General features: G+C 43.4%; 2 protein-coding genes and 1 long non-coding RNA gene across 5 annotated transcripts; 2 read left to right on the forward strand and 1 right to left on the reverse strand.

Annotated features, from left to right (window-relative positions):
- The first annotated feature begins 2,306 nt into the window (after positions 1-2,306).
- PM20D2 (peptidase M20 domain containing 2) lies at positions 2,307-15,764 on the forward strand. Of its 3 annotated transcripts, XR_009727904.1 has the most exons (8): positions 2,307-2,803; positions 2,885-3,033; positions 5,623-5,765; positions 8,658-8,812; positions 10,126-10,261; positions 11,828-11,963; positions 14,390-14,497; positions 15,295-15,314. XR_009727904.1 is itself a non-coding variant. In XM_061369802.1 (7 exons), exons 1-7 carry the CDS (start codon positions 2,345-2,347, stop codon positions 15,495-15,497), a joined length of 1,353 nt encoding a protein of 450 aa, XP_061225786.1. In that variant the 5' UTR covers positions 2,307-2,344; the 3' UTR covers positions 15,498-15,764. The 3 variants fall into 3 exon arrangements, 2 of the variants coding, with proteins under 2 accessions (XP_061225786.1, XP_061225787.1); XM_061369802.1 differs by lacking the exon at positions 11,828-11,963 and having other exon boundaries at positions 15,295-15,764; XM_061369803.1 differs by lacking the exons at positions 14,390-14,497; positions 15,295-15,314 and having other exon boundaries at positions 11,828-12,858.
- A 477-nt stretch (positions 15,765-16,241) lies between these two features.
- On the forward strand, positions 16,242-17,876 carry LOC133221140 (uncharacterized). Its single transcript, XR_009727905.1, has 2 exons — positions 16,242-16,865; positions 16,906-17,876. It is a non-coding gene; the product is annotated as an uncharacterized LOC133221140 (long non-coding RNA).
- A 2,836-nt stretch (positions 17,877-20,712) lies between these two features.
- On the reverse strand, positions 20,713-50,837 carry LOC133221136 (gamma-aminobutyric acid receptor subunit rho-1). Its single transcript, XM_061369801.1, has 10 exons — positions 50,443-50,837; positions 36,780-36,833; positions 35,225-35,331; positions 33,782-33,849; positions 30,267-30,490; positions 27,319-27,401; positions 26,030-26,170; positions 25,417-25,569; positions 23,773-23,969; positions 20,713-22,988 (listed from the first exon to the last, which is right to left on the reverse strand). The coding sequence occupies exons 1-10, from the start codon at positions 50,562-50,564 to the stop codon at positions 22,701-22,703; spliced, it is 1,437 nt and encodes a 478-aa protein (XP_061225785.1). The 5' UTR covers positions 50,565-50,837; the 3' UTR covers positions 20,713-22,700.
- Positions 50,838-71,074: the final 20,237 nt, after the last annotated feature.

The raw sequence follows: 71,074 nt of genomic DNA on the forward strand, positions 1-71,074 counted from the left end.
CGCACACTGAAGCCGGCTCATGTTCATTTTCTCATCGATCAGCACCCCCAAGTCCTTCTCCGCAGGGCTGCTCTGAATCTCGTCTCTGCCGAGCCTGTAGCTGTGCCTGGGATTGCTCCGACCCAGGTGTAGGACCTTGCACTTGGCATGGTTAAACTTCATGAGGTTGGCATCAGCCCACCTCACAAGCATGTCAAGGTCCCTCTGGATGGCATTCCTTCCCTCCAGCATATCAACCAAACCACACAGCTTGGTGTCATCGGCAAACTTGCTGAGGGCGCACTCAATCCCACTGTCCATGTCAGCGATGAAGATGTTGAACAAGACCGGTCCCAACACCGATCCCTGAGGGACACCACTCGTTACTGGTCTCCAGCCGGACATTGAGCCATTGACCACAACTCTTTGCGTGCGGCCATCCAGCCAGTTCTTTATCCACCGAGTGGTCCATTCATCAAATTGATGTCTCTCCAATTTAGAGACAAGGATGTCATGTGGGACAGTGTCAAACGCTTTACACAAATCCAGGTAGATGACATCAACTGCTCTACCCCTGTCCATTATAAAAGGCCACCAGATTGGTCAGGCAGGATTTCCCCTTAGTGAAGCCATGCTGGCTGTCACCAAGCACCTTGCTTGCTCCAAAGGGCTTCCTAGAAATCCCTGAGCAAACAGACCTGAATTATGTGGCCCATTTGCTGAGTATGTGCTCCCACAACTGCTGGAAAATAAAAACTGCGTGTATCCACATGGTAGTTGAAAGTTCAGCCCATGTTTTTTTGGGTGGGTGGCTTTATTCCACTTGGAAGGATTTGGAGTAGAGAGAAAGAACTGGCCACAACCACAACACTTGCCAGAGTGGGTTACAAGAGTAAAAATAGCTTGTGACAAATATAAGGCATGGGAACCTGAACTCGGAGTGACCGAGAGTCCTGTGGGGTTTGGGTGTCACTGGGAAAAGCACCTCCCTCATCCTCTGTGGAGGGGGGAAACTTGCAGTTCAGCACAATAAAGCACCTTTCAGGTGACAGAGGAGTCATGGGGAAAGGATATAGTGGATAAACCATAATTAAAATGAACAAAAAGTGAATTTCTGGTTACTACATAAATACGGGAAAAACACCAGATTTTGTCCTTTTGTTCCTGTTGACTTCAGGTATGGGTAGGTTAGATAGGCAACGTCTCTGCTATCTGGCTTGTATCTAAAAACTCCACACCCACTCAAGTTCTGATAAACCATCATTAGTGATACATGCACATTTTAAACAAATGCCCTGTTAACAGCAGCTTCAGGGAAGGAAAACAACACAAAACCATGAATCTGATCATCAGGATGTCATTATGAAAGTCAGCAAAACCACAGGTGATTACTGCTTGGACTTTTGTGGACAGAACTATGTGCCCACATGCCATGTGGCATACAGGGAGCAAGTCCAACGCTTCACTAGAGAGCTGAACTTTCTGCACTGGGATGGCGCAGAGGCTCAGTCCACATGCTGTGCATGCAGTGCTGCAGATGGCATCAGCTTTACCATGCTTAAACGAATCATAGAACCCGCTAGGTTGGAAAAGATCTTTAAGATAAGTCCAACCATTCCCAGCATAGCCGAGACCAACACTAAACCATGCCATTGAGGGCCTCATCCACACGGTTTGTGGACACTTCGGGGACGGTGATTCCAGCACTGCCCTGGGCAGCCTGTTCTAGTGCCTGCCCACCCTCTCTGTGAAGACATTTTTCCTGATATCCAATTTAACCTCCCCTGGCACAGCTTGAGGCCATTACCTCTCATCCTATCACCTGTTAGCTGGGAGAGGAGATGGACCCCTTAAGGAAGAAAACAAAATCCAGGCAGAGAGGGCTTCTAGTTGAAAAAAATGAAGGAGATAATGGAGAAAACAGGTGTTGCTTTCCAAGCCCTGCAGTTACGGCAGATCTCGCACTTGAACGCGATCTGTGGAAAACAACACACAGGGTGCAGGCTGAATTCAGTTTGTTTTGACGGTAAAGACACGTGTGTGCACGGAGTGTGTTGAGCCTGCTGTTACAGTACAGCCGTGAAAAGCACGAAGCGGCTCCCCGGCTGCCACCCGCGCCCTGAGCAGAGCCTGAGGCGGGCCCCACCTCGGCCGCCCGCTGGGCGCGCTGGGACTGGTAGTTCTGACAAGGCGAAGCCTGCAGGCCTTCCTTGGGTAATGAACTACGTTTTCCAGCGTGCACCGCGGCCGGGAGGAGACGATAAAAGGGGCAGTGGGGGCGCCGGCTCACGTTTGCGGGCAGGTCTGTTGCTGTGAAGTGGTGTGTGGCCTGCAGGTGCCTCTGGGGCCGCCCCGCCGCTCCCTCATGAGGCCGCACGACCCGCCGCACAGCGGCCCCGCCGCCGTGCTGCCGGAGCTAGAGATGCTGAAGCAGCGGGCGTGTGAGAGCGTGGAGCTGAACGCGGAGCGGCTCAGCGCGCTGAGCCGCGACATCTGGAGCCGGCCTGAGCTGGCCTACGAGGAACACCAGGCACACGACACCATGACCCGCTTCTTCTCCAGCGGAGAGCTGTCGGGCGCCGCCTGGGCCGTGCAGCCGCGCTACAAGCTGAGCACGGCCTTCCGCGCAGAGTGGGGCACAGCCGCCCCCCAGACACAGGGCGTGCGCCCGCTCCGCGTCGCCTTCCTCTGCGAGTACGACGCCTTGCCCGGCATCGGGCACGCCTGCGGCCACAACCTCATCGCTGAGGTGGGAGCCGCCGCCGCGCTGGGGCTAAAGGCCGCCCTGGAGAGCCTGCCGCAGCCGACAACCGCCGCGGTCCAGGTGAGAGCCCCGCCGAGAGCGCAGGCTGCGACCTCGGCCCCCGTGGGTCGGGCGGGTCCTGACTCTGTGTTTGTGCTGCAGGTCACTGTGCTGGGCACGCCTGCGGAGGAGCAAGGAGGAGGCAAAATAGACCTGATAAATGCTGGAGCGTTTGATGGCCTGGATGTGGTTTTTATGGCACACCCCTCGCAAGAAAACGCAGCTTACCTGCCCGATGTGGCCGAGCACGAGTGAGTGAGCACGTTCAGGTGGAAAGGATGGGCTTTTGACTAGCCTTTCCTCCCTTCAGTAAGGGAGCTGATTTGGGAGGGACTGAGTTTTAGGGCTGGAGACCTTGCAAGTGCCCTTCAGATGAGCTAAGTGTTTGCAGTCAGCTAAGGAGACGGGTTCTGGATACTCTTGAGCCGTTCTTCAGAAGTGCAGTGTTCAGCCTAGTGTTAAAGGTCCCCGACTGCACTGGGATAATCTTGCATGTATTCCAAAAATCTGTTCTTCTGATGTTTCTGGGTGTTTCTGTTTAAACATCCATTATCGCATTCGTTAAAGAAAGGGCAACTGAAGGAGATCTCATGGATAATAGTTCCTTTCTTTCCTGATCACCAAGTCATGTAGTCCTCTGTATGATTTTTAATCAGTTTTGAAAGTGCTTCTGTTACTGTTAAGTTTCTGTGGTAAAACAGATGAGGTTAGGAACACTGAGTCTTCCTTATCCAGCTACCTCTGTCATATTTCATCATTGTGTTTCTGAAGTCTTAACTGGTTATTGTAGTCTCCTTCCAAGAGTTATCCTAACTTGTTTTTTGGTTACTGTACCCTAAGTCTGTATAATTTAAAAAATGCAGTTTTCATTGATAATTTTGTCTTTCTGTTCATTTCAACTCTTGCAATAGCCTTTTATGTTTGATAAGGTAAGATTGAGAAATCTCCCTTCAGAGGTGATGGATGTAGGACTCTGCTGTGTGATGCAAGTCCTGGATAACCTTTAAACTAGAATATGGAGGCAGCATGGAATTGAAGAGTGAAACACGTTACTACTTCCAGAAGCTTGGAATACTGAGTTTGTCATGATTTATGTAATTATGAAATTCCAATGGTACAAGGGTTGTTTCGGTAATGTAATTGTCTTCAGTTGTTTCCAAGGAATTTAATCACTAAATTGCTAGTACTACTGTATCTGCAACCTCTGAAAGCTGGCTTGTGCCTAAAGTAAAATTAGCACAGTGGGATAATTGTGGTGGATACATGCCAAAATTCGCTGATTCTTTTTTATTTATCCTTCGCTTAATCTGCCTATTTATTGTTGGTCAAACAGGATCCACATTCTTCTGCTGATACCCTTAGACCGGCTTAGGATGGTTTTGTTTTCACCAAAATCTGTTGGGTTTTTCTAAAAGTATGTGACATTTGTGCAGCAATAGAAGTACAAGAAAAGGAATGGTGAAAGAACTTTAATAAGCGCAAGTTTCTTGGAGTGGGAAAAAAAATCGCAACGTCACTTTCTGCTTGACCTTGTCACCTTCTCTATGTTTTTATTGGAGAATATTTAGGGATCTGTCCTGCTGCCTTTGTGAGTTGATTTGAGGGATTGCAGTCTAATACTTGGGATTTTTATGGATAAGTATTTCTATTATAATGATAATAAATTTTAAATATATCTCATACTACAGAATAAGATGTATGATTGTCTTGAAGGATGAGGGGGAATGGAAAAGGGCATACTTGGGTTGTAGGCAGTAGCAGGAGGTGTTTACTGCTGCAGCAGTGCACTCCATTGTATCCTTTGCTGGCCAGTATTAACACAGCATGGTTCAGAGTGTGAGGGTCAGCTCAGGATAAGTGGCTAAGTTGGCATTTGTGCAATACAAGCAAGTTAGGCTGGTCCTCTCTGGCAAGAGACAAGTTGTGTGGAGCTCTGTGAGCTTGAAGATGGATTTTTTTAATGTGAAAGACTGAGTATTGGGTACAAACAGATTTAGTTAAAATCTCTGCTACTGGCAAAAAATGAATAGTTGTGTATTTGATAAATAGCACCTCATGTGGTTAACAGTTTTTTAATATTTGCCTTTGATGTAAAAAATTTTCATATAATTAGAAATATTAAGTTGTAGAGCTAATATAAATGGCCTTCAAATGAAGCAAAGCATGAAAATTCTTACTGCATATGTTCAGGTGCAGTATTTTGACTTCAATGAAGTTTGAAGATAGCCTTTATTATTAGATCTCTTTCCGTCAGCTTTTTTGAGGTGTACAGGGAAAGAATATCTTTGCTGTAGCACAGTAATTTGTATTTTATACTAGGCTTTTCTTTTACTACACTTTAGACCTTGACTTTTGTTATTTAGACATGGATATGTGATGTTATGAATGTGCTTTTGCTGTGTTATACACTGTACACATACATATGTTTGACAAGAATTAAGGCAACTTATAATTTTGATTCAGAGAAAAGGGTTTTTTATCCTCTGAGAAGAACATTAGTAACTTTAAGTCTCAGAACAGCCAGGCAGTGTAAAAAAAAGTGTTGGAGGAATATAGTATGTGAAGCCTGTACTTTTCAGGAAGAGGCTGTATAGTGGTGTATTACTGGTAACTTCTGATGTTTGGCTCTTGGTATTCAATTTCATTGGTTTTCTAGAAATCTTTAAGCATTTTCCTGCATTCAGAGATAGTTCAACTTTACACCAATGTAGTGCCAGGCAAATTGTTTGGTGGTGTTCTGCACAAAACTGAAACATTTCTCGGAACAAAAGGGACTTTTTATTTTAGAGGTTTTTTTTCAGTGAATGGAAAAGAAATAAGTAATGCCTTTTATTTCCTAGTGTGACTGTGAAATACTATGGAAAAGCTTCTCATGCTGCTGCTTATCCTTGGGAAGGAGTTAATGCATTAGATGCTGCTGTTCTTGCATACAACAATCTGTCTGTTTTAAGACAGCAAATGAAACCGACCTGGAGAGTTCATGGTGAGATCTGAATTAAATCTAATGTCTAGCAAGTAAGAGCTTAGGCTGTTGAAATACTAACTTACAAAATCCCACTATTTAAAGTATTGCATTATTGCACTAAATATTATAGTCTTTTCAAGTATTATGAAATAGCACAATTTCTTTTAAATAGCTTTCTGTTGCCTTTAAAATCATGTCAGTGTCCAGTACTAGCTTCTGAAAATAGGCTTATAGGTCAGATTCAAGAGAGGACTGTGATACCTAGGTAGAGGCTAGGCAATTTTTAAGTGTTTGCACTTGGAAGTTGCAGTTCATAAAGAAAAAAAAAAAGTGCTAAGTTTTATTTTGGAGCACGGCCTTGAATTCCTTAAAGATAATGTACATGTTCTTGCAAAGGTGTAAGGTTAAATGCTTCCGAAAAAGTGTTACTGCGGGATTTTTTGTAGTAGGCATCCTGTTAATTACATGATATTTACTGGAAGGGTGTCAGGGTTTAGAGTGATTGAAATTTATTTGCTGAAGTACAAAACCAAGCAATGGCAGAAGCCTGTAGTTTTAGTGAGTAGCTCATTCAACTAGATGTTCACTGGATTCTAGTATTTAATATCTACTAGACTTCAGATTAGAAAAGTCACTTTTGTAATTAGACATGTTAACCATTAAGCTTCACTCATACTCCTTCAGCATCATGCATTTCTTTTTGTACAGTGAGAAAGTTTCAGAAGTTGACATGGAAGCTGCCCTTCATCTCCAAACCCACGTTTCCCTTATTGCACCCAGCGCAGCTTTTTTTCCAGGTTGAAATTAAGGAAGTTTGCCATTTCTGCAGGACTTCTGAATGTAGAACTGTTTATTTTGAATACTTACTATGAGCTAAAAACACATACAGAAGTTCTGAGCTAATCATTATGCCTCTTAGTGCTTGTGCTGTATATGTGTGTATTTCTCTCCGGGGTATCTGAAAGGAGTCTGGAAGCCCTAACTGTTTGCAGTTTCCTGTGCAGCAATACCCAAATGAATTTCACACCATGGGCATAGCCTCTCTATCCTGTGGTTTGTAGGAAACAGGGTACTTAAATTATGAGTTCTGTTGTGTGAAAGCCGAGTTAACGTTGGAGGTGCCTGAGTCTTCTATTTAATCTAAGCATAAACCCCTAAGTACTTTCTTCATAGTTTCTAAAAGCTTCATGGATAAGGTGGGCAAAAAGGTAAGTATCTAAACAAGCCTCCTAGAAGGAGCACTTCTGAAGTACAGCAAAACTTAAATTACTGTGTTGATACATCTGCTGTCATAAACCTGGTTTTCAAACTGGAAATACTTAAAATACTTCTGGGAAAGTATAAGCAGCTAGAATGAGATTCAGTTTTAGGAATGCTTTTTTTAGAACTGTGTTGAAGATCTCGTGTTGTAGACTTGTAGTAACAGCAGTGGCTGACTGAAGTGATCCTAAGAATCTTAGTTTTAACCCACTAACAGAAACTGAAATAATTTCCATTACTGAAGTCTGGAATTTCTAAGCCATTTTTTATGTACCTGAATACTGTTGGTTTGAGTTTGTCTGATACTTCATGAGTAAATGTTGCCCTCTTGAAATACAGGAATGTAAATTTCTTTTTCTATTTAAGAAGTTGTATTAAACAGGTTGTAAAAAAACCAAAACAGTTTCATCTAGAAGGGCAAGCTGGGTGCTACTAGTCGTGTCCAGGAAGCCTACTTTTAAGCTAGATAATCTATCCAGTCCTTACTGCAGCTGCTTTGAAATTTAAGTGTAAACATACTCTTAGACTCTATCAAGTTCTGTTTACAAGTGGAAATTATTTACTTATTGAGCTACTTGTTTTGAGCAAATGTTACAGTATGTGTCTTGCAAACTTGCATGATTGCCTTCTGGTTCCTTTGCTGTGCTTTTCCTTTTGTTATGGACTAGAACTGATAGTGGCTTAAATCAGCACTTTGTTTACTTTATTTGGGAGTGAAAAGTTTTACTTGAGGGGGAGTTCATAGTCTTAATAGGTTTTCTGCACCAGAAGTAAAGATTTGTTGCCCTTTTGCCTCCTGATAGTGCTGTTATTTCAGGTTTCAGTGACATGCATCAGTAGCTTTGAGCAGTATTTCCATTTAAAGTAGATAGTTTCTCAGGTTCTACAGAAAACAGATCTTACTTGACATATATAAATTGGGGGTAGGAGGCCAGGGAAACAAGCAAAGCACCCTGTTGAAAGCAACTAGCTGTTAATGCATTGAAGTCTAATGTAGAATTGAAGTATACAACGTTTATTGTTGAAATATTTAGGTACTAAGGCTCTGACATAATTGAAACTATATACTTGGTGATGTTTCATTGAGGGAATAGTTTCAGGTCAAACTTCACTCTGCAATAAAACTATCTATCTTATACATTCCAATATTTCTAAAGAATTAGTATGAGGAATTTAATGAACTTTCTGTGGACTGCAACACACCCATTGCTCCGGTATTGTTGAGCAGTGCAATTTACTCCGTTTCTCTCCAAACTGGCAAAATAAGTTGGAAACCTTTAAAAGTTGGAATCCAAGATAGCCTTTATAACAAAATCTTATTTCAGTGGCAGCCATCTTGCTTTATGACTCTGCATTGAATTTCAGGGCATTAATTACAAATGCTAGTTTGGCTTTAAGGTTTATAACAAATGTCTAACCAAAGAATGTAATGAAATAGTGCTGAAAAATGTATGCATGTTCCACTTAATCTGATGGGACGAAGAAACTCTTATCCACATACTGTATTTTTGACATTCTTTGTATTTCATGCTTGGCTGATGTTTTGGTTTTTGTTTATGTATTTAGTTCTTGAGCAGTGAGTTTCATGGCAGAGCTGAAGATCAAGCAGTTGTAGTTAACACTGGTAATATGACTTTTCCCTTTCTGCAGGTGTTATAAAAAATGGTGGTGTGAAACCCAACATTATTCCTTCTTACACTGAGCTGGAGTTCTACTTGCGTGCCCCTTCAATGAAAGATCTTTCTGTTCTGATCGAGAAGGTTGAGAACTGCTTCAAATCTGCAGCACTGGCCACAGGATGCAAAGTAAGAATGTATTCATGGTCGTGTTTAATATATGAAGATAAGGTAGGCTGGAGTAGGAAATGGAGGCTTAAAAGCATTTGTCTGCATGGTATTTAGCCAGAATATACTATTTGTTATTTTGTTGCTGAATCCCCTGAAAGAAAGCTTTGGTTTATAAATAGAATGACACAGCATCATAGAAGAATCTGGACTGGGAGAATCTTCTGGAGGTCATCTAGTCTAAGCCTCTGTTTGGAGCAATACCAGTTAGAGCAGATTGCTTGGTGCCCTGTAGTCTTCTGAGTATGTCCAAGGATGAAATCCCCAACCTATCTCAAGTGCTCTACCCACCTCATGGCGACCGAGGTTTTTCCTGATGTTTAGACTTTGATGACTGAGCAGTGGAGCAGAGTTTGCCTGGAGAGACTGTAGTGTTTCCATCCTTGGAGATATTCGAAAGCTGCCTTGATATAGTCCTGGGCAACCAGCTCTGGATGACCCCGCTTGAGGAGGGGAGTTGAACAAGATGATTTCCAGAGTGGGTTTTCAACTTCAACCATTCTGTGATTCAGTTAGCATTCTTTTTTTGTTTGTTTGTTTGTTTACTTTTAGTAAATGGAAATGTTTCCTGTAGCTGGTTCCAGCAATATGATTACCTTGCAGTGTATTGCTGAGATACATGGTTCTACCTACTCTGTAGTTACAGGTTTGATTAATACAGCTGTGAAGAGAATGTCAGTGCTCAGCAGAACAAATAGGTGTGGTGTACGTGAATGTGAGTTAGTGAGATTTAAGGTCTGTTTGAGGTATTGCATGCTGTTTACTCATATGGCCTCCATTCTAGCTAGAAAAGGATTTCAGGAAGTTAAGATCTCTCTTGAAATTTGACATTGGTATAGGTTTTTTACATTTGCTTTCAAACTTCTTGCTGGTGTGAAGTCACCTATGGGTAGGGCTGTAGTACTGGACGTGTTCTAAGTAACAGTAAATTTGGTGAAGGCCTAACTTGATTTCTGTGTAGTTTAATAGTACCTGCAGTGGAAACGTTTAGTCAATTACAGGTGTTGCCTATTTTTTGGACATGATATCAGTGAAATCCATGCTTCTGGAATTTGGCTGTCTAGTGCAAAGTTGATGGAACACCAGCTGTGTTTTGATCAAGGGTAATACTTGGCAGAATGTTGAATATCTGAAATAAACTTAGTACTTATGTCTGTTTTGACATGGACTTGAAGTATCATTATGTACTTACTTCTTTTGGTCTTTTAAATCGGTTTCATTAAACTGGCTCGAGTTGGAGGAAAGCTTCTAATAACTCAAGTTTTTTTGTCTAGGTGGAAATAAAAGGTGGTGAAAATGATTACTACAATGTGCTTCCAAATAAGAGCCTGCAGAAAGTTTACAAGGAGAATGGAAAGAAGCTTGGAATAGAATTTATATCCGAAGAGTGTATCTTGAATGGTTTGTCAGGTAACTCCATCTGGGCATTTTGTTACAATTTAAGCTTAAATTGATCAACTCTTTAAGTGTATAAAAGAATGGGATAGAGCTGGGTTAAATATATCTTGGTCAGAGGAAAAAGCCAAATTGGAAAGTTGAAGCTCTGTAAAAGGATCATACCTCTGGCCTGTGTTTCTGTATTTGTTGTAGAAACTAGGAAGCTTTCCCAACAATAGTAATTTTCCGATAATATTTCTGAAAATATTTCAAATACGAAACAGCTTGGCTGGGGGGAGGTGTGGAAGGATGGAAAGCGAAGAACAGTCTTCCCGAGAACATTGAGGATGTGTGATGGATTGCAGCCCATTCTGTTTTCAGTCCTAGTTTGCTGTGAGTGGAGATTGGACTTTATTTTCATGAACCTTGTTTAATAATATTTCCAAGCTTACATATAAACAAATTTGCTAGCATCTGACTAGTATTTGAGAGGGAGTTTTTGAAGAGACTTTAAGTGGAAGTTTAAACATCTCAGTAACCCTAATTTAAACCTATTTCCATTAACAGGTAATCTTATGCCTCTAACTTTAGTTCATGAGTTCAACAGATTAGTTTTCCAAAGGGTGCCGTTCAAGTAGGTGTTCACTTCTGAGTCTTGACTATGTCTCAAACTGTGTCACTTTCTCGGTCTCTCAGAGCTCAAGTAATAGGAATATGAATTCTTGAAAAGTCAGGTGGGTTTCTCATTACTCATAATTTGTTTTTTTTCCAGAGTCTTTCTGCAGGAGCTCTGTTGAAGTCTTAACCTGCTGATGATATTTTATAGCCTTCAGTACTGATCATAACTGTATATATAAACATTTTTACTCCACTTATGTCAAAGGTTTTTCTCTTTGGGTAGAAGGAAGAGATTGTTCTCAGTAAAAAGTTGTTACTCAATTTCATTACAGCACTGATCTTCTCTATATTAACTGCAAAATATATTTGAGATCTTGGTGCTTTGGGACAGAGTTCTCTATAAAATTTTTTCTTCCTTGTGGTGTAAGTAGGGTTTACAACTTTGCTCATTTAGCCTAAGAAAGGGTCTGAGGAATGTCCCTTAGAATGTTCAATGAAAATGTTTGGAGCTCTGGTAGTAGCTTCCTTCAAAACACTGGTTTAAGGGTGAAGATTGTGAATACTCGTGATCTTTCATTCCGAAGGCTTCTGATGAGCTTAGTACAGACACCTAATTGTAATAGTGCTTTCATATGTAACTTACATGATATGCAAAATGTTAACTCTTAAATTGCTTAAACTGAAACTCCCCATATGCCTGTCCTGTCCTTAAATTGCTTGTCAAATGTCAGAATGTGCTTGAGCAACTGCTTTTTTTAATCTCACACTACAGTAGGCTTTACTGAGTTTTCTTTCCACAGCTGCTTCTCTGATTTTTTGCAGTGGGGCTTCAGGAGTGAATAACAAACCACAGTCTCTAGAGACATAGGAGTAGAATTTTGTATGCTACCCTTTTTTGGGGGGGTTGAATGTTTTGTCTCATCTTTTTCAAGACTTCTATTTCTGTTTAGTTTTCATATGGTTTTCAATGTTTTCTTTTAGGATATCAGTTTCTTCTGTTGAAAGGGAAGGAAGATAGCTCAGTTGCTTCTCCATGTCTGTGCAGCAGAAAAGTCCTTAACAGATGAGCATACTCGCTGCCACCTCTACATGGGTATTAGTATCGGTCTGCTCACAGGTATCGCTCTAGGCAGCTAAGCGTTACAAAGAATTCCTTCAATCCATCAAATCATACTACATTTTGTGTGCCTTGTGCACACTCTGCTCATTTGGTACACAGAAGGGATGATGTGAGATAATGTGAATCTGAGTTAGCTTTGACCAGGTGACATAACCTGGTTCTCCTTCTGCTGGTAGAGTGGCTCAACTCCAGGGTAATGACTACCTCCCAAAGCAGATGGCGTAGTTTAGCATGCCTTAGTTGAGGTACCCACATTAGTAATAACTTCGGTACTTTTAGCATTCATTGGCTTCCTGTGCACAAGACTGGTATAGATGATCTTATGGAGCCAGTATGTTTTGAAAATACCACTTTTAAAGCTTGGGGCTGTATATAAATGCTTCATGGAATCTTCTGCATTTTCCCTTCATTTCTTGTGTGTGGTAATACTGATTTCCATTATGTGTTGAGTGACTTGAAGAGGTTTCTGTGTCAGCTTCAGGATATATTTTTTGAGAGGCTGGAGCCCCTAGTACCTTTCTTTTGAAGGCAGCGCACAAGTCTATATATTGTGTTGATATTTGTGCAGTTATTTATGCCTCTAGAAGGAATTCCAATTCATACATCTCTACCAAGCATACAGATCCAGATGCTTGTATGGAACCCGTTGGAGTAATTGATGTTTTAAACATGGCACTAGGTTAATACCACAAAAGGGTGTTGCATTTTTTTCTGAAAGAGAGAAAGATGTAACTGTGTCATGTTCATGGAAAGCTGTCTGGATTTTGGCTTGGTAAGCTCTCCATCCTACTAGAAAAAAACAAGTTTAAGTTCCTTACGTTCAGCAAAAATAACTTGTGAACTGGTAGTAGATTGGATATGGACATAAATTTAAGTGGAATTACATGACCAAGAGCTGTTTAATGCTTCATTTGCTGAGTGAGAGAGCAGGGAAAAAGGCCAAGAGTCTTTCCGGAAGTATGTGTATTAGGACTTAGTAAAGCAAGTTTAGAACTCTTGGCCTAGTCTGAAGTAGGCAGAACTTCCAGACTTCTGGTTTGTCATTTCAGGCTGACCAGAGAATAGAGCAGTACTGTAGACTACTAAAAATTAAAATAACTTGCTGCTGTGCCGAAAGTTGGATTTGCTCCAAATGCACACAGATTCAGTGTGGGAAAAGATCATGGTTTTGGACAAGTGTTGCCACTTCAGCTTGTAGGCAGAGCAAATAGCAAGCTAGTCTTGTCTTTGATCACATAATGTAGGCTGTATGGACTCACTTTTAATAAATATATGTTTCCAAGTAAAATCTATATCCTTCAATCACTTCATTACTGAATCCTTAAGGCATTAGCGATACCTTCTCTCCATATTGTGATACGGAGGCTACCTGATGTGTTACAAATAACTTTAAATCTTAAGAACAGTCACTATGTAATGCCATTGCTGCAGAAAAAAAAAACAAAACAATAAATCTTGCAGCTCTGATTGGCCTGAATAAACATTAAATGAGATCTTAGTTGGTAATCCCTATTTTCCTCCAGTGTGAAACAATTCTTCCTTTGGTATCTGAATTTCACAGTAACTGATATGTTGATTCCTCTGGATTCTAAATGGTGGTTTAAAAAACAGTGAGTGGGTTGCCTGTTTGGTAGAAAAAAACGGGGGGGGGGGAGACGGGGACTTGGGAAGTAGTTGCAGACTCTTGGATGATTTACTGTGAAGGATCTACTGCTTCTGGATGGAATCATTAGAAAAGGCAGTACGGTGAGATACCAGTAGCTAATGTAACACTAGGTAGGCATGAAAGCATGAAAATCTTCATTGCTAGTAAGAATTTTATGTCTGCAAAGTACCAGCATTATGTCTGGAGTTTAGTCTCATCTTGTCATTTTAAGAGTGTTTGTGCTGCTGAAGATTTCCATAACTGAAAATAATCAAAAGGCACAGGAAAAAAATGGTCCTCAGTCTGGTTTTGTTTAAAGATAGATTGTTCCTACCTCAGAGTCCCCTTCCAGATGCTGAATATTTGCATATTGGTGAAAAGTGGGCTGTAGCAGGAAAACAGCTGAACTGCCTGGTACTCGCAAGGTTTGTAGCTTTCATTGTTCCTGAATTAACAGCTTACTGTCAGGAGATGCTTGTTAAAAACTCAACAGTAAATGGAATAGGGACATGCTGGTAAATCTTCCCTGCAGTCCAGTAACTGATTATTGATCATAAGCACAGTAGAGAGCAGCATCTGAAGATTGCTAGTTAGGGAAAACATATTGGTGATGGAGACTTCTGTATGGATGACTCACCAGGTATACTTTTAATTTAGTATTTGGGGTAAAGGATATTACATTTTAGATATGGGCTGGAGATATCTTTCATACATTTTCTTACAGCATTCGAAGCTCTTTAACACTTGTTCATTAAGAAAATTTCTATGCTGCTTCTAGGTTCCACGGACTTTGGAAATGTTACATTTGTAGTCCCTGGGCTTCATCCTTATTTTTATATTGGCTCTGATGCATTAAATCATACTGAGCAGTACACAGAAGCTGCAGGTGAGCAGAAGTGAAAAGGGCTAGAGGTTTGTATTTGGAACCTTTGTGCCTTGTAGTGACTGGTTCCTAACTTTTCACTACAGCAGATCTAGAAATTATTTAAAGTTACAGAGGATTAAAGCTTTCACATGCTTCTGTGGTATTCAGAGGCACTGTGTAGTAAATGTATAAAAATGTAAGTACTAGATCTGAAAGTGGCTACATGTGAAATGGAGTTTCTTTCTTCAAGCATGGTGAGATCTGAGCTGAATATGGACAATTAGCTTAGCTAACTGTAGAGCTGCAGAAAAAAGCTGACAAAATGTAGAAATTGTGGGTGTGGGTGTGTGTGTGTGTTTAAAGCTGAATGCATGTGGGAAGGATGACCTCTCCTTGTGCTAAAAGCCTGACTTAGTATGCCATCTAGACAGAAGATATTAAAGTGATTATCCCTAGCAGAGTATTCAGAAGAGCTTCTAAACATGAACCAAAAGGTGAAAGTAATTTTTACTCCTTAAAGCACAATACTCAGGAAATGTAATAGAGATAATAGTATAAAACTCTGCATTTTCTAAAAAGGAAAATGTGAACACTCACTTTTCTGATTTCAGTCTTATTTATGTCAGTAGCAGAAAGTTAAGTACTTGCATGTGAAAACTTGTTTTGAGGCGTCAGAAAATAGACATACTTCATGCAAGTAGATTTTTAAGAAACTGTTCTTGAATTGAAACTTGAAGATCTTGTAGAATATGCCTTATGCTAGTGGTTTGTGTCTAATAGTAGTAGTCTAACCTGAAATTTCTCTTACTTTTCTGCAGGGTCACAGAATGCTCAGTTCTATGCTTTGCGCACAGCAAAAGCTTTGGCAATGACAGCACTGGATGTCATTTTCAAGCCAGGTCTTCTAGAAGAAATCAGGGAAGACTTTAGACAGGTGAAGCTAAAAGAAGAGGGGCAAATAAACCCAGTAGAACCTATCAAAGAATCTGGAGTTGGCACAGGAGCATGTGCATCCCATTAAACTTTATTCAGCTTCTCTCAGTAGGACTGACTTCATGGAGATGCTGTATTTAAATCCTGGAAGGGGCTGGATAAACACATAGCTGAAGAAATGTTCAATTGGGGGGGGGGGGGAACTTTAGGAAAGGCAAACAGTATCATTGCTTTCAAAAATGTGCAATTTCATCTATCTGTAATGTTTGCTGTATTCTGTATGTCAATGAACTCTGGAAAGAAATCTCAAATACATTGTCTTTAAGCTGCAGTGTTGAAAAAATGATAGCATTTATTTCTGTATCAGTGATTTTCTGTGTATTGCTAAAGTAACATTCTTTATAGGGGAAATACGACATCTACCAGGAAATGCTGGTTAAAAAATAGGCTCTGTTCACTTGATGATCAAAGACTGAATCGGATCTATGAAATATTTCTGCCTGGCCAGTCACTTTTTCCTGGGACAAGATAGAGGCTTAAAACCTGAGCTGATTTCACTGGAAAGAAGGGCATATGTTTGGAGGAATGCCTGATTTTGACAATAGTAACCTCTAGCAATGGAGCAGAACCATTTTTATGGAAATGGCATCTTTAAAGTCTGATTGTCCTGAAATGCATTGGCTTGCCTCCTAACAGTTTCGGAGGTGATATGGAGAAGTCATTGATCAACAAATTGGAAAGCAACTGAATGTTTATTTGTTTAAAATAACATGTTGAAACCACTGCAGAGAACTGCATGTGCTCCTTTTTTTTAAGTTGTACTTAAAAGGCAGTACTGGTGTGCACACGAGGTGTTGCACTAGCCTAGCTGATCTGAAGGATCTGTGTAAATCTAACACAGTGGGAATCTTTCTCACAAAGTTGCAAGCCTGGTACTGTGAAGCAGTAAATGAAGCTAACCTTAAACTGGCGTGTGCAAACCAGTAAGCTCTTGAGAAGTTTGCACTGGGGATTGCTTGTGCAGTACCTGGCTTCTCAAAGATGTTTGTTCCCATATCCTGTAAGATAAGTAGATGTGTTAAGTTTTGCCAGTTGTCCTTCCTGTGTGTTAATCTGTTTAAGCCTTGTTATTTTGCTTCCCAGAAACACTTAATATTGCTGATTTTACCTAGGTTGGTGGTGTGTGTGTCCAAACATGTTAGGAATATTTTTTCTAATTCAGTTTTTAAAGGATCACTTGAGTACGTAGAGAAGGAACTAATCTTTTGTTCAGATGCAAACAGCTGAGACAATGGACAGACTGAGTGAAAAAGCAGCTTTTTGGCTAACGTTTTTCTAAGCATAAGTGTTACAGTAAGCTTCTGAAAAGTAGTCAAGCAAACTGTATTCCCCAGGAAGTTGGAATACCCAGATTAATTACAGAAACCTGATTTTTATCAGAACCAGTCTCTAAATGGTGAACTCTAGAATTCTAATAAGGATTTATATTCTATTAGTTTCTATATTCAGTTTCTAATTCTGGAAAGAAACAGATTCCTTAGCTTAACTGGGCAGTCCCTCTGCATTTCTGCACACTTTTTAACACAGACTTCCAGCTGCTGTTTATGAATTCTTTTGAGACTTTCCTTTCTTAGAGGGATGACTGTATGTGTGACTATACAGCCTCTATATGTTGTGTAGACAACAACTTGACAGTTTTTAGACTTTCTGATACTTCAGCCTCTGTGTTTGTAGTAATAGGACACAGACTGTTAAATATATTAACTGCTCGGTGTCCTTTGTATAAGTAACTGATTATGTAGGAAGTAGAGGCAGTTAAAGGGGTTTGTTTTATATTACAAGCCAGTTAGTTGAAGAACATGACTGTAAGCACTCCAGATTCCAAGAGGGTCTGTCCTTACACCAGTGTCCTTGCCTTCAGTAGTAAGCAGTTTTGACAGATGAATACATGAAACAGGTGAGTGTTGGACTCTGAGTTATAGGTATGTCCAGGATTGTAAGTTGGATACTAAATCCAACTGAAATTGGTCCAAGGTTTGTCAAAGGAACTTTCTCTGCAATTTTTAACTTAAATCCTGACAGTTCTCAGACACAGTTACAATTTATTAAGTTCTGTTGGGCTAACACGCTGGTTTATGAATTTCCTTAGCATAAGCGTCTTCCTATTTCCTCCTGCATGAGCTGCTTACCTTCTTGTTTTGCTGTTTTTATGGTGCAGTGTTGGGATCTTAGTGATTGCGATACATGCTGCATTGTTGTTTCCTACTGGCTGATGTGTGTTACAGGCTTTTCAGGTCTCTTTGTCCAGACTAGCTGGCTGTTGGCTGCATCATGCCCAAGATCATTTAATTACGCATTTCTGAATTAAAATCATGTCCTCATTTTGTTGTAATTGTTGCTGGAATTAAAATGAAACCGAAGTGCTGATTAAAGATGGTATCAGTAAAGCAGTTTAATTGTGACTGAATTTTCTTGTCTTTTGATTAATATTGGGATGCTGCATGATTTCATTTGAATAGCATGTTTGATTACTCCCCCAGTTTGGTATGATTATGTAAGAATGAGGATGTGTAAGCTTTCCATTTTGGTCTGCCATAGTGAGCAGGATTTTTTGTGAGGATTAATACTCTTCAAATACAGTATTTAATGGTAGTCTTTATAGTCATAGGGCTGTTTTAACTATTAAAACATGTTAGAATCCATTGAGTAATAGGAATGGTGCTTGGGAGGGCTCTCTGGAGAATCTCTGTGAGGCTAAACCTGGTCCAGCCTCCAGCAGGAAGTGGACTTGTCGCCAGCACTGGGTAAGATGAGCTTGTCTTCATTTGTTGAATTCTGGAAGCCTTCAAGGGTAGAGGCTTTGGACTTCCTCAGGCAAGTTAATTCTGATTTGTGCCTCAGAACACTCATTCCTTAGGTCTAGAACTAAAGCAATTTGGGATTTAATGTTAGGATTTTACTATCACAATGATACTATATATGAGAGAAGCTTGCTTCCCGTGGGAATAAAGTTGGTAATTTGTGCTCATAAATCTATGACAATATCAAGCATGGTTTTTAAGTTACCCTGGCTGCAGTCTTCCCCAAGATGCCTGTAACTTAAGAATATTGGAATATATGTCAAGAATAGTACTTCTAGCAATGAATCAAAACGTGTAGGTAATAAACTGTATTTGCCAAAATGATTCTGAACAGCTGAATGCGAGTCACAGAAATATGAGGTGATTATGTCCAGACTTTGTGAAGAACTTAAAGCCTCTGCCCTACCAACTACAGTGCTTTTTTAATGGCTTTCCTAAAACTTGAGTAAAAGATAGTTGTGGCTTAAAACAAAAAATAAGCCATGAAATGCAATGGATTACTTCTCATGAGAAGACTAGGAGAAAAGTTGTAACCTGCTGAGTTGAGCTACGTGGTGTAGAAAGGTCCAGCAGCCTTTCTTTAAACAGTAAATAGGAAGCTGCTACATGTTCTTGTGGATCATATTTCTATAGTAATTTTGTTGCCATAAAGTTCTTGGACCTGGTTACATTTCCTCACAGGAACACAGTCTTGCTTGTGACTGCAAAGCCATAACACATTAGCTGTCAAAGTGAGTCTTTGTCCTGTATTAACTGAGTGATCTTATAACATGCTAACAGCTTTCTTTAAAACAGATTTTTATTTAGAACAAAGTGTTTAAGGTTAAAATGAAAAGTCTACATGATTTCATGTTTTTTTCCCTAAGGATTACTGTTTCCTGGCCATTAACAGCCATCCACAGGGCCTTTGTCCACCAGTCTGTCTAGTTGACTCTTGCTGGCACACACATCTTTTTGTCAGGGAGCAAAAGTGCATACCTCTAAAGAGTTATTACCCAAAATCTCTACTAAGGAGACATTGGCACGATTGCAGCAGTTTTAGATTCCCTCAGGCCCTAATGGAAGTTTCTGACAAACGCATCAAGAATTTACTCGGCCACAACTGCTTTTGAAACTCCTTATTTAAAAATACAGTGAGAAGCCAAATGCCTCAGAATTAGGAAAGGTTGAAGTCCACATGGCTGTGGATAGTCTTAACAGCTGTTTATTCAGTGTTATCACATATGATTGTGCGAGTGTACTTATACAAAGTTACCTTTTCAGCTATTTAGTCTCAAAGGTAATGGGCAAATGTAATCACAGCCAATTTCCACTTAGCTTCTCCAGACCATATTGAAGGATAAAAGCTCACAAATGTAGTTGATGTTCATCAGAATTACAGTGCTGGAGCCTTGTTCATTACTATTTAATAAGTACTTAAAAGTCATCAGGAGTTGTAATTTTCCTTGGTTTTCTTGTTTTATATATATACTTTTGTTTTATATATATACTTTTGTTTTATATATATACTTTTGTTTTACATATATACTTTCGGTTCTTGGAGGCTGAAAAACACTTCGCACCTCATGGACTCTCACAGAGATCATTCTTTTGAAGACAGAAAATGCACAGTGCTGTACAAATGTAAAGTTTTACTGTGATTTTGAGTGCTAGAGATAAACCCAAACAAATAACTGATTTCTTGTGGCCGGGCAAAGGAGCAGAGTGTAAATGATTGGGTACGAAACTCATACGCTGAAAGGCTAGAAGATAAAAAGTGGTGTATGTAAATACGTTTAATGAGTACACTTGTTGATAGCAAACACTGCCTGTATGTGACATATCCTTATAGAATACATCTATATACACATTTACATAAGACTGAAAAGGCACTAGAGTTTCCCAAAATAAAACACAAGTAAATTAACAATGTAAATCCAAACATGGTGGTTGGAGAATCTGTTCACGTTGGTGAGCTGGAAGGGAAGCCTTTGAAAATCACTCGGGAAGTTAGGAACCAGTCTCTCACTGAAAGCCAGGGAGTTCAACATGCTAGTTCCCATTTTTATCTTCAGAATCTCCCTTATACACATACTAGTCAGATGCCAAATAACATGTAGCATGAGATTAAGGAGTCTAGAAAGGAACGTACAGTACTGCAGCAAACTACATAGCATTAAGCTTCTTATGAAGCTGGAGAGCTTACTATGAGATCTGGCACTCCTGTTCGTGCTGTTCTTAAATTGTAGGAATAAATGGGTTCTCACAATACTGAGAATCTAAATACATTCTTGTGCAAGTAGTGCCCAAGTTGTCTCGCAGCTCTTTGTGGGAAAAGGTGCCATTGTAGCAAAGAATAAGGTAGGGTGGCCAGCCTCTCCTCTGCTTTTGCCAGAGTGACCGTTCTGCCTCTGACTGAAACGTATATGGTTTAAGAAAATAGACTTTAATTTCCTGAAAAAGCCTACTGAAGAATAATATGATATGGAGGAAACTTGATAAAATGAAACCAAGTATGTGTATGTGGGGGGAAAAAAAGCAGCTATGTAGAAATGAGTACTAAAACTATCTCATGGATGCGTGTGTTTTAATGGCTTTTAGCTTTTGTGATTTCATTGTGTCACCTATGGAGTGTAGGCTGTAAGGGCAAGGTGAGCATAGCTTGTTTTGCACATCATGATTTTAGCAGTTGTAAGAAAGGCTGCGTATGTTTACGTGATGCTTATTTACATAGGAAATTAAAGCAACAGCCAGCAGTGTTCAAATAGCCGCAAAGTCTGTGTCACGAGCCTGATGGTAGAGTGGCTGATTAGCCAGGCTAGGGCAGGTCTCATGTCAGAAGATTCACTTTCCTTTTAGAGACACAACTGCTTTGGTCCGATTCTCAGAGCAGCTACCTCTGTCAGAGACAACAGCAGCTGCTGTGCAGGGAGTAAAGAACTTGGTAACTGCATACAAAATTGTGTGTGTGTTTAAAGTCCTGTTCACCCAAGCCGTCTGTTAGCTTTCTGGATGTAGTTGTACAGCACATGGCAGCAGATATGCTATACACCACGCTTTCTGAGACACCTTTGGTGCTCCTCTTATTGTAAAGGCCCCTGATCCCATTCAACTGATTCTTGTCTTCCTGAGCTATTTTATTACTTTCACATTGCAGAGTTTGCCTCTTCCATATGGAATATTTCTACTGACTGGCTGCTCTGCAGAAACCGTGATGGAGAGCTAGGACTTGAGTCAATGCCAAGTGCCCCCAGCTCCAGCTGCGTCTCTTTTCTCCTGCCCTGGAAAATGCTGGGCCTGCTTTAAGGGCACAGAGGGCTGCAGGGTGACAGGGAGACAGATGCAGCATGGAAGCAGAGTCCTCAGTTAGATGTACCTGGGTCTGCAGTGGAGCTGCTGCCTCGTGGTGGAAGTTCTTTTTTACTTCACTCTGAAGTTTTTGGCATGGTATCTTTAGTAACTCAAATATAAAGTCCTTACTACTGCTTTGTCACCTGTTAAGCCCCTTTCTACTGTGCTTTTACTAAAACCCAGATGAACCAGGCTTTTCCTGGAAGCAAATACAACTAGTGGCTTTACAGGCTGCAACAGGTTCTCAGGCTGTACAGACCAGTAACGCCCAGACTATCTCAGAGAAAATGGGCTTCTTGCAGAGTAGTTTTACTCTTTGTAGACACCTGGTTGTCTTCACTGGGTCATTTTGTACAGAGACCTGTTTCCTTTCCCAGGAAACCCAAGAAGAAAACTCCCACTGACTCAAACAAGCAGATCCAAGGAGAGCTCCTGTGTTCCCAGAAGACTTGATTAGCGCTGTTCCTTAGTGAATGTACATTGCCAGTCATACTTTAAAAAGATAGTCAAAATAGCTTGGTGAGATTTCTTTCTTTTAAATACGATCAGGACAAAGCACAAGTCTGAAAGTATTCCTATGTGGACTTGCCAGCACAGTACTGTGAGGGCAGCATGCATTAAGCAGTGAAAGCAAGCTGTAGCTAGCAATAACATTGTCGAAGTGTTTTCCAGCACTGGATGTTTTGTGTTTGTAATGGCCGTTTCTGACCTCATCCTGCAAGCATGCAAGTATTTGCATATTCTTGCTTTTACTGTTGTTGAATGTGTAGAAGTCTGCTGAGTTGAAAGATGCATGCACATGCTCGGGTACTTGAAGAATTAGGATCTCAGGAGCACTAAATGGAGGATGCACTATATATAAGCAACTGGTAATTATAGTCGCTTATTAAAATAGTTTACAGTGGCCTATGAGGCACAAGAAAGAACGTAGCACAGCTTTAAGTAAGTATAAAACTTCCGATCGTATCACCTCTATTTTGCTGAAATGCACAATAACTCGCACAATTATTCATGCCACAAGTGAGTTTTATCTGTTAGCCTATGAGACTGTACTTTCATCGAATGTCACAATGCTCTGTGACTACAGGAGTTAGGTATGTTTATGAAAAAATGGACCAGTATATCAAGTTAAATAGGATGTATGCACCAGGGAATATTATCCGGGAGTACTTGTCAATGGCATGAGTGTCGATCCGCATGCTGACGTATCTCTGGTTTTTCCTCCTGCCTGAGCCCCTCTCAGACCCCAGTGCCAGCTGCACCATCATTCGGTCTTGTTTGTCTCCATTCTCAGACATGTAGTTCCCCAGTTCATTCACATCCCCGTCGTTGTAACTCCCGTCCATCATCACGGGCCGGGGCTGAGGTAGGCTGCATGCACAGGGAAGCTGTGGACACAAGTGCGAGATGGGTTTTAATAGTTTCCATCTATACACAGATATCCCTTTTCTCCTTACAGAAACAGAGGAGAGAAGCCTGAGGAAATCAGGATGCTGGGACACAAAAAGGGAGAACTAGAGGATCAGCAGCTTATTCCTTCTCCGTTTTTGTGCCTGCAAGACACAGTGTAGTCAGGGAGAGAGTGGGGCTGGCTCTGGAAAAGCTCATTCAGCTTCAGCCCAGCTATTGGGGTGTAAATAAATGCTGGACCTGTACCTTGAAGCTAAGAAAATCAGAGGATGTGGGAAACCACAAGGAGGAATGTGTGAGGCCTGTCCCATTGGAAGAGAAGAGACTGAAATTGTAGGTGGTTATAATTAAATGTAACAAAAGCAGGAGGGAAAAATCTGGACCATTGTGTAGGTTCAGACTGTGCCTGGGGAAAGGTTAGATAAAGCACGAAATGCAGTATCCATCTGGTGCTATTGACAGGCTTGGATCCTCAATATAAAAAATATTTAAAGGTAAAATCCTAAAACCTATCCATTTTATACAGGTGGTAGAGGACTATATGTAGAGGGAACCAGCATCCTCAAACTCTGAAGAAAGAGCAGTGAGCTTGGGTATGGATTGTCTATAACCTGGAACACTTCTCTGCTGGTGTCTTTTTGCTGCCTTCTCCCCAGGCAGCTGGGAGCAGCACACTGTAGTTGCAAGGTTTTGAACATTCCCAGGCATTTGCCATACCTTTTCCCAGGGGCATAAAGCTGCATTAGGGATAGAAAACCTCACCTTGTCCCGCAGTTTCCTCTCCTTCCGCTCCTGCACTGTAGTCAGGTAATTCACAGCCGCGTATTCCAGCACCGAGAGGAAAACAAACACAAAACTGACCCACAGGTAAATGTCCACTGCTTTGATGTAGGAAACACGAGGCATGGAGGCGTTCACCCCAGTGATGATCGTGGACATGGTCAGCACAGTGGTTATCCCTGGGAATACATCAGCAGAGAGACCATAAGACTCTGTCAAGCCAGACTCTTTTATCACAAATAGAGCTGCTGTTACAATCTCCTGACATGGGAATTCACCTTTCAGTATTGTTTTTCACAGCCGGGTGATGGATGTCACTGCCCAAGAGGGTCCAGGCAGCCCTGATTTCTAACTTGGGTTTTCTTGTATTTTTGGTGAAAACAGCTTTAGTTCTGGTCTCACGGTGTAGCCAGCCTGGCTCCTCACCACACCACCAGCCTCCTACCCCATGGCCAGGCAGCAGTGCTTTGACCATGTGCTGGCTGCACCCCATCTCCAGGCTCAGGACAGTCTGTCCCTGGAGGGGTACAAGTACATTGAGTTGGACTCAGTGCCCCTTATGTGCCCCTTCCAACTCAAGACATTCTATGACTCTATGATCCTGAGTATCTCCTAGTTCAGCCCCTCCACAGCATAGACACACATGAAGCCCATCTGCTGCTGCTACTGCTTCCACCCATTTCCACAGGCCTGTTTTCCATCTGCTCCTATGAAGTCCTGCTTTGTGGGAAGTCACCCTGGTCTGTGCCTTCCCTGGAGCAAGAGCAGAGACTAATGGGGTCCCACAGGGCAACATTGCCCCATGTTACACCATGGGTGAGCACAACAAGCACATCAGCAAAGGCAAGAACCCCTTTAGTTCAGTATTATCCTGGCTCTGAGGGAGGCTTTCTGTAGTCCTCTTATTTCAGGGGCTAATTATATCACATTTATGATCCCTTTGAAATTTGAAATGATGTATATAAGCATAAAGGACTGAATTCACAGGAGTATCCATGTGCTAAAGAGTGCTGCTAAAGGGAGTGCCTATATCTTCCAAAAAGCCATAGCCCAAACCCTTATGCTGCTTTTAATAAGGTCTCAAGGCAATGGATGCTGTTTCTAAACACAGACATGGATAACTGCCCCATTTACCATCTCTATTATGCCTCTGTATATCCTCTCCACTGAGGAATATGGTTCTAACAATAAATAATATCCTCAGGAGTGTGTTGCCTGGAGTAAGCAGAAACAAGCTTGGGTCTCAAAGTCTGGAAAACATAAACAGCATTTTGCTAAGGGCAAGGCACCTGCTTTGGAAGATTTATATCCGTATCGTAGCTCTGCTCCCATGGTGACTCCTCTGACATATGGCTTCATCTGTCTGAAAGATGTTGCAAAATGGAAAGCTGAATCCCTCACACTGCACTGTGCAAGCAGGGAAGGTAATTGCTTGGTACTGCAGGGCAGATGGAGAGTTTGTACCAGGGCCAGGCCCCTGCATGGGGGACACACGTGTGGCATAGCTGATTTCCATGCCACAAGGCAATAGGGCAGTGCTTGGCACAGGGGATTTCATCTTGATGGTCAAGGCTGCAGCTGCAGCAATTGTCTCTTAGGTCTGCTGACTGCAAGGTTGGTTTTTACCTAATGGGACTCTGGCAGGAACTGCTCGTCGGTCGATCCAGAAGGACACCCAGGACAACATGACCATGAGGGTGGCGGGGAAGTAGGTTTGGAGCAAGAAGAAGAAGATGTGTCGGCGTAAAGTGAAGTTTATGTAGAGGCGATTGTACCACCCTGTATAACAGAGAGAAGGAAAAAGAGAACTCACACCTATACCAAAGTATTTTCAGGTAAGGTCATGTTGCATTAGGGGAAAAACTCCTCATTTGCTTTTAGAAAAACATTGTTAATGACCACAGATAATTGCAGTTTACAGAAAGGGCTCCTTATGGAACCAGCTATAAAAGTCAAAGCATCTTTCAGGACCATAACTTCCAGAGAAGACAATATAACCTGTGCACTTGAAGAGTTTAATTCTTGTTAAGGCTTGGTGTGATCTTGAAGAAGGATTGTCTTTCTAGACAAGATAGAAGTCTGTGGCAGGGAGAGCAGCTTCAGCACAGAAAAGAGGCAGATCTCATGGGCCACAGAAAGGCCTCTCAATGGATAATCCTTCATGGCCAAGGTCTGAAGGGACAGCTTGCACCCCTTTTTGCCCTAGCCCACTCTCTGTCAGACACACTCTGGTTCTCACCTGTGCTGCTGTAAAAGGCGAGCTTGGTGGTGGTGTGAAACTCCTGGATCAGGAACTGGGACAGCGATATCCTCTCATCTGTTTTTAGGGAATCGTTCCCATTCTTCCAGTAGAGCATAAGGTCATCTTCAGTGTAGGCATCTAGGGCAGCAAAGCGAACCTGGGCAGTGCCACTGCACTGAGATGTCACACCCGCAGCCCAGTGTGTCCCCACACACCTTCCAGGCTACCTGGGGGTCCCGGCTGAAAAGGCCAAATGCCACTGCCTAGCTGAGAGCCGTGTCAAGGGTGGGTATGTCTGCGGCAAGGAGTGGGCTTGCTCCTTGTCACAGCCCTCAGGCCTGACGCCTGGTACATCATCATTTCACACACATAATATGTACGTTGGGTAACCCGCCACATCAGAACTTCAACAATTGTCCCTCTAAATGTCCTAAAATCAGAAGCAAAGAAAGGAGCCTCAGACGAAAGGGCCTGCTTAGGGTAACAGGAGCAGCAATCTACTGATGGTCTGAGGTATGCAGGAGGGAAAACTCTTGGGTAAGCTTTCTGCCTGTGTGCACGCATGAACATTGTGGGTCTTGCTGTTATAATACATGTGGAAATATAGTAATGTTAATCCTTTCAGATGGCTTTAGTAGCAGCTCTTCCCAGACAGAGAGAAAAAAATCACACATAAATGCTTTAAAACAGGATTAAGACTATAATTTCTTACTGCAATCTTATGAAGGAGAAGGGAAAACCTCCTAAGAAGGGAGAAGTTTAAAATGTTTCTGCTTGCAATCTAGCCAATTCATATGTGCATCATACCTGGGACAAAGGAGCTACATGTGGGTATAAGCTGCATTTGTCTCAAATAGGTGTAAGAAATGTAAGAGGAAGGTGACTAATGTCAGGCTGCTACATCACAGATGAGCAGACAGTCCACAACAAGGGTGTAGGGCCATTTATTTGTGTATTAGAGGGCACGTGGGCAAGCGGATGTAGCTGGAGACTGCTGACGTGCAGGGAAGTGGCCCTGGGGATGGGGTGGCAGCGGGGCAGCCTGGTTCAGGGACACTGGCAAGGCAGTGCTCATAGCTGGTTTTTCAGAGCAATGCGTTGTTGCAAACACCATCCAATTCCAGGGAAAAAATAGGGGCAGGGAGTTTCTCTTAGTGTTGCAGTGACTTCGAGAGAGCCTCTGTGCATGTAGCAACAATTTAATTATTGATATAAATATTGATATAATGAAATACAGTTTGGGTGCCCCTGAGGTGCAGCCCTTGGCTTCCCTTCACTTTACTTACAGCTTTCAATCTCCAGGGAACATGTCTGTGTGTCCAGTGGGAAGCGACTAAAATCCATGTTGCACATTGCCGTTACCGTAACTCTAGGAATAATAAAACCCACTCCATTAAAAGCTTGTCTTCTTATGTGACTGTAAAATAATAAAGCTCTGAGTTTGGGGTTTTTATTAAGTAACTAAAGCCCTTCCTAGATCTTCGCTTTCGAAGCCAAGCCATCAATCTATCCAGTACAGTCCACTGAAAACAAGCACCTTCCACTCAGATCAAGCCATTCCAATTTAGTTAAAGCCATTTTTTCTTCTAAGCAAATCAGTGTTAGAAGAGGTCACTAGAAAGTTAGGCCATGACAAATTGCTACTAGATGACAAAAATACTGGAGGAGAAAATGGGGAAGGTCAGAGAGGGTCCTCCTTCCTCTTTGACTATCAGCCAACATCTCTCTGCAGACATTTGTGCTTTCAGGGGATGCTTTGTATGGTAAAATAATGTCGTTTTTTTCAAAGCCATCCTAACGGCATGAGGGATGCAGGTAGGTTTTTTTCTCTGCGCTCTGATTTTCCAGCTGCTAAATGAGAATCCAGTGACCGCACATGTATATTTACCACCAGAGGGCACAGGCAATGCTGGAGCTGGTATGCTACAAAGACCATTAAAATGACCTTCCCCACCAATCGAAAGCTCTGGTCATGCTATAGTCTTATTATCTCGTTTTTAACCGCATGATTTTGTGTTTGCACTGGAAACATCCATAAATCTTGACTCAACTCTCTTGAACTCTAGGAAAGTAAATGAAGGTAGAAGTATAAGTCATAATGGAAAAAGAATTAATGAATTATAGCAGTGCTAATGGTAGACAGACATCTGTCACATAATGATAGAAACACAGTAGTCCTTCTGCAAGTGCAGGCTCTTACTGATGTTGCTTTTCTGTCTGGATTTAGTCTTTGAGTGCAAGTGCCTGGCTCAGACTTGTTTAGGTGCCAGTGAGATCTACAGTGGTTTTCAAGACAAGAGGAGACAAAGTCTCGCGAAGAACCTTAAAAAGGCAGACATCAAGGAAAACTACAATCTACAGGCAAAGGCATTCAGCAAAGGCAGGCAGGCAGCAATGACCCGTTTGCTCCTAAGGGGAGACCAGCATTCATATTTCCCCAGTGTTCAACAAGCACTCCAACCTACAGTCACCACTGAATGAAATAATTAAACTCAGTCAATTTGCTATTCAAGGCATTCACCACCATTTTATAAAGGACGACTGTTTAAGCACAAGACTGTGCATGGCAGTATCTGAATAGTTTGATCTTTTTCTATTCTCATCTTCTTTAGACACCATGAAGGCTTGCTGCGCAGGTGATTGGTATCATGCAGCAATATGGCACTTCATTGTCTTTTTTCTTATTGTGCTAAGGACCTGAGCAAACTTTGCAAAGGACTAAGGTTTAAGTGAACCTTGTCTAATGCGCTGAGTGAAGAAATAGCTTTAATAAGGAGAAGGCAGATATTCTTCAGACTTCAAATTCCAATGTACAGGAACATAAAAATGTCATAGAACACTAAAATTCTTGTCAAACTGATACCCCACAGGGGATCAAGACTTTGTTTGCTTCCCTTCCTTTCATAAAATCATAAAACACCTCAGCAGGCTGGGAAGATGAATTTCTCACTTGATGGCAGGCTCAGCTCTACCTCTGCCACTCCTAAGGTTGCTGTATAAAATGCACTTAATGGTGTTCACAGCTTCTGCAACCCTATCATTAGTTAAACCTATGTATGCATTTTGCTGATCCTGACCTCCTATCAGTCAGATATTTATTCTCTTTTGTCCTTCAGAATACCTTATCTGTCATCTGATGCTTTGTTTATTTAGTATGTGTGTTACTATTTCATTGCTGTGGAGGCTGTTGACATTCTTGCATCCGAATATTGTACAGCAATTTCCTCTCTAATAGGCTCTTACGGATCATTTGGCAAGACTTGTTTTCTAACTGAGTGGAGCTGCAGCCAAGGAAAACTAAAGCATTGATTTCAGTTTCCTTTGGAGACTGACAGATGCTCCCCACCTAGTATGAAGGTATGAAAGCTCTCCAAGTATGAAAGTGTTACTTATCAGAAAGAAAAAAATCCTGCTTTAATAACGTTCAGACTTAGGTCAGCAATGTTCCTCCCAAAGCTGATCAACCAGTTGGAAAATAAGGCAGAAAGCCAGGACTGGGATCACCCCTCAAACTAGAAGACAAAACAGTTTACCCAAAATGTCCCTTCAAGGAGCTTTTATGCATTCCACATGAAACTGAGCAAAAAGCAGGAAAAGCCAAAGTCAAGTGTTTGCTTTGCTTTAACCATACGTGTGGGTCACCCGGGGCCATATACCCTTGCTCTGAAGCTTGTCACTTCAGATGCTGATGGATGTTCTACGTGGTTTGTTCTTATCATAAAGCTCAAGTTGTGCTTGGTATAATTTATGTTTCTTCATAATTACCTCTTAGAATTAGAATTGCACATTTTGCTAGGCCCAGGGACTTCGTTGTACAGTGGATAACTATAGATGCATTGGACTTCTGTTTATTACCAGAAACTGCTCTCTTCCTTGCATCGTGCCTTGCCTCTTCATCAGCGTGCCCCACAGCTCACTGGTCCCCAGTGAGATGCCCCAAGGAGACTATGACATCTGGGTACAGCTTTTAGACAGCAGGAGCACTGGATAACAATGCACACAAGGCAAAAGCACACTGGTGGAAGAAGCAACATTAGCATGGACATTGACTTCCTGGGACAAGCACTCAATGAACTTGCACAGGGACTCAGATGTCAGTGGATAGTCAACACATTCATTCTTTGTTAGGCTTTTTTTTCAGTATGAAGTCATGCAAAAGCACTATACAGGAATCAATTAAACCATTTTCTCTCTCACTCCACAAATAACTCCCGTTGACTGAATGCAGCTTTACCTGAGGCTGTAAAGTACCTTCCCATCCGGCTGGACCCGCAGCATGACATTGTCTGTGGTGGTGTCATGGATGAAAGAACGCTTTGAGTGGACAAAGAACATGTCAGGGACCCAGATTTTCTTCACCAGCCTGCCATCAAAGGTCATGCTTTGGTTGTTGGTGCTGGGGAAGGACAGTCTCTCATCTTTCCAGTAGTGCCTTAGGTAAAGCGTCATGGTAAAGTCCTGCAACAAACAGGCTTGTGTCACAGCATACGCCTTATTGGCATAGCAGTGATTTCTCCTCTCTGGGACAAACCACAAGTTGTAAAGTACCATTCCTGAAGGAACATCCACCCCCTGAGCTGCAGGGGACATGACTGGCTGCAGCTTGTTTATTCCCCAGGTCAGACAGACTTACTGGATTCAGAAATCAGAGGCCATGCAGGCAGTGAATGCACCTCTGAAATGTAAATACTGCGTTTTGATGTCTGCAGCCACTCCAGGGATGAAAAGGCAGACATGCTGAGGCAGCAGTAGGTGGAGAGTGCTGCCGACCCTTAATACCACAGTCCTATATGATGCTGCATTTCTGGACCCACCTGTGAAGAAGCATTTTCTGCCTGCATTGCCCTTCGTGCTGCTCCGGCAACTGCCGCCCCCCAGGCAGCTGACAGAGCGTGTTGCAGTGAGAGCTCTCCCTCCAGCACAGCCACTGAATTCTTTTTTACTCAGTATTTGACCAAACCAGGTTTTTCTGCTGTTTCTCCCCACACACTGCACTCTTAGACCAGAGGCATGCTCCTTCTCTTTGCGCTCTGTTGTATTTGGAATCAGACCCCAGAGGTATATAAACTGGGTTTGCCTTCTTCCTTATTTCAAAGGGAGATCTCACATACCTGAAAATAACCTCACATACGAGTGTTTATAGGCACGGTATCTTTGTGTGTATCTTAATATATTGCCCATAAACTGAGGGAAGTGTCTAAGGCTCAAAAGTCAGCCCTGGTGTTTGAGGTAGAAGTCAGATAAGTTTGGGGTGCTGGGTTTTTTTAAATTATTTGACAATTGAACTTTTTCTCCACAGCACTTTCCAAGCATTTTGAAATATGGGGGGTTCTGCAGTCTTTTTTCAGCACAAGTGGTTTGTTACTTGCATTCTGTGCTATTATTATACTAGAGGCCAACATAATTCTTGGGAATGCTTCATAAAAGAAAGAAAATAGAAGATAAACCCCATGGATGGAGCAGGTAGATAATGAAAATGGAGTAAAGTTTAATAATAATTAAAAAAAAAAAGAAAAAAGAGAAAGGACTAAAACTCCAGAAACACCAGTGACGCACAATACAATTGCTCACCACCCACTGATCGATACCCAGCCTGACCCGAGTGGCAATCTGCCCTTCTGGGTAACTGCCCCCAGTTTATATAGTGGGCATGATGTGCTGTGGTATGGAATACCTCTTTGGCTAGTTTGGGTCAGGTGTCCTGCCTCTGCTTCCTCCCGGCTTCCCCTCCTCCCTGGCAGAGCATGAGACTGAGAAGTCCTTGGTCAGAGTAAGCATTACTGAGCAATAACTGAAACATGGGTGTGCTACCAGCATTGTTCTCAGACTAAACCCAGAACACAGCACTGCACCAGCTACTAGGAAGAAAATTAACTCTATCCCAGCTGAAACCAGGACACAGAGTCTCTGGCCTATGATAGATATTTGTAAGTTTTCAAATTAATTGGGGGAAAAAATAATCTGATTTCTAATGTCCTAATGAAATTTATAATGTCCACTATTATTTTACCACTGTCTTGCAAATAGTCAGAAAGTAAGAGAAAAAGAAGGAAACACTGACATATGTAACTCCTCAAGCCTTAATTTAGTGCAGACTGAATATCTCTGTCACTGCTGTCTCTTCTTTAAAAAACAAGCAATGGTCTTGCAAACCACTATGGCCTTTTTCTATAAAGCTGCACAAGTTAAAATGAATTGATTCTGACAATATAAAGTCTTCTCCATCATTGTTTTGTGAATAGCCAGTATTGACCCTGAATGTTTTTTTTTACCGGAGGCCATACAGTGTTTTTCCCTGTGTATTACTGGATGTTTGCAGCATGATGTGCAGGGGCAGTATTCAAAAAAACAAGGGAAATTGTTCAAAATCCTAATGCTTGCTTAAAAAATGAGTGTGTTGATGCTTTATTTTTACTTTTAAATCCTCAATGTTAAGTTCTTTCTCTTTGCTTTCAAGTTCCGAAACTTTTCAGGGGCTCTCTGGCCACATTCACAAGCTTTCTCCTCAACCAGAAAGACTGGGACCATCCCAGTAGAGGTGAAATCTCCAAGTCCCCATGGCTGGCAGCCAGAGTGCCAAGAGCACTGGAGACAGAAGAGCCATCTGGAGGGCTCCTTAGGGTTCGGGGAATGCACACCCTTATGTGCCTCAGCCTTGCAACCCTGCTGTACTCTGCAAGTCATTGTTTGACTGTAGATACCCAGCTCACTCAAAAGCTGAAATAGCTGCTCCCTTTCTATGCTCCTGCTCTTCTGCACAGGCTGCTGTTTACATGTCCTGTATGCAGGAGAATCTTCCCATGGAAAATCTCCTGCAGAAATAGCATCTTTCTTTCAGCAGTGTTTGGTGATACAAAAAGCCCTTCCAGCAAAAGTTATCAAGACCAAAATCTGCACTCCTTTGAGAGCATTTGAAAACTAACTGGGTTTACATTACTAATTGTATGGTAGGAAATGAAGAACAGAGACTCAGTACAGAAATTATCCTGTGCAGAGCACCAGCATTAGTCCTGCGTGTCCCTGAAATCCTACTTCACTGTTAGTGTGAAGATACAGTATATATATATATATATATATAAGCTATAGTAAGTATGGCATTCATAACAAAAACCTAATAACCAACAGAGCCTTAAGCTGGTTGCCAGCACACAGCTGGGGTGATAAAACTGCTAATGTGCCAAAAGGCAAGTTCTGGAGAAACTTCTCCCCTTGGAGCTCGTTGTGCCTGCCCTTTGAGAGCAGGACTTAACAGTCTGAATGAGTGCTGCTCTCAGGATGGGTCATGATTTCCAGCTGGGAGCTAGCTGGCCCCCGACCACCTCAGGACATGGCTGAAATGGGCCTGTGTCTGCAGTATATCAAAGTGCTTTAAAACCAACACATAATTGGTCTCCTCGGAACTTTTAAACGTGTTACCAGTTTTTAAGAAAATGTAAAAACCCACATCTTTTGGGACAGTCTTCCCAGTGTTGTATCACCTTGTCTTAGAGAAGAGAATGTCAGGTTTCTGCCTTCTGCTTACAGGGAGATGAAATGGTAGCATGAGATCAACATAAGTAATTGCCAGCAGATTCAGATCAAACATAAATCTGCCCCTCAAAGGCTGTGAAGTGTTCATCCTTGGAGGTATTCAAATCCCACAGACACAAACCCAGGCAGGTTGCTCTAGATGGCCCTGTTCTCAGCAGGGGTTTGCGCTAGGCAGTCTCCAGAAGTCTCATCTGACCTTAGCTCTTCTGTGACTCTTACCATGTCCACCTCAGAAATGCTGTCCAGACTTTCAACTTGGACATCCACCCCAACAGGAATTGCAGGGCCTGGGGGGAAAAATTGAAAGTTTGCAGAATATAAACCTGATGAGACAAAGTAATCCTCTGGCTTTCATAGCTTAGAGATAAAAATAGATGCTCAGTATGAAATAGAAATGACAGCAAACAAACTGGAAGTAGAAATGATTGGAATTCATAATAAAAAACTAATAACAACCAAAATCAGCAATAACATTGACCTATTGCAGGCTTTCTCTTTTTATTGTGTCATCCTACATGTGTCCCTTAAAAACTTAACTGCAATTTTCATTGCTTTTGGCTCTAGCGCTTGGGTCCAAGGCTCTCAAGACAGGTGCCCAGCAGAACATCCTTTTACATGGACAGTGTTGGCACAGCTAAGGGAATGTGGGAGAGTTACTCCAAATTTTTGGCTCACTTCTGCTTCCCTCTCAGGCTAGTACCACCCCTGAGAGCCAGCTACTCTGTGTATTTGACTTTCACATCACCCATTGCTCAGCTGTGGAAAAGACAGGGTGACAGGAGGGGATGTGTTGCAAGACACTGGCATGTGCCACTGAGCCTGGGGCTCCCCAGAGGTCTGACTGCGACTCCATGTAATAGGGATTTTGATCTTTTCTCCCTTCTCCAGGCTTTGACTGGCTCTTATATACCTCTGGCAATTACGCTGCGGGAGCTCTGTCAAGACAAATAATGCTCACATTAGCAGACTGCGATGAAACTGAAACCTTTTTAAATTAATTGAACATGCTGGTATTTGGTATATTGAGCATTTAGCAGTAAAATCTTCTTCCATCAGAGTATATAATGGTATCCTGGATTTGAATGACCATCTGTCAGCCAGAAAGGGTAGATAAATTACAGCATTCTCTAATCTGATGGGCTGAAAGAAAATGTGTTCTCCTTCATCCATTTTCCTGAAAGCTTTGGTTGCTCTACCACACAACCACAAAACTAAGAGCAAGCATTAACAGTAAATATATTTGCTTTTGGGTTACAAATGAAACGGCCAGGTCAGTAGACATGGTACATTATTTGATTATGCACACACGTCACTGTAGTGAAGTGAAATATTAGAGGAATAAACATAAATCTTAGAGGGATAAACATAAGGTGTATTTGCAGATTTTTATCAAAAGAAAGTGTTGCTGAATACCAGGAATATCATATTGTCTGTAATCACATGTCCATGCCTTTGAGCACACTATTTGCTCATCCAAGAAGAAAGCTATATCACTGCACCCCTCTCCACCTGAGCATGTCATGAAGTCACAACACAAAATAACAAAAATTGGAGATGGAAAACGCTCTGCTTTCCACTCTGCTTGTTCACCTGAGTATGTGCTGCAGTATAAAGAAGTGACAGTGTAAAACAGGAACAATGACAAATGTGCACGTTTCATACCTCCAAACCCTGGTCTCATGCTGAAGTCATGGTCATCTATTCGCAGCAGCTGCTCTGACTTTGTCAGGGGAGATTTGGTGATGTCAGGGCTTCGTTTTAGGATTGGGCTACCAGGAAGAGAGAAGCACAGCTGTGAGCCCTCAGCAGTGCCTGTGAGAAGTATGCACCCACCTAACTCCATTACCCCTCAGACCATTTACACCATAGACCATAATCACGCGACCGCTTCAGTGGCTGGCAGTGTCACTAATAAATGACCCCTGCACTCACGGCACAAGTTAGGCACCTGCAGTAATTCTGGCACTGAGAAAACATTTGTTTGGTGACATTTTGCTTCTGTAAGATTACCCCTGCTTATAGCACAGTTTAGAGGCAATCATTCAAGGTGTGGGCTGGAGGAATAGTGTGTGGAGGTCAGTGGGGAAATATAAACAAGAAGAGGCATTTCTGACATTGAGTTGTGATGCACCATGAGGCCAGGAGTTAGGGAAACAATATACCAAGTAAGCTACTGGCTGTTGCCCAGGAACAAAATGGAGACAGGCTGGGAAGCAGGCCAGGAGGCAGGCCATCCCCTAACTTGGGATAAGATTATTAGCTCCTGCCCCAGTTTCTAACGAGGATAAAATGGAGCATTAAAGAGCCTGGGAGGGCCATTCCAGAAACTGTTGGAGTTGCACCAAATGCTGGGCAGAGGATGTTCTGCTCCTCCTCCACATCCAAGGTGCAAAATGCTGTAAAGCTCCCCCATGTAAAGCTGGAATGGTGGTGGCAGCAGCTTCTTGGTTGCTCCATCATGTAGGGTAAGTCTTGTTGCCCTCAGAGCGAGCTGCATGCCAGCCACTTGGGCAGCAGGAGGGCTCAGAAACAGGAGGAAAGGTCTTGCTGGTTCTCGGTTTAAGAAAAGATGGCATGGTCAGAGAGGCACTTGTCTGAATATACACAAGACAAAACAGAAACAGATTGAATGAAAACAAAGCAACTTGACAGGCAATATGTTCCTGAGATAAATCTCCTTCTAAATGAGACTGCTTTGCCATGCTGTACTTCTCACAGACTCTTGGGCAGTTGTACCACAAGAAGCCAGTACAACGTTTTCCTAACAGAGATTTAAGAGGTGTTATCAGTGACTCGTCTCTCAAGCCTGGAGCTTTATCTGGACTATGGAGTATCTTAGACAGATGCTTAGTCTCATTTTAATAATTTCTAGGAATGGGAAGTCATCTACCTCTGCTAGTGAGCTCTAGTCATGAATATCCCTCAGGCATTTTGAAAGGTGTCCCCTGCTTCTGCTTTACATTTATCTTTGTCTCTGAAAGACCTGTAGGCATTGTGAGCATGTACTGGGGAAGATCCATACCCTGCTGAGGCACAGGAGAGATATTAGCAAGTCACTGGCAAAACCTTTGTGAGCAGACTTGATTGTGCTTTTTCCCTGGCAGTGGCAGAGGGATGAGTGGTGTGATGGACAGCCCGTGAGGGGTGCTCAGCTCTGCAGAAGGGATGCTTGGAGAGAAGGCTGAGCCAGCAGCAGCCACCATAAGGTTTCACCTACCTGCCTTGCTTGTGTCCTTCACCGTGGGCTTCCCGTCGCTGCCGCTGCGGCCGGCTGCATGGAAACAGGAAAAGGGAGCACTGAGACAGACAGTCACGGGTGGGTGGTGTGCGCGTCAGGAAGGAAGAGCAGCAGGAAGCACCGGACCCCATGGTGTTACCTTCTGTCACATGCATGAAACAGCTCTTACCTTTTATTTACCTTTTTACCAAAGGTCACTGTCAAATGCATGGCAGAAGGTGTGGAGGGTAGCGGGATAGGGGGCTCAGAGTCTGGACAGGGCCAAAGAAGGGGAGTGATGAATTTGGAAGGTGGGACACCACTGGTTTTGATTGCCTGGCAAAGGACCCAGGCAAGCAGCTCACCTCCCTCCTTCCAACACCATGGCTGGCACCCTGGAATGAGGACACACTACACGGGCCAGTGTGGGCTGCCCAGGAGCCTCTGCCAGTGGAGAGTACAGAGCTGCATCTGCTCACCAGAGGTGGCTGCTTGTGTTCATGAGAACAAAAACCTTGCAAAGTATTCCATGGGGAGAAAAGGTAAAGAACTTGTTTCTGGTTTCATACTGTCCCCCAGGTGGATGCTAAAAAAACTCCTCGCAGGTGTTTGGCCAACATTTTAATTTATCATTACAGAAAACAATATTGCTTTTAGCAATGTAAATGCTAGCTTGAGCAAAAGTAATGCTTTAAATATGTAACAGTTCTAACTCATCCTTAATTAAAAGTTGAAAAAAAAATAGGCTCTCTCTGTAATTAAAACTAACTCTAATCAACTCTACTAATGAGACTTTCTGCCCATTAACATACATTTCAAACCCTTCTGAAGATACAGCAGCAAAACTCCTTTGGTGTCACCACCTGAGCACCAGCATCCCTTTGGTGAGCGGTGGCCAAACCGAGGCTATGCAGGATGACTTCTGGGGTGGGAACTCTATAAAAGCCGATAGCACTGGAGGGAAATTCATCTTCCTGCTGCCACAGAGAAGCAGACAAACTCCACATCTCCCAGGCTAGCAGTGGGCACACCGGGCTGTATCATTGACTCACCCTGAAGCAAAGCATTGATCAAGTGGGATGTTTTCTGCTCTTCTTCTGCTTATGGGAATAAGCCCATAGACAGAACACATGGTCTTGGGCCATGCAGCAACATTGCTATTGCAAGGAGCAGCTTCTTAGGCACTCTTGGACCTAGGCATCATGCAGCAAAATGCACTTGCAAATGCAAAATGTGCTTTCTGGAATCTTCTGCCTTGTCAATGCACCCTTGGGCTGCTGCTGATATGTCTCACTGCTGCCTGCTCCTCATTCACTGGCTGTCAGGAGGTAATTTCATGTGTTTTGGGGATAAGCAGATTCTGGCAACAAGCTGACTGACTTACATGACTTTAAAATGCCCTAGTAAACTCTTGGCTGCTCAGGAATAATGTTGGTATTCAAACAGAGATGAAGCAGGCATGTTCTTGCAATTTCTAATTTTAATTTCTCTTTGTGGAGCTTATCTAATGCTTTATATTGGCCCTGGCCTTATCCTGCCTGTTGAGGGAGCTTGCAAAGCATAGCCATCAAGGATTTGTGTCTAAATCCTCCCCATCCTCTGCAGCCGGCAACCCCAGGTGGCTCCCTGTGTTTCTTCCAGGTGGTTCTCCACTGCCTCTAAACTTTATTTTCTTATCACAAACCAGCATATATAAATCAGGGACTTTGGCAGGCTTGAGAGGTGTACTTGTGCAAACCTCATGACGTTCAACAAAGCCAAGTGCAAAGCCTTACACATGGGTCAGGGCAATCTCAAGTGCAAATACAGGTTGGGCAGAGAATGGGTAGAGAGCAGCCTTGAGAAGGACTTGGGGGGTTTGGTTGACAAGAAGCTCGATATGACTTGGCAATGTGTGCTTGCACCCAGAAAGCCAACCGTATCCTGGGCTGCACCAACAGAAGAGTGACCAGCAGGCTAAGGGAGGTGATTCTCCTCCTCTACTCCACTCTGGTGAGATCCCACTTGCAAGTACTGCTTTCGGCTCTGGGATCCCAACATAAGAACGCCAATCAACTGTTGGTGGTCTTTAGGGTCCCCCACATTCCAAACCATTCTATGATTGTATTAGTCTATGACAAAATGTCCCTCCTGTTCCAGACATTCTGTTCATTTTTGCCTTGATTCATGTCCTCCCCCTGGATTTTTGCCAGTCCCATTCCCCTTGTCGCAGCTGTGAGGTTACCATGCCTTCCCCGCTCTCCTGCCTCCTCCTGTGTCAGCAAAACATTCTTTACCTGTTGACCGTCATTCCCCAGTTACTGCCTTTTGAAGCATCATTTCTTTCTGTTCAATAAGTAGGTTTTCTGGTCCAGTTCCTGGGGAGTGCTCCGCTGGCTAAGTGATCAATGGCAGCTCCATCATGGGATCCCATTAGCCTGCCCATTCGGGCTGTGAATCAATGGCATGCCACTGTAGATGGCCCTCACACATCTGCTGTCCCTGAGTGTTTGTGGCAGCTGCACTCAGGAGATTTGGCCCAGACATTGCTCAGAGATTGCTCAACACAACTGTTTGCCACTGCAGCCACACAGTGTGACAGTACTGCCCCTACCTTCACTGGGGTGACAGGCTGTCTTTAGAACTAACTGATAACTCCTGAGGTGAAGCACACTGAACAATGAACAACCTTGTTTCCCCCCTGCAGTGTCAGTATTTATCTCCCAACCGTTACAATGCCGAAAGGCATTCCATGGCTCATGAACTCACCGAGGCACTTTATGAAAAAGCAACAACTGGAGTACAGTGGCGTTTATTTTAGTCACAGTGCTTCCTGTGCATTGCTGGAGCATCAGCTCTCAGGCTGCTGATGGCAGCTGGGGTGATGCAACTTCTCTAAAGCCATCATTATTCCACCAGGTCCCCCCCACTGCTTCAAGGGATCATGAGATACTTTTGCCCTAGAAGCTGTCTTGCTGGGACTGAGGGTGAATGAAGCAACTGAAGTTTTTTTTAAGCCCAAGATTTACCGTGGCACTTATAGCCACTCCAACACAGTAAAAGGTGTTGTAGGGCTTCACAGGACATGTGCTAGAGGAGTGTCAGGTCCACACTTCCAGTGTGCACCAGAAAACCCACAGTATTCTTCACCTTTGAAATAAGAGCTTCTGGAAGTAACCATAACAGTTGTGAGAGAAGTCACTATCAATCCTGGCATTTTCATTTGTAATTAGTTATGCAGCATACTCTTCCCATCTATAAATGATACTCTCTTTTCTCTACAGGAGGCAATATATCTGTAGTAGACGGTGACCTATTTTACACTCCTGTTAGAATAATCTCATTAGGATCTGAGAACATTTCTTCCTTGAGGAGTTAAATCAAGGCATGGTTTCAGTTCTTCAGGAAAAAAACAAGACGTGATGTGTTTTCCTCAAGAGAAAGCAAAAGCATGTTGCTGAAGTAATGGAGCCAGATATACACATCTTTCCTGGGTCCAAGGGATGACATCCTTGAGGAGTGGTACTGGCGGGTTTGGCAAACTGGGCTAACACATTATTATTATCAGATTTCACGAGGTTCTGGGACAGCCTGTCCTCTCCATCCCTTACGGTAACCTTAGGGTGGCAGATGAGGGCAGAGATGTCAGAACAGATCCTGTCTCAGGAAATATTGTTGACAAGTGGCTGTGGCATAATCTCTGTCCCTTTGGTTACTTGCGTCATCAGCAGTATTATGGCTGGCGGCTCTGGCTGCAGCTGACTCCAAACCTCCCACCCCGAGCAGAGGTGCCTGCCACCCCAGGAAGCAGACAGCTGGGGCAGAGATATCTGGGACCTGTTTCCTCCTTGTGTACCTCATGCTTGGGTGATGCTTCCACCCCTCCTGTGGTGCAGAGACTGCGGACGCTCTCCCCCTACCCTCTGAAACCACCACATGCTTAGCTTTGTAGATACAAGCTCTGCAGCTCACGCTGTGCTGTGGTGCAGAGGATCCACAGCCTCTCCTACCACTGACGCAAGGCAAGGGACAGTGTGGAGCTTGCTGAGCCAGATTTCAGCAGGAATTTTAATTGGAAAACAATGAAAGTGATGAAAAGTCCCCCATCCCTGCCAGCTATGCCATGGCGCTCAGCTCTGGGCTCTCCCTCCCTAGGTGGAGACTGCTAGGCTCCTTGTGTGGTGCCTCCTGTGCTGCACCCACTATGTTGTGCAGCCTTCGTGCCACACTGGGCAGGAGGATGGCAAGAGGTGTGTTCTCCTCAGTCTGCCCACAAAAGTATGGCTAGTCAAGGCTCTGTTGAAAAGCTGCCCTTATCCAGCACCGCACCACAGGGGACACAATGTGCTGTGTAATATACTAATTCCCAAGGATAGCGTAGGATAGAAACACACTAATTTGTACTCAGACTGGGAGGGCTACAAAGTTGTGAGCTGTAAACAAGCCACTAAAACCTGAGGAAAGTTAATCAAGAAATGTATTTCATCTTGGCATTTGGTAAGCCCATGTTTGCTTGTAATTATGTTGAGTCATGTCTTTGTGATTTGTAGGTTTAAAGATGGTGAGGAAGGGTGACCCACTGCTATTGTAGGTGTTTAAATCTATGAACAGAAATGGGGAAAGAGGATTATTTTTAATGTTCACATCACGAAGTCTGTGAAACAGTGTTATTCACAGTTGTTCTACCATCTTATTTTTGAGCACCACAGAAAATTCAATGAGAACCCCATTTTAATCCAGTAACACTGGAATATAGATCAGTCTCAGAATGCAAAATATGTAGGGCCAGGAGACGTATACATATGTGTTAAATTTTACACTTCCTTTGTTCTTTGCCTGGACATGAGCACTGCCAAAGAAGCAAAATGAAACAAACCTACACATATAGGTTGTTCACAAAATGCCATGCCACTGGTGGTCGTGGCACTGTACCTGATCTTGCAAAAACGAAAGTTTCCCTGGGTGAAATTGCATCCCAAGGGGGTGTGTTTGGTGGTTTTGTATTATACGGGTTGAAAGGAAAGGTTGCAGGCAGCAGAAGGAGTGTGACTGAGGTCCATCCTGCCAGACAGGCATGGTGGCAGGGCTCAGCTAAGTGAAAAAGAGAAATGGATGAAGAGGAGCAACTAATGGGGCAATGCAGAATGTGCTGGAAGGTTTCATGTCTGCCCCAGTCTTTGAAGAATATTATTGACTTATAAACAGATGTCAGCAGAGTGTGGTGCAGATCAGTGAAGAACAGTATCAAGGAAGAACATGTTAGGGAGTATTTAGATAGATGGGAGGTATTTTAAGTCAACAGAGGCTGATGGCACTTCCCTGGGGACACCGGGAGCACCAGTTTCTACAGTCTCTGAGCTGCAAGCAGGTACCTCTGAGGACTCTTCATAGATGGGTGATGTCCCTGAGGGGCAGCCCTGAGGTTAAGCACAAAACCTGGCTTTAAGATGGGGACAAAATAAGGATGTTGGAGTTTTGATGTTTGGAAAGAAAATTGGGCAAGCTCATGGTCCACTTGTCTGCTCCCCCCAGGGATAACGAGGTTAGAAAGACCACTCAAAGTGAATCCTGGCAATAATTGATGTCAAGCCAGTCTAATGTCCTTTCTGACAGTGTAACTGGCCAGCCTAGTGTAAGCAGGGGGAAAACTAGATTTAAGTGAGGCTTTTAATATTTCATTACTAAATTAGGGAAATACGGCTGAAATGAAACTGTGACTTCAAGCATGATTGAAAGATCATGGTTAGCGTAACTGCCATTAGTTTGTTTTCAAGAGACATTAAATGACATTTCATGAATTCCATCCTGGAAACTACGAGTCAGTATTTTCAATAATAGTGCAGGTGGCAGAATTATAAAACTCATGCATGGAAGAGGAACAGTTATTTGGGTTGTAGGATCAGAATTCAAAGCAGCCTTAACACACTGGAGAAAAGGTTTGATGTCAAGAAGATGGATTTTAGTAAAAGAGAATACAAAGAATTGTATGGAGTACCAAGGAAGAGTTGTACAAATGCAGAATGGGGAATAACGAGCTAATTATCGATGCTAGACTTGTCTTCATCACTTAGAGCAATGAAAGCACTCTGTCTTTATAAGGGCAATCAAAAACATTAGCAATGAGAGAATTTGTCTGCACTACAAACGATACAGAATTGTAACAATCCTGCTGTTGGGGCAATATTAAGAAATACTCGTGACACAGCACCAGAGGCAGATTTAAAGTAAATTAGGAGCAACAAGTCACTAGGTTTTTACCCAGAAGAAAGCCAAGTACGAAACTGCTGAACCAGCATTTGAATTGTCCTTGATGTCCCAGGAGGGGAAGGTGACAACTTTCCACTCCTTTGGAGAAAGAGCTCCAAGTGGACTCCTTGAAGCTACAGAGTGCTCCACTAGACAAATTAGCTACAAATATAATAAAGCCACTAACAGTAGACACCAGATAAACATATATTGAAGAGTGAGAAGCAGTTCGACCTTCTCGAGGGATGTTTGCTCTATAAATATAATAGAATTCTCTGAAAAGTGAATGACCTTGTAGATGAGGGTGACCAAGATGACACAGAGCACCTCCATTTCCAAAAGTGTGTTAACAGCTCCTTTCCAGAGACTTGTAAAGAAATCAAAGAGTCAGAAAGATAGAAGTTCCCTACATGTGAATGGTTGCAAAATAAGAAACTGAGGGATAATTGAGAGTTTTCACTGTCAAAATCAGAACTCTGGGTAGAGAATTACCACAGAATCTCATGATGCCAAGCGACTTCAGAGAAATTCAGTGTTAGCAAATTCAGAAAAGTGTACATTGTTTTGTACTTTGTATCTTCAAATTTTTCCATTGCACTTTCAGAAATGATGTTAAGATAATGAGTCTCCAAATCAATTGTTACTGCTTAGGAAGAATGTCTCAGTATCATTGCAGCTATTTCTTGCTTAATGCTCCACAGTGCTCAGAAAGAAAAGCAGGATGTTAGCTGTTACCGGGAGTGAACCAAATAGAAAGCATTTCAGTGCTATTAGTAACACCAAGGTATGTCCACATCTCACATAGCCAATGCCCATAGTTGGAAAAGACAGAGCGGAGTAAGAGGAGAGAGAAAGAGCTCGGAGGTGGGGAGGGCTTCCAGGCAGCCTGAGCTGGGCTTTCTGGGTGGGAAAGGAGACAGCAGCCAAGTGGTATGGTGCAATGATATAAAACCAGGAGTGGCCTGGTGAAGGTGACAGGAATGTGTTGGTCAAGATTTTCCATAGCACATAACAAAGGAGAGGAAATTTGAAAGGAAGTACACAAACACGGTATGTCATCATGCTGTGATATTCACTCTCATCAAGAACTGAGAGCTCTAAAAATACAGGTGAGTTTGGAAGGTGGCTGGGCAGTTGTTAGAAGAATGACCAACAATAGCATTTCTGTTGTGAATCCAACCCCAAAACCAGAAAATCAAACAATTGATACGAACTCAGAAGGGAGGAAACTGCCTTGCAGTATCCTTGGGTTTGGTTTAGTTTTGAGGGTTTTGTGTGGTTTTGTTTGTGTGTTGGTTTTGTTGGGTTTTTTGGTTGGTTGGTTGGTTGGGTTGGGGTTTTTTGGTTTGATTTTGTGTTTTGTTTGTTTGTTTTCCTGGGCTGCAGGTAGGATTTTGAAGGCTGTTATGTCTCCTCACACCAGGTCATAAAACACATTGGAGTAAGGTGGGCTAGAAGACAATACGAAGCTGCTGGTCCTGAGCAAGTTACATGGTAGCAACACTGACTGGGTATTGTATCATTAGTGGGCCAGTAAAGTGGACCACTACATGGGTATATGAACATAGCTACGGAAGTACCAGTAGAGACTATGTTCTGCCATGAATCACCTGAGTGAAAATAGGAAGCTATGTGAAGTGTAGTCCCAAAATAAGTTTTAGAAAGGATGAAAGGTGATAATGGTGAAAGTAGAAAATACAATTTTCAAAGCACCTTCATTTGCAATCAACGATAAGCAAAGAGGACACTTATGGTCGGGTTGTGAGAAAAAAACCTTCAAGATTTCCAAGCTGTCTTGCAGGATTGAAATTACTTGAAAGAACAACAGGGGTGGAAAGGCAAATGGGAGAAATAGCAAAGCAATAATAAAAGATAAGTTAATATCTAACAGAACAAAGAAGATGGGTACTGCTGGACAGAAGAAAAGGATTTCTGGAAGGTGGAAGAGCTAAGACAGACAGCAGCAACAGCTGCTGGAATACTGAAGGAAGTTACAGAATAATATAGAGTTAAAAGCAATAGGAAAAGCTTTGTAGAGCTGTGTGGCAGGTGCAAGAGGTGTGCTTAGGGGCAAGTAACCAAGGCAGGTGAAGAGGAGGACAGAGAAAGTCAGGGACAACAAAAGAGAAACAGCAAATTGGAGAAGAGGAGGAACCTTGAATGGGGGAAAGAAAAGGAGTGAAGGAGACGAAGGTGAGAGGAGGAAATGGAAAGGCAAGTTACCAACAAGGAAGATGGATACACTTGTTTGTGTCCTGAGACCCAGCACTGCTGGTGCAAATGGTGTCAAGCCTCGGCACAAATTGCTGATCCTCAAAAGCAGTGCCTTGGGAGCTGCTGGTGCTCCTGGATCCCTACTGATATTGTGGTCCTGTAGGCAATGCTTTCAGCAGTCATTTTATAGGCTTATTGTGCACTCTGAAGATTGATTTAAAGACAGCTTGAGTTAGTAAGCTTTGTTCATACAAACAAATGCTTTCAGGATCAATCCTGAAGATAAGATATGGCACCAAAACTCTAGGACAAGAGAATGGCTTAAGGGTTGCTGGGAGGTAAAGGAAGAAATCCTGTTAAGGATAAATTTATAAAGCCAGAGGGAGCATTAAGAGGGCAAGAAGATAGGAGCTGCCCTACTTGTAAGAGGCAGCCGCAGTGAGGGTACCAGCATAGCCACATGTGATTTACAGAGCCAGATATCTCACACACAATGTGGCCAGAGTATGGAGGAGCTGACAACACAGAACTATCCAAATTCAATAAAAACAAGGGAAGGTAGCTAATATTGCGAATGTTCAGTATGATCCTAAGCCTTTGAGAAAGGACTGGGAAGGAACTATGGCTATAATGATGCAGGGTGGTTCCCATCACTTATGAAGTGCATCACTAATTATAATCACATCTGAAAATGCCATAAAGATCTTTGGCCATGAGAGAGATTCTGTGATAAAAAGCCCATGGTTTATTGTAGAAGATGTCATTCAGCTGCTGTAAAAGATAGCTCTTACTGATACAAACATGGACAGGGAGCTCTAGCAGAGCAGAAAATGAGTTACTATTTGAAGACCAGAGTGAAGCAAAATGATTATAAAATGTCCAGGGAATGGTAGGGACATGACTAAAAACATAAAGCGAGTCCCTCAGCTAAGATTAAACAAACATGATCTGTAGATCTTGTACAGTGACATCTCTTCTGCTGAGAGCTGTTTGTCTGAAAGGTGGCTATAATGCTGTCCAGGGAGATTTTAGTGTTAAAAGAGATTTTTTTCACAGCAGTTAGCTTTGGCAGAACAACCTGGGCTCAGCTCCAGGCCAGTTCTTTCGCTATTGCTCATCCTCTCTAGCAGATTCTGCAAGTCTAATTAGCAACACAGGCTTTGGTATAACGATGTTGTAACCTTTAGTGACCCTTTGTATCCTTCTAGTGACTTCTGTGCAGCCTGATGGCTTTCCATGAGCCCAAGCCCTCTTACTGGTGCTCCGGATCTCAGCTGCTTCCTGTAGGAGTTTTGGCACTGTGGATGTAACAGGAGTAAAAAGCTTTACAAACCCTGCAGGATTTGCACATGGCTGACTGCAAACTGTGAGCAGGTCTGCAAGGTGAGGAAGGTTTTATTTTTATATTGCTGCTCTTTGAAGTGAAATTCCTTTGAGGCGATTTGCCCTGGAGATTAGCAAAAATAAGTAGCTGAGTCTTTGACTGGCACACAGACATTTTTACAGTGAATTACAATATTGGAGGTCTCTGAAATAAGTCCCATGCAATAAAGCTATCTACTTTGCTGTTTACAGTGTGCATTGTCGCATCCTAGAATGGCTGCCTTGGGGTACCGGCAGTGCCAAAAATTGTGACAGAGATGGTGTCTGATCCTGCAGGCCCCCATTCATCCCATCCACCACATCAGAAGGCGTGCAAAGGCTGTGGGCTCTGCTGGATTTGAGCTGGTCAAAGGACAAGCCTTGGGGCTGAAAAGTGGAGAGTTTTAATTTGAGAGCAACACTTGCAGAACAGCACCATCCAAAGAAACAAGGTAAAAGCCTATGTACTTCCTCTGCCAGCTGCACCATGAAGATCAGGAGCAAAGCTGACCGCGTCTGTCAGGGACAGTGGGAGGCTGGCAGCACACCCAAGGTGGCAGGTCTCTATAGCAGGTGCTGTGCTGCCTGCCAGCACCAGTGGCTACTGTGAGCCCTGGCAGTATGGCAAGCGGATGGTTTTGCGCTCCTATAGAGCTTGGGGAGGCTAGGGAAGCCATGTGTGCAAATGAAGCCACCCTGAGCATCCTATGGTGGTGTGGAGACAGCCTTTTCCACTTTGAAGAGATTTCCCCCATCAATCTCCACTGAGGCCTGTGGCTCTCTTCAGAAAGTAAAGGCTGCAGTCAAGGGATGGTTTTCCATCCTGGTCCTTACCCCAAGCCCTGTGGAGCAAGAGATACTGATGTTTAGAGAGGAGTAATGAAGTCAATTGCTATGACTTCTTCTCCTGCATAATGGATATTCAGGGTTGAGTGTCGAAGGGAGGGGAAACAGAGTCAATATCAAAATGTTCAGGAGCAATCTTCACTGCAGGCTTTTTTTGATGCTATATAGCATCCCTTCTTTCTCTGGTTTTCTTTAGGATCTAGTTCTGTGGTGGGAAAAGGTATTGACTTTGACTTAAGTGCAAAGCAACCATGCTTTGGGGTTGTTCTGGGGATGCTGGTTGATGAGAAAATGAACATGAGCCAGCAGTGTGCGCTTGCAGCTCAGAAAGCCAACCGCATCCTGGGCTGCATCAAAAGGACCAGCAGGGCGAAGGAGGTGATCCTGCCCCTCTGCTCTGCTCTCATGAGACCTCACTTGGAGTACTGTGTGCAGTTCTGGTGTCCTCAACATAAAAAGGACATGGAACTGTTGGAACAAGTCCAGAGGAGGGCCACGAGAATGATCAGGGGACTGGAGCACCTCCTGTATGAAGATCATCTGAGAAAGTTGGGGCTGTTCAGCCTGGAGAAGAGAAGGCTGCATGGAGACCTCATAGCATCCTTCCAGTATCTGAAGGGGGGCATATAGGGATGCTGGGGAGGGACTCTTCATTAGGGACTGTAATGACAGGACAAAGGGTAATGGGTTAAAACTTAAACAGGGGAAGTTTAGATTGGATATAAGGAAGAAGTTCTTTACTGTAAGGGTGGTGAGGCACTGGAATAGGTTGCCCAGGGAGGGTTCTGAATGCTCCATCCCTGGCAGTGTTCAAAGCCAGGCTGGACAGAGCCTCGGGTGGCATGGTTTAGTGTGAGGTGAAGGGTGAGAAGAAAACAAGAAAATGATTGAATCAAAGCTTGGGAAACATCCTGCACTGACAAATATAAGAAGCTTAACCTTCTGAATATATCTAAGCAGAGATGAAAAAAGGGTTTGATCCACCTGTAAATATGTGGATGAAGAAGAGACAAGCTGGCATAGAACAGGAACAAATGAGTGGAAGCTGAAGTTAAAAAATATCTGTGATCCTATTCTGAGTTTACTTGACACTGAAGGTAATTATCATAAGTTAGAGTCAATGTACAATTCATGCAGAAGGCTTTTTTGCTTGTGCTTATCACCAAATCAGACAGATGACCTCTTTCCCCTTATAAATTATAAAGCTGTTAAAACCATTGGTCTCTCACAGCCTAGCCCATCACAAGGGAAAGTAAACACTGTACTGAGCACCACGCTGCTGATGGACAGCCGTGTACCCACATGACAGCTTTGCTCCTCTCTCATCAGCCCTCCTCAGCATCTGTACTGCTCTACTGAGGCAGAAATAGGCCACAGATTACCTCCAAGCCCAGTGTGGGCACACTGAGAGGGAGGTGGACCCAGCTTTTCAGAGCCGCAACACCTCGAGGCTTTCTGATGGACAATTACACTGTATATACAAAGCATGGGTGAAGAGACATTTCCTACATGAACTGAATAGGTATTTATTTTCTGTTGTCATGTATTTTTAACACTCTGTGATTTGCTATATTGTCGACTTAATTGCACTGGCACTGTTAAGTGTTTGGTACAATGGGAGTTTCTGTTAAAGATGCTAAACAAGAACATGGCTGCCTGTGCATTCCTCTGGTGGGCACTTTTCAGCTCAAATGGCAGTACCTTGCTTCTTACCCCTTTATTTTTCTACAGCCAGCATATCACCTCTTCTGCCACTGTCATGGAGCCTCAGTGAAAATAGAGGTTTCATGTCTGTCTTGCATCCAACACTGTCTCTGATAATTCATGCTCTGCGGGCTGATCATGAACAGACACTGTATTCATCTTGTCAGTTATACCTGAACGAAACAGGTGTCACTGCTAAAACCATTTCCTATGTATTAAATGGCTCATGGACCTCCAGGTGCCAACTGGGACACTCCAGTCACTCTGTATTGTAGCCCTGACTTGCTGCAAGAGGCGACAAGAAAACAAAAAGGCACTGTGCTTGCCATCCCTTCTACCTTTCAGTCATTTGTCCTGAAGGATAACAGGAGTGGTTTGAATTCCTTAAGACTGTGACATTCCTGCATTTCCAACCCCATACACATTACAGTATTGATGATGATACAGAGTCATTACAGAACACAAGCAGTGACTATAGCAAAGCAGAAACAACGTAGGTTCAGTCTGTCACAGGCAGAAGTACACAGCATTTGGACAGAAAACTAATGTGTCAGCTATGTTCTCAATAAAACATCCAAGGGATTTTTCCCCCACATGCCCCTGGTAATGTGCCTGAGTATAAAAATCCTCATGCAGAGTTCCAAATATTCCCCACATTAGATATAAGTAATCAGAAATCAGTTGTAGCAAAAAACCTTCCTCAACTCAAAACCTCCTAAAATGTCTGTCTACAGACAGCAAGAGCAAAATGTCACAGTCCTTGCATGAAAGAGAGATAATAGTCAATGTTTTAAACAATTTTTAATGTGTACATTCAATGCTGAAAGCTCTGTTTCCTCTGATAACTGTCCATACCCTTGAAGTTTACAGAGAGGCTTTAACTTTTTCCTCTCAAAAACTCCATAAAACAAAGGGTACGGGAATAACAAAAGAAATTCTGAATGTTTTCTTCTGAGATCTCCAGTCAATCCAATCTTCAGTGAATGCAACAATCCTCATGGACCTAAATTTCCTCTCCGCTTTCACGCAAATACTCTACCACATTTTAATCACAACAAATATAAGCAAATGCTTCTTTTTCTGCACCCTTTCAAACTTTCAGATATATCAGAAACCCATTTTCTGGGGGGAGGAGAACAATGTAGATTTTCACTGTAGAAAATGCATTCGAAACATTCATTGGCAAAACCAGCAACAAAAAAGTACAATCTGCAAATGCAAATTTTCATTATCTCTTAGCCATTTTATCTTCACCTGAAATCTTACATTTGTCCATACTGTAACTATTTGAATGTAAAGAAATGAGACTTACCTGCCTTTTTTGTATACTTCATGTATTTCCTTTCCTTGTCTGTGGGCTCTGCATTCAGTGGATAAAACCCAACCCCACAACAGGAGGAAGATGCTAAAATGCATTTTATGGACAGTCAACATGTAACCTGAAGGTTCTGTATCCAGAAATAGTCCATACAAAAAGAAGAAAACAAAAATGTAGATCCTGTTCCTCTTTTTAAGACATTATCGGTCTGATCGTTCTTGGAAGGATGTTTACTCATACAAAAAATCATCCTGCAGTATTTAATCTGGACAGTGGGGAAAGCAATTTCCACTAAACCTATAAATCCTTCTACGTCAGATGGCAGGGATTTTCTAGCAGTGTTGAATTCACGTATTCTCGGAGAACAATTATTTTTTGTCCAAACAGGCTATTTTATTAATTGGTTTAAATTGAACCCTTTTCAAGTACCTGTGGGCTATGGCATATATATATATACACACATATATTTCTGCCTGTGTAACCAGAGTAGTGAAGTCAGTCAGGCAGTTGTCATTAGTCAGGCTTCAATCACGTAACTTATCTGTGTATCAGTGCTGTTTGTTACAGACATTGCAATAGCTTGAAAAGTGTTAATAAACATGTTTCCAGAAAAAACTCGTTTCCATTTAGCTCTAAAAACAGCTTTTTGATCCTGTGTGTTTCTCTACATCAATATACAGTGGTGCTGTGGCTGGAGTGGTCAGTGCTTTCAGGACTTGTGTCATATACCTCTCTGCTCTGCTGAGCAGGGTCTCTGGAAAGTATCCCGGTGTGCAGAGGAAGGAGGGGAGGACAGCAAGTGGGAGATAGCTCTCCTCTCTGCACAGGGCTGTTTGAAGGGATGCTGCTGAATCAGATCAGCAAACAACAGAGCCACAGGATCTCTTAGGTCCCTGGTGTGCTGGGTTATATGTGACTACAAAACCCTCACTGGTACTAAAGAAAATAAACCAGCACAGGCAAAAATACCTGGTGAAGTCAGAGGTACTGCCCATCTCTTTGGAGCTCACCCCTGCATTGCCTAAAGCTCCATATTTGCTCCTCCTCAGTGCCTCTCCGCAGACCTTACAGCTTTGGTTCCACTTGTGCCTTATCATGCAGACATTGTCCTATGCTCTGCAGACACCACCAGCCTTGTCCCATTCCTTTGCTGACAAGGCTCGTTTTACTCTGCCTGTTACTCATGGATTTCTATTTTAGAGCAGTGTGTCAAATCACCCATCTCTTTTCGTGAAAGCCCTTTCTGAAAACCCTGGGGAGCAGACCTCTACCTGGTCTGAGCTGCCATGGCTTTATTGACTTCAGTGAACATTTACTACAATGCCTTGGGATCCACAGAATCATGGAATAGTTAGGGTTGGAAAGGACCTTAAGATCATCAACTTCCAAACCCCCTGCCTCCCACTAAACCATACCACCCAAGGCTCTGTCCAACCTGGCCTTGAACACCACCAGGGATGGAGCATTCACAACCTCCTTGGGCAACCTATTCCAGTGCCTCACCACCCTTAACAGTAAAGAACTTCTTCTTTGTATCCAATCTAAACTTCCCCTGTTTAAGTTTGAACCCATTACTCCTTGTCCTATCACTACAGACCCTAATGAAGAGTCCCTCCCCAGCATCCCTGTATGCCCCCTTCAGATACTGGAAGGCTGCTATGAGGTCCCCACGCAGCCTTCTCTTCTCCAGGCTGAACAGCCCCAACTTTCTCAGATGATCTTCATACAGGAGGTGCTCCAGTCCCCTGATCATCCTCGCGGCCCTCCTCTGGACTTGTTCCAACAGATCCATGTCCTTCTTATGTTAAGGACACCAGAACTGCACACAATACTCCAAGTGAGGTCTCACAAGAGCAGAGCAGAGGGGCAGGATCACCTCCTTCGACCTGCTGGTCACACTCCTTTTGATGCAGCCCAGGATACAGTTGGCTTTCTGGGCTGCGAGCGCACACTGAAGCCGGCTCATGTTCATTTTCTCATCAACCAACCTCCCCAAGTCCTTCTCCGCAGGGCTGCTCTGAATCTCTTCTCTGCCCAGCCTGTAGCTGTGCCTGGGATTGCTCCAACCCAGGTGTAGGACCTTGCACTTGGCATGGTTAAACTTCATGAGGTTGGCATCAGCCCACCTCACAAGCATGTCAAGGTCCCTCTGGATGGCATTCCTTCCCTCCAGCGTATCAACTGAACCACACAGCTTGGTGCAATTAGCAAACTTGCTGAGGGCGCACTCAATCCCACTGTCCATGTCAGCAACGAAGATGTTAAACAACACCAGTCCCAACACTGATCCCTGAGGGACACCACTCGTTACTGGTCTCCAGCTGGACATTGAGCCATTGACCACAACTCTTTGCATGCAGCCATCCAGCCAGTTCTTTATCCAGCGAGTGGTCCACCTATCAAATTGATGTCTCTCCAATTTAGAGACAAGGATGTCGTGTGGGACAGTGTCGAACGCTTTACACAAGTCCAGGTAGATGACATCAACTGCTCTACTGCTGTCCGTCAGTTCTGTAGCCCCGTCATAGAAGGCCACCAAATTGGTCAGGCAGGATTTCCCCTTAGTGAAGCCATGCTGGCTGTCACCAAGCACCTTGTTGTTTTTCATGTGCTTTAGCATGCCTTCCAGGGGAATCTGCTTGGAGATTTTGCCAGGCACAGAGGTGAGACTGACTGGTCTGTAATTCCCCGGATCATCTATTTTCCCCTTCTTGAAAATGGGGGTTATATTTCCCTTTTTCCAGTTGTTGGGAGCTTCACCTGACTGCCATGATTTTTCAAATATGATGGACAGTGGCTTAGCAACTTCATCCACCAGCTCCTTCAGGACCCGCGGATGGATTTCATCAGGTCCCATGGACTTGTGCATGTTCAGGTTCTTAAGATGGTCTCAGACCAATTCCTCTCCTACAGTGGGCCCAAGGTCTCCATTCTCACAGTCCCTGCTTCTGCCTTCCAAGACTTGGGTGGTGTGGTCAGAGCCTTTGCCAGTGAAGAGTGAGGCAAAGAAGCCATTCAGAACCTCAGCCTTCTCCAAATCCAGGGCAGCCAATTCTCCTGACAGTTTCTGGAGGAGGCCTACGTTGTCCCTAGTCTGTCTTTTATTCGCTATGTACCTATAGAATCCCTATAAAATCCACAGGAACAACACATTGAGAGCTACTGAAATTTAATTTCAACCAAGGTTCATCATAAGGAATTAAGACAGGTGTAGCTGATCTTGTTTTAGGCCCAAAAGTTAGACTATACTACTTCTCAGGGTCACTTCCAGCACTATTTCTTCCTGGTTTTCCCAGAGAGAAAATGGTGGAATGTTGGTATATGAGAACTAGAACAAATGTGAAAAATTAAAATACTCAGGAAAGAGATAAAAGGTGTCTCTGCGCCTGACATATGAAAAATAAAACAAAAAATGAACAAAATATGTTGTTAAATACTGTCCTCAGATTTTGCTTAATCTTGAGCTTGGGTAGATGGAAACCTAATTTTGCCTGTGTCCTCCATGAGAACATCTATGTGTTAGAGATATAGCACTACTTAAATCCAGTAAATAGAAGTCCTCTGGATACCAAACAAGAAAAGAATGAATAATTGGCAGTGAACAGTACTTTCAACAAGTTTGTACGTTTTATAGTTTGTAACTGAGCTGAGAGCTGACTGATGTCTCCTTACATGATTCTGTTATTCAAACTTATCAGCTGATACACCTGGAGGCAAGGCCCCGGGGATTTGTGTAAAATATTTTAAATGTGAATTGTGTTTTAGTTTTATTTGGTTCAATGATCCCTCAGCATTTTTCCTGTTCACCCATCAAGTGAGTGTTCACAGACATAAAATTAAGCATACCCTCTGCTTTCCAAATTCACAACTGGTAATAATGTGAGTATTAACCTTCCACCCGCACCTGGCAATGCGCACCAGATCTCAGAGCAAATTTGAAAATGCTAGTTGAAATCTGCAATGCCACTGACTTTTTAACTTTCCCTTGGCTTCCGTGATGTAGACGCCAGCTCTTCAGAGAGGAGACAGGCGTCCAAATATGAAATGATTACACCAAAGCCCTTGCAAACAGTCAGTAGCTGATCCATGACTAGATGAATAAGTTGGATGGACTGTAGATATAAAGTCAAATGAAAAATGATGAGTTTCACAGTAGGAAAGGCCAATTATGTTCTTTTCATGGCTGAAGACATCTTTCCTGGAATGCACTTGTTCTTGAAATGGGATACCAAGTTTATTTGGGTTAGAGTAGGAGCTGAATGAAAATGATAATCCACAAGACAAAACAAAAGACCTCACATCTCAGGCAGCCGAAACAAATTATATGGAACAAGGAAGGTAAAAAAATGTAGAGTTCTTGCTCAAGCAGAAATGAATAAGGTTTGACCCCTTCGTGTTGGAGGGTAGCTGCCTGTGGCAGCCTCTGCCCAGAGACACCACCCCAATCTAATGATCAGCTTAGGGGCCTGCTCTACACCCACCAGCTGGTGTTGCTTTCGCTGCTCCAGGGCTTTATCGCTTGGTCACTTAGCTCCTCAGAGGAGTTCAATGGGACCTTGGGCTTTTACTTCATTATTGAGGCTATGTAAATGAGGTTTCCCAGGCTGCTTGAGACTAGAATCCCTTATTCCCTGGATTTTCATTAACAAAGATGATAAGGAACTTTTACGAAAGTAAACATTTCGTTCCATTTGACCCAATCGTATTATTAGAATTTGTTAAATAAACAAGTTTTGAGCCAACCAAAGATACACTTTTTCCATTTGCCCTCAGAAAACTCAACTATTAGACAAGTTCTATTTATAATCCATCTATCTCCAAAATGAGGACATAGTAGGAAGAAAAAATAGGCTTTTCCTTTTTTGCCTTTGAGGCAGCTGCATACTGAGGTGCTGAGCTTGTAAGGAGCAGAAATCCAGTCTGAAGGCACAGTCACACAAACCACCAGACACCATGAGAAACCAGGAGTACTTCCAGTGCCCAAGAGGGCAAGGCACAATGGAGTGTAAGCATCTGCTGCAATGATAACTCCAGCCAAATCATGAACTGGGCCTTCTCTTGTTTAATTAATTACCCAAAGCTTCAAACAGAGCAGTAATACACAGCATAAGCTCTGCAAATACACTTGGAGCTATAATCAAACTGCAGCAGCCACACATAAAAGAGCCCATAGAATTTACATTTTCTAACCTCATCCTAATGGGTGTCTGCCTTCAAAAGCATTCAAACGTGGATGAATGTGTCGCTGTACCTCTGTTGTGATTTACGTTTGCAGGAGCTGGAGGAGCATGTGTACATGTGTAACTGATAGGATGCTGTTTGACTTATGAAAAGTATCCCCCCCGTGCAGCGCTGTCTCCAGGGCACACTGATCAGAATAGTTTTTTACTTTAATGCTTTCAATCATGGGTATTGTCAGAGACTTTAAAATCAAGCTTAATGTGGAGTTATTGGGGTTTCTGAATGTATTACTTGTGTCTCTCCTTAACAAGTATACTTCCATTCTTTGGGACATTCACAGGAGATCCATTCTGGCTCTGTGTAAGGTGAAATATGTCACCTGGATCCTTCATGTTTGTTGGCTATAGCACCATCTCCAAGGAGGATATTAATACAGATGATTAAAAGAATTCGAACAACCTAGGGACAAACATCATATTCACTGAGTTTGACTATGGTGGAGTCAGTAGAACTGGTTGCTATTCATAGCACTCATAGCTCTGGTCTTTGCACGGCTTGAAATCAAACTTTCCAGGAAGTTGAGAGGACGGCAGAAGTGAGAGCACATGTATCTACACTGGGATGATTAAAACTAAAGGAGCCCTCACAGAAAAAGGGAAAGAAGATATTTCCTCTGCAGGCACAAGAGGTAAATACACTCTTTTCCAATCTGTAACTTTATGGAGAGCGGAGATCAGGAGCTGCTGTCAAGAGTGGGGCAGGGGAAATATCCAAACAGGAATATTTTACTTTTCAGTGTTCAAGATCAATGTATGTGCTGGTATAAGTGTGCACCAGGATAGGAATCAGGACACTTTATACTGGCCAAGGATTTTACTGCAAATAGCTTTTGTGCTTTGTTATCATATTTGTTTTTATGCATCTGCTCCTGCCTGGTCTCTCTTGCACCCCTTGCTTATACTTTGCATCAGAGCAGATTCTTCATGGCAAACCCTGGGACTTCTCCAGGTAGCTATGAGGACATTGGTGGACCTCAAGAAATCATAAACACTAATGAATAATTAGATTTTCATGCAACATGAATGGCAGGGAGAAGTGGCAATGAACCCACGACCCCAAGCCTTCTTATCACAGAATAAAAATCAAATAGAGGCAAGGCACTGTACATGTGCCTCTAAGCCGCTATAAATCCCTAAATGGATTGTGCATTGTATGAAAGGCAAGGGAAATAGGCCAAGCCTGCACTGGGCAGAAACCTAAAAGGCTACAGCAGACAATGTGCTTGAGTGAATTGCAGTGCTTCAGGATGAATGCATTCAGCTGCTGTTCCTCACTGCTGAAATGAGTAACAATGCAGCACCCCAACAAGGCACATCTTTAATACAACGCTGGTTTCATTAGAGCTCTTTCCTCAGGGGTGTCTTTGTCCACCAAATGCTTCTTTTCTCCCCACAAGATGTGTCATTGTGCCTGTGGAGACATATTTGAGTTTGGGAGTGTCTTTATGTGCCCTCACACTCTGCCTGAGAGATTATGTGGGTTGCGTGCTGAGCGGTGTCCTTTTCTTTCAGTCAGTTCTTCAGTTCCCCAGAGCTGTGTTAGCTGGATTAGGAGGCTTTGTGTGCACTTGGCCATGGGGCACCTGGCATTTTTACATGGATGTTGTATTACCAAAACCAAGGGGGGGGAGGGAACCTTTTAGAAGTAAAGGATAAATAAAGACAAAAGGCCACTTTTAGAAGGATACTTCACTCTTAGCAGGTTCAGAGAGCTGAATTAAAATATTGAAACATGCATACTAGTGCCTAGTGCAGCCTGTTGGAAAGTGGTGTTGTCTGTTACAAGCGGATATGCTAGAGGAGGCAGATATGGGATGCTACGGGTTCTAAAGAATCCCCTGACACTCTCCCATATGTTCTAATACCCAGAGCACACAGTACATTCATTTACCAGGAGGGATTGCTCCCTTACAGGATGTGAGTTTTGCTCTGCTTGAAGATCAAGAACTTAATGGTATGAAAACATTCATAGATTAAAATAATTCTCTGCACATCCTGGATAGGGACTGATTTCACTTTGACTAATAGATTCTGGTCCTCAGCCCTCCTATCCAGCCCTTTTTTTAGTAAGCACATTTCTTACACACACAACCCTAGCGAAAAAGGGCTTCCCAGTTTCCTCTACAGCTCTTGCAGCCCATCTGCATCACTCCATGGGGAATTTTATCAGTAATACACTAAGGGCCCCAGCCTGTCAACCAGGAAATAATTCAATATGTTTTCCAAAAACAGCAACAAAATGGAAGGAAACAGAAGGGTGATGAGTCAGAAATTCTTATACGCAAACACTGAGACTCCAACAGGGCTACCTGGAGGCAAAAGCTAACACAGGTGTGAATAACAACTACAGAACTGTCAATAGCAATTCAGGGAAGGCTGAAGTGCTTAATAAGAGAGTTGTTCTGCCAATATTCATAAGGGATTAAAGGAACAACTGGAGTAATTACAGCCCTCAGCCTGACACTGATCCCAGGCAAAATATTGGAATGCCTGATATGGCACTCAATAAATAAAGAGTTAGAGGGTAATTTAATTAATGTCAATTAGCATGGCTTTAAAGAAAAAACAGATCTTTCCAAGCTAATCCTTTTTTTGATTAATTTCAAATGTGTTTGCTGGAGGAAATGAAGTTATTCAGTGTGCTTCTGTAGGGCCTCTAATGTTGCACCACATGGCATTTTGATTGAGGAACTGCAACAATACAGTGTCAAGATAAAGAAAATATTTGAAAACTGGATAAAACCCCCATATTGAATATGACTGTAAATGGCAAATCTTCATCAGGTAATGCAAATACCTCCCAAAAGAGACTAGTTCTTTTTCCTGTTCTGTCCTTGTCAGTAGGGAAGAATAGAACAGAGGCTGCTTCCTGAATAGGCCTGCAGTGGCATGAAGGAAATCAGAAAAACTGAAGGACTACTGACAAGGAGTAAATGGAGTATCATAGGGAAAAGCCCAGACTGTTAATGCTGTTATCTGACTACAGCTTACTGCAAAACTATACAGCTAACAGTCAAGAACGTGGGTCATGATTTTAAGATAAGGAGGCGAAATCCTGGACGTTGATGGAGAATTTTCTTGCAAAATTAGCCAAACAGTGCCCTTTCATACCAAAAATAACCAAAATTTGCTAGGGAATATTGTAAGAGTATGAAGGTTATATTACTGCTGTACATGATGATGCAGACTGTTTGAATCTTGAAAGCAAGGGTTCTCCTCCACTGAGATAGCCAGCAAGATGAAGATTTATTAGAACAGCTTTATTAAATCTATTACAAAACTCAGTGGCTGGATGACCCCAGAAGATGAATTTGAAACAGAAATAAATTGATTTTTGTGTTTTGTTTTTTTTTTTCCTAACAGTAACAATGAAGTTTGTTTCTCTGCAAATGTCATTTTTAACTGAAGACAGTACGATTTTCTGAAGGAGACAGGCTAGTTCTCCGACAGGGATAATCTGTGGAAATACAATAGCCAATGCTATTGGACTCATAAGGAAGTGCTGATTAGATGATCAAATAGTCAACAAGTCAGGCTCAGAACCACCAGTTATTGGCACCAGCCAACATGGCCAAATCTAACAGTGCATTTGAAAGACAAATTTGTTTGTATCTGACTACCTTTGTTGAATTTGGTAGTGATAATTAACTTCAGAGGGCAGTATGTTATAACAGCTTTATGTAATTATTGGTCAAAAAGAGGTTTTAAAATAACAGATTATAATAATTTATATTTTTTAAATAAAGACAAGCAAATATCATAATATTATCCCTTGGCAAATATACTCTGAGGTACACAGTGGTTTTCGGTAGGCTGCTGCTTGGAATCACCCTTTTCACTGGGCAGACCCACCACCAGCCAGCCACAAATGATCTGTTTGGCCACCTCTCACAGGACTCACATATTTCAAATACGGCTTCAGCATCACTTTTTCAGTCGAGCACTAGTCACCTGTATAGCTTACCTGGGATTTATTCAGGGATGAAAACATGAACAGGACAACTGAAAGAAGCATTTTCAAGCTGCATAGTCTACTAGCAGCTTCTGGATTGTGTCCAAGCACTCTGCACCTCCCAGAAGAGCTGAGGTCTTACCTATCCAAATTCCTTACCTGCAGCATAGACAGCTACATCCAAGCCAGCCATCAGGGGCTGCTGCGGAAGTGTTTCTAGGAAACAGCACCTCTTATCTGGAAGTAGCTGTCTAAGTCACTCAGGTGCATTACCTTCCAGCAGAGGCTGTCTCACTGCCCAGTGCTGGTGTACAGAGAGCTGTACCATGGGATCCTCCTCATAGGCTTGTGAGAGCATTTTCCTAAGTGTGCAGAGTCAGGTGCAAGGTCCTACACCTGGGTCGGAGCAATCCCAGGCACAGCTACAGGCTGGACAGAGAAGAGATTCAGAGCAGCCCTGCGGAGAAGGACTCGGGGGTACTGGTCGATGAGAAAATGAACATGAGCCGGCTTCAGTGTGCGCTTGCAGCCCAGAAAGCCAACCGTATCCTGGGCTGCATCAGAAGGAGTGTGACCAGCAGGTCCAAGGAGGTGATCCTGCCCCTTTATTCTGCTCTCGTGAGACCTCACTTGGAGTATTGTGTGCAGTTCTGGTGTCCTCAACATAAAAAGGACATGGATCTGTTGGAACAAGTCCAGAGGAGGGCCACGAGGATGATCAGGGGACTGGAGCACCTCCTGTATGAAGATAGGCTGAGAAAGTTGGGGCTGTTCAGCCTGGAGAAGAGAAGGCTGCGTGGAGACCTCATAGCAGCCTTTCAGTATCTGAAGGGGGCCTACAAGGATGCTGGGGAGGGACTCTTCCTTAAGGACTGTAGTGATAGGACAAGGGGTGATGGGTTCAAACTTAAACAGGGGAAGTTTAGATTGGATATAAGGAGGACATTCTTTCCTGTTAGGGTGGTGAGGCACTGGAATAGGTTGTCCAGGGAGGTTGTAAATGCTTCATCCCTGGCAGTGTTCAAGGCTAGGTTGAACGAGGCCTTGGGAGATATGGTTTAGAGCGAGTTGTCCCTGCCCATGGCAGGGGGTTTGGAACTTGATGATCTTAAGGTCCTTTCCAACCCTAACTATTCTATGATTCTATAATGATGTGATTACTGTCAGCAAGTCCCACATTTCTATTCTTACTTTGTTCTCATCTCAACTTGTAGGCTGAATACCCATGGACAACCTGTCCAAATGGCTTCCTACATGTTTCCCCACACTGGAGTTGCTGCAGCCTTTTACTTTTAGCATAAAGAAATCCAGAAGCTTTCATTTTCCTCTGTGAATATGCTGCAGCATCTCCAGCTCTGAGAATTCTGAGATATTTCATGGGTTTGCACTGATGTTGGAACATGACTCAGATAGGGGCAGCTCTAATAACAATATTTCTTGAATTTCTGTGCTAAAATTATGTTAGTCTGACATTTGGGTGTACTGAAGCTCTGTGTATTTTACATGGTCATTTGGAAAATTACTGGTTGGCTCCTTTTTCTCTGCTACTGATCTTCATCACTGTAACACTGATGCCTCAAGCAGCAATAAAAAACAAATTGAAAAGGTATTATGAACTGCACAGAACACACTAGGAAGAGACCAGCAAACAGAAGCCACAAACCTGTAACGTGCAAATCTGATTTCAGTGGCCAACTTCTAAAAGCTGCTAGATGGGTTATGGCTGATAAACTTGCCTGACACAGTTTCCCCACCGCAGCTGGTACTGTTTACAGCCTCTGGATCTCAAACTGCCTGCAGTGCTTCAGGTCTTGAGATCTGTGATGAAACAGAAACGCCACAGCAGACTGTGTCTCCCTTAGGCTGTTGCCAGTAAGCATAGCCCTGCAGGCACTCACTTGTTTTGTCTCCCCCATGGCAGGGGGTTGGAACTAGATGATCTTTAATGTCCCTCCCAACCAAAACCGTTCTACAATCCTTGGATTATTTTGGACTGTTTTCTCAACCAAATCATTCCCTGTCAAGAATTCTTGTACTGAATGCAACTTGGACTTGCACTCTTTTAAAAAGAAGAATTATTCTAACTGAAACAACTACCTGCTTTATCTCTGAGGTTCTCAGTTTAACAACGCACTCACTTGCTCAGTTTGACTGCTGTTGTTAGTGTCTTTATACAAATAATGGGCTAAAGACATAGCGAAGCACATTGGGTATTGCCAACAGCTTAGCTTCTGTCCCTTGTCTGCAAATACCATATGGTGTAATATGAGAAGATGCAAGACTGTAATTAGTAGAACATTAGTCTGATAGGAATATTTATCTAAAATAAAATGCTAATAAGAGGTCTTGTCTTGCAGTAAGAGAGTGCAAGTGTACAGGAACCAACAGATGATTATGTAGCATAGAAATCACTGCCATTAGCAAATGAGCAAGCTTGGTATGTCTGTGGAGCTTCTTGAGTAGTAGAGTTTCCTGATTATTAGAGCATCCTGTTTGTCCCTCTGCAAGAATGAGGGGGTTCCTCAGGCCTCCTGAACATGCTGTCACCATTACTGGGTATATCTGTGTTTCCTGCACTGCCCTGGGAGCAGTGATTAAGCAGGAGACATCCAGCTCAGCAAGGTCAGAGAGGTGTTGAACTGCCATGAGCAGAAACAGCATGGGAAGAACAGTGCCAGCTGCTGAAAAGGAAGGGGTACAGTGTTGGGGTTGTAATGGGACAGTGAACTGTGCTACAGAAAAACACAGTCTTTTGGTTTTTCAACTTCCCCACATGGTTTCACTATTGCTTCTTCCTTTCCAAACCAGGTCCGTGGCAGTTATGTGAATCTGTGCACATCCCACTAAAGCAGTCCCATGCAGGGCTGTTGAAAAGAGCCACTGAAGTGTACAAGTGAGCACGAGGCGCAGTGCTGGGGGGACCAGGGCACAAAAGATCCATCAGAAAGGTCTCAGCAGCTCACTGAGGTGGAACAGATAGAAGAGGCAGTGTTTATCTTCTATGGTTCTGTATCCAGATAAAATAAACTGGATGTACATCTCTTTGCAAACACACTAGCAGATTGGTAAGATTTTAAATCATATTAGATACACCTATAAAAGAGAAAAACCTTGACCAAAGCACAGACATAGTTAATAGAGGTTTTGCTATGACCATTTTGGGTTCTCACATTGCTTTCTGCACATTTGTCCTCTTCCTGCACGTTTGTCCTCTTTAAGCTCTTACACTCAGCACCTTACCTTCCTAATTCAATCTCTTGCTCTCATTTCAGTGAACAATCAAGCCGAAGTATCCAGAAGCAAATAAACCACAGCAGCAGCAGGGCAATGCTGCTGTCTGTCCCCCAAGACTTGTCCACGTTGTCCCTGAGCAGCTGTCTGTCCTCCAAAACACGTCCACATTATCCCACATCAGCCACCAGTGTCTCTGCCTTCTGCTTGTGTCCCACCTGGTACTGGCCTTAGCCCTTTGGGGATGAGACAGCATGGTAGGTGGGCCTTACAGCCAGCACTGAAGTCTATGGCTGCTCCTGTAACACCAGCCCAGGGAACATCTGCAGCTTTTATTTCCATTGGGTTGCAGGGACACAGAGAATAAGGAAAAGAAAGGCAGCAGCAGTGCGGGCAGGCTCCCACCTGCTGGAGACAAGCAGCTCCACAGCTGCTTTTCCTGGCTGCCTGGCAAGAGGGTTCCTAGCGGATGGGGGCCTGGCAGGGATGTTCACACTCTGCAGCCCCAGCATCATCACCCAGAGGCCAGGGTGAGTTGGGGAGGACGGGTTCGGTGAGCAGCTTGGAGCCGGCTGCACGTTGGACATCCGGAGGAAGCCATGGCAGGAGTAGAAAGGGAAGGAGGCATAAAAGTAATACAAAAAAACTCTTCCTAAGGGGAGGAATCATTTCTTCCTGAAAAAAAGTAAAACATGACTCTGCTTTAGTGTATGTGTGGCTTTGGAGGGTCTCGCTCATGCAATTTGGTGTATCAGGCAGGTTTACACCAGCATGAAAAAGATACTGTAAGCAGAAGTGTATTTGCACCTGGAATGAAACGACACCTTCTGAGTACCCTCTGGAAAAGGGAGAGGATCGGGGAGGTCCCTCATGGCCAATAAAACTGCTCAGGGTGGCGAAAATGTGAAAAGATCCAGGTTGCCACAGCTCATGGCCACCCTAACACATGGATATTTGGAGACCTCAGGGAAGGCAGCTGGGCAGCTCCTGCAGGTGGTAAAACTCACCCAAAGATGAAAAAAATCCCCAAATAAAATGTACCTATCCTTTATTCCTCCTCCCTCTTCAAAAGGCATCACTTTAAAGAAAGCTGCTGAGCATTAGTGGGTTTGTTTGTGGCTTTGGTTTGAATGGCTGTTTCACTGAACTCTTAGGAACTTGAAAATGGGCTCTGATTTCTTAGGCCAAATCCTTTCTCCTCTCTGGCAAGAGTGAATTTGTTATCAGGGGCTTGATGCTAATAGCATTTGAATGGTTTATCCTTAAAGGAAAATAAAGTAATTATTTCAGAGAACAGAACTAATAGAAAGAGAGACAGTGGTTTGAGATGCTCTGGGCAAGGACTCAAAAAGCAAACTGTGCGTAGTTGCAAGTTTATGGCTTTACAGCACAGCATGCTGCTGCTAGCCCAGACACAGTCCAGGAAAAGCTGAAATCTGCTCTGGAAATTTAGCCCATGGTATCTAGCTTCACAATGACTAAGTTTCGTGCTGAATATATAAAGCATTTTGTACTGAATATATAAAGCATAACGTGTCTGGGAAAACAACATGCGCTTGCAAAAGAAAGAATATTCTAATATCAGATTTAAGTTTTTATTTGAACAGGAAGAGAAAGTTAAAGTTTTGATCTTTTCCATTGTTGTGGTTTAAGCCCAGCCATAACTCAGAACCATGCAGCTGCTTTCTCACTCCCCACCTTCCCCACCCCACCTGGAGGGATGGGGAGGAGAAGTGAAAGAATGCAACACCCAGGGGTTGAGATAAGAGCAGTCCAGTAACTAAGGTATAACACAAACCACTGCTGCTGCCACCGGTAATAATAATGATAAGGGAAATAACAAGGGAAGAGAATACAACCACTCACTACTCACTGACCAATACCCAGCCCGAACCAAGCAGTGATCTAGCCCTTCCAGGTAACTGCCCTCATTTTATATAGTGGGCATGACATGCTGTGGTATGGAATACCTCTTCAGGTTTAGTTTGGGTCAGGTGTCCTGTCTCTGCTTCCTCCCGGCTTCCCCTCCTCCCTGGCAGAGCATGAGGCTCAAAGTCCTTGGTCAGACTAAACATTACTGAGCAGCAACTAAAAACATCGGTGTTATCAGCGCTGTTCCCAGGCCAAAAGTCAAAACACAGCACTGCACCAGCTACTAAGAAGGAGAAAAATGACTGCTACTGCTGAACCCAAGACATCCATGATCAAAAAATGGAAATCCAACACAACTCACTCATCCATGGAGACTGAAGACTTCCCTGTGTAAGAGGAGGCTCTGCTATGGGACAGACCTGCTTTCCCCTGCCTACAGTGGGCTGCAGGTAGGATCTTTATATTTCTGGCAGAGAAAAAAAGGAGTGCTAGAGAAATATGTGGGAGCCCTGCGCAGAGCAGGGAGACATGGAAGAACTGCCCCACATGCCTGTGAGGCCCCGACAGGCACATTACAATCAGCAGCCAGTGCATGGTGTCATGCTACCACCCAGAGCTGAGCCCTGAGAACTCTGCTTTTCCAACACTTAAAAAGTGGACCACAGGGGAAAAAGCCACAACAGAGGAAAACAAAACAAACCCAAACCCCTAGAATCACCTTCCCCTCTCCATTAAAATATTTCTGCAAGCTTTTCAGACTTTTCCTTTTTGTTCACTTCCTTCATTTCCCTGCTTCTTGGAGCAGTAAGACTGAACAAGGACGTGAAATAAACCCAGAAAAACCACAAAGCAAATGTTTCTAAAAGGTCTGTTTTGAGACAGAAAATGTTGGTGAACTTTTTTTTCAGACTTGACCCCAAAGTCCCAGAACATACTGGGATTTCTGTAAAACATTGTCTGTTCTTTTTTGTCTTATTCTAGTGTCAGAGCTAATTAACAAATGGTTGTTATTAGTTTCTACATGCTTTTTGCACATGGCTTCTGCAGCTTCAAGAGCTCATCTCTCCGTTTAGTATTAGAGGCACTGCTCAGTATGCCAGAGCCAAAAAACCCATTAACAATCTCCACGCTCGCCATCTCTTTAACAGCCACTTCTTTCATAACCCAGACAAAGCATTAAAAAGCATTCAGCATTTTTAAGAGATGATTAAGATGATCTAATGGGGCTGTTCCATCTCTGATGTCAATAATCAAATGTTTTCATCTCATTGCTCACTTTCTATTGGTGTCACAAAATTTTCTGTTGGTTATAGATGTGGCCTATAATTTCCATTTGTAGCACATGCAAAGTCACCCATGAGCAAAGAGCAGTTGGATTTTGCTTTGTGCTGAGAAGCATAAAGCTGCTCATGCATTTGACTTGTAAAAAACAGGTGTGTGGAAAAAGCTCGGAGAGGGGGTGATAACTGTGTTTTCTGCTCACATCAGTAACCAGCCCCCATCGCTGTCATGGCAGTCTGCTGGGAAGCCTCATTTGCACATCCAGGTACCATCAGCTGACATCCTTTGGTGACCAGGGATTTCTGGAGGTGTCTGCCCTGGGCAGCATTAGCCTGGGCAGCAGCTCCATGGTGTTCCTTTATACCTCTCATCTGCCACGGTGGCTAGTTTAAGCCACGGAGCACTTCGGGGTGCTGCTGGCTAGGCTGCTGCATTGCCAGCACAATCCCTCAGCAGCAGTGCCCCTGCTCTCCTATCCCCAGGACCTGGCAATATGGAAAGCCTTTAGGGACACTGTCATGCTCCGAGACACAACCACAGGGCTCTTCCAGGTTGCCTTAACGTGAGTGTACATGAATGGCAATAACTAAGGAATCACTTACATAGAAATTTGCAGCATTCAGCCTCGCTCACACAGCCTGCAAACCTCGCTCTGGCTGCACCGATTAGTTGCAAAGCTAATTACCTGCTGCGTCTCTCTTGAAGTCTCTGCCTATGACAGTATCTCCGCTGCCAGCCTTTCTCCCTGTTTGAAGTCCTTTTTCCTGCACAGAACTTACTTTGTTCTCACATTTCTTACAGATTTAATCTGCTTTCCAGAGCTCGGCACCACTGTGGAAAAGCAAGGTGAAATGCAAAGGAGATGAAAGAAAACCCCAACATCTGGAAGGTCTCGTGTCATCTCCCACTCACATGTCACAGCTTGCGGGGCTTCTCCTACTTTATATACTTTTATTTTGTGCAAGTTCGATATACCGTAAAATATAAAATGCTCAAGTAAAATGGAGCAATTCTCGCTTCAAGCCATAACTAAAATTCCTTCCAGTTTTTTCCTGTGAGATCATCAGTAAATCAGTAGGAAGATTTCTGTCAGATCATGGTGAAAATAAACATAGTAAAAAAACAGTCCTCACAAGTACAAATCACTTTCCTGTATGTGGATCAGTTTTATTATGCCTGTACCCTTAGGTCACAGGATAACCATTATGATTTTTCCTCTTAACTGGTAATTATTGACACTATTTATTGAAGTTTCAGTGGATTTGGCCTTCCAGTGAGTTTTGGTTTGGACATTATGGCTTTGGAAGATCATCTCAGACCCTCTGCTAGGGGGGGTGAAGGTGCTGTGTACCTCCTCCTGCAAGGGTGACTCTGGCACAGCCTGGAGCGATGATGTCAACTGCAGAGGAGTCCAGGAACCAGCTCCTAAATCCTAAATTCCTCAAGGAATGTTTTAAGGGAGGAAGAAGAAAGTGAGTCAGTGTGAAACACATTGCTTCCTTGCAAGAGGAAATAAAGGTCCCAGGAGCCTCCTGATGGCTGCAAGAGTGAAAGCCTATGTGTGTGTGTCAACCGTGACACTGTCTGCTGGGGTCCGGGAGGCAGCTGCCCAGTCTGCTGACAAAACCCCTGCTGCTTAAGTGGGTTTGACCTCCTGCTTTTCACAGCTGGTTTCCTGGTGGCTGCTGGAAGGTGAGGGCTGAATGTCCTGGCCCCACATGCAAGCACAGCCCAGTACAGCTGCACCCTGCTCCTCTCACCTTCCCAGGGAGAATCCATGCAACCCAGCATGACCTGATACCCATCAGCCAGCCCCAACCACCCATAGCTGTGCCCAGGGAGTAGGCATCACCCCACCCATATGTGAGGGCCCTGGCATTCCCAGGGCTGGACGAGGGCATCTCCTGGCGCAGAATCCATGCAGTGCCCCCTCCTGCCTCCCACCGCCACCTCCGCCACATCTGCATCATCAGGCTACGGTGCAACATATTGTACTTCTTTAGAAAACAAGCTCAGTGCTCCTGGAATTAGGATCCGAGTGACGCTGCCTGAATCATAACCTTTAAAAAATAGCAGACTTTTTTTGTGGTCTATTTTCCCCTCAGTGGAACCAAGCCGGATTTAAAGGTCTGCCGTGGGTGGATGATTGCAACCCCTGATCCCAGCCAGAAGCATTACATTACATAAAGAGGTTTTTTCTTCATTAGGAATTAATCTGTGCTAACCAACTGTCAACTGCTGGTAACAACCGTTTATTAACATGCTGCCCTCCCCCAAAGAGGGTCATTTAGCTGACTTATTACATCAGATGTAATATGAAAATGCACTTATCCATATCCCAGGCAAACAGGGACCAGCTTTCCTCCTGCCTGCCCACAAGCATGCTCATGCAAGGGAGTGAGGGCAGGGGTTTGTTCTTCCTCCCGCCTCTCTGCTGCCTGGCTGCAGGATATGGACTCAGCTCATCAGAGCTTCCCCGCTGGAAAGCTGAGCCGGTAAGAGACACATCCTTATGGAACTCCTGCTTTGGATTCTACTTGGGACATTATTGGCCACAGTGTCAGGAACCAAAGTTTGCAGTAATGCAGAAGGCGTGCAAAAGCACTTGTACACATTCATGGCATGTGTGAGTTTATTGATGATGAAGGGGTTTATTCTGCATGGTAGAATTTTTAGAAACATTCAAAACTAATCACCTGTGGGCTGCCAGGTGATCTGAACACGTGTCATGGAAAAGATGGGGCTGTTGTTCATGGATGAGTTATTAGCTCTATGCATTATAATGAGGCATTAAATGAAATCACTGAAAAACATTAAAGAAAATCAAATTCTAACCTGAAACCATGCCACTTCTTCTGCAGAAGGGAATGGTGGGGCTGAACAGGGCTCATACTCATGGCTGCAGAAAGGCTGCAGTTAGGCTTTTCTGTATACAAACTAAGTGGCTTTAAGGAAGGTCACAGGCAGAGTGGAGGTCACCTAGTCAAAAAAGTGAAGAGCAGAGGAAACCTGATACACACCTGCACAAACTTAGGAGCATGAACTTTCCCTTATATCCAGTGCAGGTAGCACAGGGCATAACGGACCTGTGTTACAGCTAGGGACATCCAGCCTGGCTACCAGAAAACACTTTCTAACTTTAAGGCTGGGTGCCCACTGGCATAAACTGCCCAGGGAGGCTGTGGGTTTTGAGAGCAGGCTATGCGAGTGTCTGTCAGGAGTCACTTAAGTGCAGCTGATGCTGCCTTTGGGTGCAGGAGCTGGCTGCTGGCCTCCTTGCCAACACCATTTTGCCTGCGGCAGCACTGGGCATGGTGGCCTTGTCCCAGTGGTGGGGACATGCCCCAGATCTACCACTCCTTGGCTATCAAGTGTCAGTGTGGGAGCTGGTCTGAGCCTCACTGAGACCTTGGAGAGACCTGGCACACACCAGTACTTTGCCCAAGCACCCAGGCACTGAGCTCAGAACCTTCACCCTCTCCAGCCTTCTCATCCCTTGAGAAACGTTTTTCAGCCTCTTTCCCTTTTCTGCGGTGCCCTCAGCTTGTTTCTGGGCATTTCTGCTCTCCTCTTGCAGCCTCATGGGGAGCAGAAACAAGGGTCAGGGCAGACACCAGAGGATGGCTGAGGGGTGTCTGCTTGGCAGCAAGTGCTGGTGAAGTCTTCAAGTCCATTACCTGCTCTAATGACAGTAGGAAGAGTGGAGGCTGGGCTGAGATATGAACAAGGTGCCCAAGGTGTTTTGTACTGGAGCTGTTACTCATTTGTTTCCATGGCTTTTTTCACCAGCTGAGAGGTGGGAAGAACACGGACACGCTGTAATGCTTATGTCAGCTGCCAGAGGACTGAGGAAGAGGAAGCACAAATGCTGCAGCCATGACTGAAGAGAAGCTGGAGAAGTGAGGAGAAGATAACAGCCTGGCAAAATACTGCCTTTGGCACAGTCACAGAAATCCTGCAAACACGCATCACATCTGCAGAGCAGGGAGGGCACCAGCCTCCCTCATGCACAAAACACACATGGAGAGCCCTCATCCCGGCCCCTGAGGAAGAGAAACGTGTCTTTCAGTGTGCCGTCCTGGGGACAGATCAGAGCTGTTTGGGGCAGACCAACACTGACCCCACAAAGAAAGGATCTCAAGGAGGGGCCAAGCCCTGCAGGAATGCTCTTTGTCACCTTCCCTGGGACGGCAGTTTGCATCTGTGTCACCATCATGGCTGGAGGTGATGGTGAGGGTGATGACCACCTGAGATGGTAGTGTCTCCAGGTGTGGTCCAAGCAGGAGTTTCCTTTCCTCCCTACACAGTCTTACAAAGTCCTCCTCAGTGCTGTACCTGAACACCTACCAATATGCATTAGATGCTGCAGCTTCTATCTGATGCAAATGATCTGGCCTTTCTCTTGTCCAGCTCCGCAGACGTTGTCTTGTCTCCTTGCCTAGCAGTTAAATAACTCTGCCTTTCCTGTTTTGTGGAATGGCAGCTCTCCTGAAACTCTAGATTAAAAAAGAGCAGTAATTTTGCTTGGAGGCTGCTGCAATCACAGCCTGTGCTCAGCACTGAAGGTCTCCTCGCAGCAGTACCTATAAAATGTGGTCATTATGCACCTTAATAAGAAAAGTTTAAAATTTCATGGTTGAAATGAATTTGGACCCTAATAAAAGTCCAGATAAAATGGAGAGAGCCAGGAGGCTGGAGAGTTTTACAGCTCTAATGTTCTGTCCCATTTCCCAAAATATATTTGTCCAAGTAATACAAACTGTCGCTACAATTAACTTGTCCTTTCATTTCCCTCTCTGAATTCCCTCTAAGCTAAAAACACAATTTTCTTCTATAAATCTGTGTGACAAGTAGAGCAGTAAAATCTCTTTCTTTTTTTTTCCCCCACTTAATTTATATGCATTTTGCATGGATTGAGTTGCCAAGCGCTTTTCCTAAGCTAATTTCTATGGTTGCAAGTGCACAAATCCATACCCGATCACCCCTACAAATCCTGTGGGAGAAGTCCAGTTTGCACAACTGGCCAAGATAAGTCTTATTCATATTCTCA

Source organism: Neopsephotus bourkii, unplaced genomic scaffold (genome assembly GCF_033783945.1).
Source record: "Neopsephotus bourkii isolate Nb327-2 ecotype Australia unplaced genomic scaffold, CSIRO-AGI_Nbou_v1 NB_1511, whole genome shotgun sequence".
Taxonomy (NCBI): domain Eukaryota; kingdom Metazoa; phylum Chordata; class Aves; order Psittaciformes; family Psittacidae; genus Neopsephotus; species Neopsephotus bourkii.

Coding starts and splice junctions, on each gene's coding strand:
- LOC133221136 (XM_061369801.1), bottom strand. CDS start 50,564: ATGTTGACTGTCCATAAAATGCATTTTAGCATCTTCCTCCTGTTGTGG. Junction 26,171..27,318: donor TTCCCTGGAGATTGAAAGCT/GTAAGTAAAGTG, acceptor TTGCTGCCCTAG/ATGCCTACACTGAAGATGAC. Junction 22,989..23,772: donor AGAGGAAACTGCGGGACAAG/GTGAGGTTTTCT, acceptor TTGTGTCCACAG/CTTCCCTGTGCATGCAGCCT.
- PM20D2 (XM_061369802.1), top strand. CDS start 2,345: ATGAGGCCGCACGACCCGCCGCACAGCGGCCCCGCCGCCGTGCTGCCG. Junction 5,766..8,657: donor ACCGACCTGGAGAGTTCATG/GTGAGATCTGAA, acceptor CCCTTTCTGCAG/GTGTTATAAAAAATGGTGGT. Junction 14,498..15,294: donor GCAGTACACAGAAGCTGCAG/GTGAGCAGAAGT, acceptor ACTTTTCTGCAG/GGTCACAGAATGCTCAGTTC.